Source organism: Mercurialis annua, linkage group LG1-X, assembly GCF_937616625.2.
Source record: "Mercurialis annua linkage group LG1-X, ddMerAnnu1.2, whole genome shotgun sequence".
In the NCBI taxonomy this organism is placed as follows: domain Eukaryota; kingdom Viridiplantae; phylum Streptophyta; class Magnoliopsida; order Malpighiales; family Euphorbiaceae; genus Mercurialis; species Mercurialis annua.
Genome location: NC_065570.1, coordinates 53,845,002 through 53,916,197, shown reverse-complemented (window position 1 = coordinate 53,916,197; position 71,196 = coordinate 53,845,002). Strand labels below are relative to the sequence as shown.

General features: G+C 34.2%; 7 protein-coding genes across 8 annotated transcripts in view; 5 read left to right on the top strand and 2 right to left on the bottom strand.

Annotated features, from left to right (window-relative positions):
* LOC126657003 (sugar transport protein 5) overlaps positions 1-1,198 on the top strand; it is a 4,644-nt gene extending 3,446 nt beyond the window's left edge. Inside the window, exons 3-4 of the mRNA XM_050351625.2 lie at positions 1-553; positions 659-1,198. The exon at positions 1-553 is cut by the window's left edge and continues 77 nt beyond it. Of these exons, the coding sequence (XP_050207582.1) occupies positions 1-553; positions 659-1,081 (976 nt within the window). The 3' untranslated portion in view covers positions 1,082-1,198. The remainder of the gene's footprint in view (positions 554-658) is intronic.
* Positions 1,199-19,478: 18,280 nt separating this feature from the next.
* On the top strand, positions 19,479-20,631 carry LOC126657008 (protein CURLY FLAG LEAF 1-like). Its single transcript, XM_050351632.2, has 2 exons — positions 19,479-19,762; positions 19,989-20,631. Exons 1-2 carry the CDS (start codon positions 19,553-19,555, stop codon positions 20,412-20,414), a joined length of 636 nt encoding a protein of 211 aa, XP_050207589.1. The 5' UTR covers positions 19,479-19,552; the 3' UTR covers positions 20,415-20,631.
* A 13,007-nt stretch (positions 20,632-33,638) lies between these two features.
* On the top strand, positions 33,639-34,574 carry LOC126657014 (uncharacterized). The gene is made up of 2 exons (XM_050351636.2): positions 33,639-34,061; positions 34,181-34,574. The coding sequence occupies exons 1-2, from the start codon at positions 33,933-33,935 to the stop codon at positions 34,349-34,351; spliced, it is 300 nt and encodes a 99-aa protein (XP_050207593.1). The 5' UTR covers positions 33,639-33,932; the 3' UTR covers positions 34,352-34,574.
* Positions 34,575-36,284: 1,710 nt separating this feature from the next.
* On the bottom strand, positions 36,285-43,325 carry LOC126656997 (synaptonemal complex protein 2-like). The gene is made up of 19 exons (XM_050351619.2): positions 42,992-43,325; positions 42,850-42,899; positions 42,370-42,577; positions 42,157-42,282; positions 41,818-41,916; positions 40,153-40,829; positions 39,819-40,067; positions 39,614-39,742; positions 39,460-39,528; positions 39,280-39,390; positions 38,627-38,734; positions 38,435-38,545; positions 38,272-38,358; positions 37,704-37,769; positions 37,490-37,597; positions 37,306-37,392; positions 37,116-37,178; positions 36,773-36,876; positions 36,285-36,424 (listed from the first exon to the last, which is right to left on the bottom strand). Exons 1-18 carry the CDS (start codon positions 43,146-43,148, stop codon positions 36,775-36,777), a joined length of 2,607 nt encoding a protein of 868 aa, XP_050207576.1. The 5' UTR covers positions 43,149-43,325; the 3' UTR covers positions 36,285-36,424; positions 36,773-36,774.
* Positions 43,326-47,297: 3,972 nt separating this feature from the next.
* On the top strand, positions 47,298-50,235 carry LOC126665491 (probable mitochondrial adenine nucleotide transporter BTL2). Its single transcript, XM_050358307.2, has 5 exons — positions 47,298-47,386; positions 47,515-47,992; positions 48,106-48,409; positions 49,109-49,576; positions 49,990-50,235. The coding sequence occupies exons 1-5, from the start codon at positions 47,359-47,361 to the stop codon at positions 50,056-50,058; spliced, it is 1,347 nt and encodes a 448-aa protein (XP_050214264.1). The 5' UTR covers positions 47,298-47,358; the 3' UTR covers positions 50,059-50,235.
* A 3,577-nt stretch (positions 50,236-53,812) lies between these two features.
* LOC126662285 (uncharacterized) lies at positions 53,813-58,684 on the top strand. The gene is made up of 8 exons (XM_050356215.2): positions 53,813-54,297; positions 54,406-54,531; positions 54,615-54,842; positions 55,689-55,896; positions 57,118-57,254; positions 57,860-57,940; positions 58,072-58,138; positions 58,221-58,684. Exons 1-8 carry the CDS (start codon positions 53,975-53,977, stop codon positions 58,593-58,595), a joined length of 1,545 nt encoding a protein of 514 aa, XP_050212172.1. The 5' UTR covers positions 53,813-53,974; the 3' UTR covers positions 58,596-58,684.
* On the bottom strand, positions 57,769-59,984 carry LOC126662294 (signal peptidase complex-like protein DTM1). 2 transcript variants are annotated; one of them, XR_007635738.2, is made up of 3 exons: positions 59,528-59,984; positions 58,449-58,608; positions 57,769-58,354 (listed from the first exon to the last, which is right to left on the bottom strand). XR_007635738.2 is itself a non-coding variant. In XM_050356224.2 (2 exons), exons 1-2 carry the CDS (start codon positions 59,869-59,871, stop codon positions 58,865-58,867), a joined length of 432 nt encoding a protein of 143 aa, XP_050212181.1. In that variant the 5' UTR covers positions 59,872-59,965; the 3' UTR covers positions 58,695-58,864. The 2 variants fall into 2 exon arrangements, 1 of the variants encoding a protein (XP_050212181.1); XM_050356224.2 differs by lacking the exons at positions 57,769-58,354; positions 58,449-58,608 and adding an exon at positions 58,695-58,952 and having other exon boundaries at positions 59,528-59,965.
* Positions 59,985-71,196: the final 11,212 nt, after the last annotated feature.

Genomic DNA, 71,196 nt, shown 5'->3' with positions numbered 1-71,196 from the left:
AGGAATCGGAGTAGTGATTTCCAATTGCATAAATTTTGGAACTGCTAAGCTCAGCTCGGGATGGCGTCTGTCCCTTGGTCTTGCAATCATCCCTGCAGCTACAATGACAATAGGTGCAATCCTCATTTCCGACACTCCAGCTAGCCTGGTGGAGCGTGGCAAGCTTGAACAAGCTCGCAATTCTCTAATCAAAATCAGAGGACTCGATACTAATGTCGATGCTGAAATTTCCGATCTGATTAAATCCAGTCAAGTGTCCAAATCTGCTAAAGAAGAACCCTTTATGACCATATTTGAAAGGAAGTATAGACCTCATTTAATCTTGTCAATTGCTATACCCTTTTTTCAACAACTTACTGGGATTAACATTATTGCATTTTACGCCCCTATTCTTTTTCAATCACTTGGATTCGGAAATGATTCGGCTCTGATTGCAGCAATGATATTAGGATTAGTTAATCTTGCTTCAATTGTTGTGTCTACCGTTGTGGTTGATCGGTTCGGCCGAAGATTTTTGTTCATAGCTGGAGGAACTCAGATGTTCATTTGTCAGGTATGCTGAACGGAACCTTGTCGAGTCTTATTATCTGCATTTTACTTTCGTTTTTTTGAACATTTTTGTTTTCGGGTAATGATTTTATGTTGCAATATGTGAAAGATTGCACTAGCAGGTGTACTAGCAATCACATCAGGAACTTCAGGCACTGAGAAAATCTCCAAGGGCAATGCCATAATAGTGTTAGTTTTAATGTGCATATATGCTGCTGGTTTTGGATGGTCATGGGGGCCTTTAAGTTGGCTAATTCCAAGTGAAATTTTTCCTATGAAAATTAGACCTACAGGCCAAAGCATAAGTGTGGCTGTAAATTTCGCCACAACATTTGTTCTATCTCAAACATTTTTGACCATGCTATGTCACTTCAAATATGGGATATTCCTGTTTTATGCTGCTTGGATTGCTGTCATGACGGTGTTTATCGCGGTTTTCTTGCCGGAGACGAAAGGAATTCCACTGGATTCTATGTTTGCATTGTGGGAGCATCACTGGTACTGGCGCAGTTTTGTTCAGGATCAGCCGTAGAAAAGAACCCTTCTTCCCACAAATTAAGTATGGCTTGATGTATTTTTAAACGGATAAAATGTTTATATAAGTGAAATAGAATTGCAACTTCTAAGTGTTGTTGAAGTTTATATGTTACAAATTTACTAATTAATAATTATATCTTCTGTCCATTCTAGTCAAAATTATGTTCTTGTATTTATTTAATGTTTTGAAAAGTTAGTTTTTATTTAGGACATTTCCAACAGATCATCAAATTAATATTTGATGACTCCTCATCTCTAACAAGAGTCATCAATATTAATTTGATAATTTCCTATCCGCTTTTCACACCCTCTCTCGTCAAAGTAGATGATTTTTTTAGTCATTTAATCACTATTCATAACATTTTATTATTTGATTAAATTCAATCTAATATTTGTAGTTTATCTTTTATTTATAATTTAATCAAAGACTCTATTATTTGATTAAGATTTAAGTATAAATAAATATTACTATAATATTGTAATACTATAGAATAATTTTTCAGATGAATATTAAAATACTCTAATCATATAAAAAATTGAGTCAAAAAATAATTAATATATATATATATATATATATATACTAGTTTCGCATTACGTGCTATGCACGTGGCTCGTAACCTAACTCGTCAATATTGAACATATTAGTAAATTTAATATAATTATATCAATTTTTTTATTTATAATTATTATTAAATTAGTTAAGAATTTTTGTAAAAGTAAATATAATATATTCAGTTATAAAATATTTTAATAAGATAGAAATTTAAATAATAATATATTGACCAAATACAATATTTTAATTTTTCAAACTAAAAAATATGTATTCCTACTAATTTGGAGACAATTTAGTTAATTTTTACATACTAAAAACTAAATTGGAGATAATTTAGCTACCTATTCTAATTAGGACTTTAATTACAATAGTGAATAATTAAATAACTAATAAGTTAATGACTATAAAATCTCTATTTAGTAGTAAACTAAAAAGGATTATTCAGTAAATTTGCCTGCCCCCCCCCCCCCCCATCCGTGCTTTTATATATACTAGTGTCGCTTTACGTGTTTCACACGTGGCTCGTAGTGTAACTCGTTAAATTATGAAATAATGTTTAGAATAATAGTTAATTAGGAATAGTTTATCTTATTTTATATGTTAGATGATTTTTTAATAGTTTAACATTTTTAATTGATACTCAAATTTTATAATTATAGAAAAGTTGAATAGAAAATGTCAAATAATAATTAAATAGTAATTTATTGAAAGTAATTTACTTTATTGCATCACATGCTATGCATGTGGATCGTTGTGACTTCTCAATTTATATTAATTAAATTTATTACAAATATATCAATATATTTTATTTATAATTAGAATTATTATTATATATTTTTAATAATTATATATATAATTACTAATATCAATTAGTCTTGTTTTTATCCTAAATAGTAATGGCTATTTTTTAGTTAGAAAAATAGTCAAATTTTAATATAAATTAGTCTTATTTATTTTAAATAAATGATTTTTAACATCAATTAATTCTTTTTATACTAATAGTAACCTGTTATGTCCTTGGCTATGAAAATAATTAAACTATAATATCAATTACTTATTTTGTCTTAAATAGCAATACATATTCTGCTAAAGTGAATTAGTATTGATAAGGATGCATATGGAAGATTAGCTATGAAAAAGGTAAGTCAAAACCTAACATTCTGATGTTATATACGAATAAGAATTGTATAGATTGATAACGATGAAGCAATTATGTGACAATTTGTTTTTATCCAAAATTAAATTAGTCTTAGCTATTAAATAGTTGTAGTTTACGGTAAATCTAAATTACATAATACAATTATATTCTGATTAGAACTCTAATTATAATATAATTAATTTATTAATGACCATAAAACCTTTATTTAGCTATAATTAAAAAGGTTTATTTGGTAAATTTGCCTGTCCCCCCCCCCATCCGTGCTTTTATATATAGTATATATATATATATATATATATATATATATAAAATTGTTGTTGAAGTGAATTTGATGATAAATTCATATTTTGATAATCTAATTTTGATGGCTCTGGTTAGAAATGGACTTAGAGTTTGTTTGGTTCTGTTTTAAGCCCATAAATTTATGTCATGTTCTATTTTCTTCTTCCCGTTTAATCCAAAAAAATAAATAAATTCAATCATCTCACCACCTTAAGACCAATCATTCTCAAACTAAGCTGCATTGGTAGGGACGATGACAAAAGTACCTAAAATTTTAAAAATATTTACAAAAGTACCTGTAAACTTTTTTTATTTACAAAAATACGACTGATTTAAAATTAATTACAAAAGTATCAAAAAATGAAAATTAATTACAAAAGTACGATTTGTATAATGTCGGTATAATTATGGTATAATTTTGAAATATTAAAACTATAAATCAGATAATTTAAAAATAATATTTGGTTTATTATTGGTATAATTTCAGTATATTTTTGGTATATTGATTATAAATTTTTATATATATTTTCTAGTTGATAACATGTATTTTTTTTATGTGTATTTTTCACTATAGTTGGTAATGAACTAGAAAATTTGTATACTCTTAGTATACTGATGGTATAATTTTGGTATATTATTAATTTAATTTTCAGTATACGATTTGATGTAATTTTGTTAAATTTTTATTTAATATTAATAAAATCTCAGTATGTATAATGTTGGTATAATTTTGGTACAATGTTGATATAATGTTAGTTTATTAGTATACTAACATTATACCCACAGTATACACCGTATGTTTGATAATATTTTATATTTATGTAATTTTGTAAATATTATTAATATTTTTATAAATAAAAAAAGTCAACATATATTTTTGTAATTATTTTCATTTTTTTTGGTAAATGGTGTAATTTCCTCAAAATTAATTAGGCGCATTGGTAAAAATTAATTAGGCCCATTGGTAAAGATGGCTCTCCTTTTTGAATAAAAATGGGCTGAGCGGACTTTCAGCACTATTTCAGTAAGCATTTATACTTTTTCCCCCCACGAAGTAAGCATTTGTACTTAGATCCTTATATTAATTAATGGATAAGCTCCAATCCAACAAGATCAGATATTCCTTTTTTTTTTACCATGAGGTGTCTTGAGGTGTCCCAACTTAGAGACGACATTTTTAATTTTTTCACATCCAGATTAATCTTCACTTGAGCTGAGTAGATCTCTTACTTGTTGGAGGTAAAACTCTAACTTCAAATTTTAAACGGCTGCATACATGAGTATAGTTCAAACTCGCAAACTCATTTAAGTCAGCGCTTTACTGTTTAAACTGCGCTTTTGGATTTAGGAGATCAGATATTTAACAGATGTAATTAAAGCCTTTTATAGTTCTATATAATGTTTAGTGTCCTGGTATTGCAATTTGTAGGGTACTTTTTTTACGGACAGCCTCTGAACTCTACTCTTTTTTGGCTCAACTGTTCTTAATATTTAGTAAAATATATTCCGACAGTTTCCGGAATTAAGATTTATATTCCAACAATCTTTATTACTGTATTTATTAATATTATTATTTTTTACTGATATGGCATATAATTTGATAAATATGTATGTTCACATGATTTTTTTAATCGTTTGTTTTTTCTCTTATCATATGGTTCAAATGATATAACCGTCGCTGTCGGATAGCTTCATACTAACATCGTGAATACAATTCCTCCACAAACACTTGGATCTCCAATATATATAAAAAAAAGCCTCTATGTTTTTTTTGTTTTTCCTTTTCACTATATCAAATTCAATGCTCATTTCTCATTTTTTCATTCTTTTTTCTCACCATAATGTACATATAAATTAAATTTAGAAAGTACCGTGGAAGAGAAAAGAAGGTTGAAATAAACAGAGAAAAATCATGCTAGCATTGCTACAAATTGAATATAAACATGTGTTTCATGGCTTGAAATTTATAGTATTTGTTGAATTGAAAAGTCAGGTTTGATGAAAATGTAAATAGGCTGTGAATGACTTAGCATTAAACAAGACATGGTAGGCTAAATCAATTTGGATTACTCAACGACATTATGTGTGTTTCAGTGCTTCTAAATTAGTATCATTTTCAAAGAAAGCAGAAAAGCTTTAATAGTCAGATGATGATTATGATGATTGATTATGATGTTTAACCAAGACCAACAGTATTGCAAGGTGAAGTTGCAGGTTTAACATTTACACCCAACTAATCTGTACCTAACTCTCTCTAATCTCTTTCTTAGGACCCATCCCCCTTAATTCCTCCTACTTTTATTCTATTCCCTTAACTAGGTAATCTTACATGATATAAAAACTACTCTTACAAATGTTATCCAATTCAAAATTAATGCTCTCCATATATATTAAGATATATATTATATAGGCTTAATCACCCTAAAATACCAAATTTTTACGAATGTCGTCAATTATATCCAATATTTTAAAAATCGGCCCATTTATTCATTTTTGAGTATATTAGTTTTTTTATAACCATTTTTTAAATCGAACCGATTTTGTGCCAACATGTCCGCCACGTCACATGTCAAATCAGAAAATTGCTGACGTGGCAACACTACTAATCCAATTATGACCCTAAAATACCAAATCTTTGCGGGTATCGTCCATTATATCCAATATTTTGAAAATCAGCCCGTTTAGCCATTTTTGAGTATATTAATTTCTTTTGTAGCCACTTTTATAGAACCGATTTTGTGCCTACATGTCTGCCACATCACATGCCAACTCAGAAAATTGTTGGCGTGACAACACTACTAATTCAACCAAAATCAAATCCAATCAAACCACATAATAACCCAACCAAAACTCAATTCAATCTTTAAATCTAATCAATTATTTATATTATTATAAAACTCATATATATTTTTAAAAAATTAATAGTTTTTTAATAATTAGATAAAAAAATTTAAATATTATATGAGTTTTAGATATTATATCCTAATTATTAATTTAAATATTATTAAAATTAATTAAATAATTTCACCATCTTGTATTACTAACTAGTTAATTTATGTACTTTTAAAAATGTGTACAATATAAAAAAAACTCATTTTTATAAAAGGTAAATTTTATTAATTTAATTTATAATTATAAACATATACAATAATACTTTGATGTTTGTATTAAATTTTACTTTTAATATCTTTTTTATTATTATAAGCATATACAATAATACTTTTATTTCGTACCGAAGGTGATTTGATTGTACTTGTTTATCTAAATAAAAAAATTAATATAGAAATAAAATATTATTCTATATGTTTATGACTATAAAAATAAAAATAAAAAACTATTTATTTTTTTATTTAAATGAGTTCCTATTTTTTTTTATAATTTTGTAGTTTTAAAAAAGTCTATAAATTAATTAATTAATGATACAAGATGGTGGTGCAATTTAGTTAATTTTTATAATATAAAAATTAAGAATTAGAATATAAAATTAAATTAATAATAAAATATAAAATAAAGATGAATTTTTCCTTTTTTTATGTTTTTTATAACGTTTCAATTACCACATTAAGTCTCAATTAATAGATGTAAGACTTTTTTGAAAATCTAATTTGTTACACATTGACTAAGGACTTTGGTGGAAAAGAGAAGGAAGTTAAGGATTTTTTATTTACAAATTGAAGTTTGGATTTTTTGAGAAAGAAGAAATGTCAGAGACCGTGTGACGAAAATTCCTCTAATAGTTGTGCTATATTATATTCAAGGCTTAAGGTCTAAAAAATTACCGACCTTTTAATTTTTTTTCAATAACACTCTCACCTTATAATTTTTTCAATATCACACTATTTTATATTTTTGACTTTTAATAACACTCTAAATTAAAAAAATTAGATGATTTGATTACTATAAGGATGAAAATTTTCAAAAAAACTAAATTTAAAGGTGAAATTATACTTTTTTCTACTTGGACACTTTTAAACAAGTCCTTTAATTTAAAAAAATTCAAAAAAGTCCTCGATAAATGAGTTTAATTTGATGATTTATGGTGCTATTGAAAGTCAAAAATATAAAATATGGTAAAATTTACTGTTTTACAAGATCGGAGTGCTATTGAAAGCCAAAAATATGAAATAAGGTGTTATTGAAGAAATTATAAGGTGAGGGTGCTATTGAAAAAAAATTGAAAGGTAGATAGTTTTTCAGACCTTGAGCCTATATTCAAAACAAGTTAACGAGCATAAAATATTATATAATTTTTTTTTAATTATTATTTATTTATTTATAATTAAACACTTTTCATTACTAACACATTTTTAGTTTGTTAAAACGAATTCTATATGGCGCAGAAGTTGTATTGTATTCTATCATATTCGTATAAACTTTTGTTTTAGTTTGAAATTTAAATTAAAATTTTTTAAATATCTTCTCCTCTTTAGAAATGGTCTAAATGAATTCATGAATTTCAATTTCATGAAAATTTCAGTATCGACAGCTAGCAAATATTCTAATGAATACTTTCGTAGGAAGTAAGAGAATTGTTTTAACTTTTTTTTTCTGATGAATCTAAAATTAATTTATAGAGGAGGTTCGAATTTCTGACTTGTCCTAATCATTGAATTAGCAAATTTTGATTTTTTTTTATGAATTAGCAAATCTTGAATTAAAAATAATATATAATCAAAAGATGTTATATAATTTACCGCAATTGAATCAATAACTTTTGGGTTAGTAAAATGAATTCCAAATATTTTGTTTTGAGCATTAGAAATTTTCAAAGCATAATTTTTTTTTTGGTAACGAGGCAAAGCAGAATTTTATGAAACTACAGCTTTAAGAATTTTAATCATGATAAAATCATATACAATTCAAGAGAAAAATTTAAATACTTATTTCAAAACGAAAGATCTTCATTGATTTTTGGATTAATTCCTAAAAAAATCATGAACTTTACACGAAGTTTCATTTTAATCATGACCTTTAAAAATTGTCATTTAAAGGCACGAACTTTCATTTTGTTTCAAATATATCATTTCAGTGTATTTTTGTTAACTAAATTTTTCAATAAACCATTAATGAAAGACCCAAATTATAAATCGACATCAAATCTTATTATCTTTTAGTTAGAGCATATAGGATTAGAAATTTTTGGTTAGATAAAATACACCGGATTTTACTTTGGCGATAGATTTGAAACAAAATGAAAGTTCGTGCCTTTAAATGACAATTTTTAAAGTTCATGATTAAAATGAAACTTCGTGTAAAGTTTGTGATTTTTTTAGAAATTAACCCTAATAATAAACCATGTGTATAATAAAATGATTTTTAAAATATGTAACAGGGGGAAGATTTAAATAACCATGACTTTCTACTGTGTTAGCCTTAGGCTTAAGGTCTGAAAAACTACTCACCTTTCAAATTTTTTTCAATTGCACCCTCACCTTGTAATTTCTTCAATAGCACCCTATTTCGTATTTTTGGCTTTCAATAGCACCCCGACCTTGTAAAACAGTCAATTTTACCCCATTTTGTATTTTTGACTTTCAATAGCACCATAAATCATCAAATTAAACTCATTTATCGAGGACTTATTTGAATTTTTTTTTAAGTTAAAGGACTTGTTTAAAAGTGTCCAAGTAGAAAAAAGTATAATTTCACCTTTAAATTTATTTTTTTTGAAAATTTTCATCCTTATAGTAACTAAATCATCTAATTTTTTTAATTTAGAGTGCTATTGAAAGCCAAAAATACAAAATAGGGTGCTATTGAAAAAATTACAAAGTGAGGGTGCTATTGAAAAATTTTTGAAAGGTCGGTAGTTTTTCAGACCTTTAGCCGTTAGCCTTATGTAATTATTCTTGGAGTAATCAGCAAATGTAAATGCAAAAGCTTGCCTTTATCCTTCCTATAACTTGTACAATATAATTCAAAAGCTTTCATAAATTGAGCATTTTCTTTATTTCAATGTGTCACACACGAGCAATTTTTGTGTGAGCCTAGTTCGCCATGTAGGATTATGAACCATCCACTGAATGAATGACACGTGGCGTAATTAAATGTCATAACCAATCAATAACTAGCATTTAATTCTAATTAAAAGATCACTAATTAATGTTGTATTTATTGATTGGTTATTGCGCTTAATTATGCCACGTGTCATCCATTCAGTGGATGGTTCCTAATCCTACATGGCGAACTAGGTTCACACAAAAATTTCTCGTCACATGGAGGTTACGTTTTTCCGCTCTTGCCCCCACAATAAGAATTCAGAAAATTGAAGCCAAGTTAAATAGAAATAATTAATCATATAGTAGTACTTAATTAGTTAGAAAAAAAGATATAGAATGTGCATATAGATTATAGAGGGTTTGTTCTGCAAAATTGTGTGTGCTCAGCCGAATTTCAACAACCGAATATAAATTGCTGAGGGTCCGATAAAATAGACCATACAGCAACGTCACATAAATGATAAATATCTTCTTCTATTTCATTGCTAGCAGTCAAAGGAGTATGCCATTCAATTACAATTCTTCTTTCCAAACCTAAGTGTATTTCTGTGTTTATTAGGTACCCACCATAATTGAACATTTAGTATTTTGAAAATTGCAGGTATTCAATTTTTACCATCACTAATTTTTTATTTTATTCATTTTTCCTTATAAATTTTTAATTTGTTTCAAATTAGATGTTGAATTTTAAAATTACAAACAACAGATTCCTTAGTGATTTCAGACTAAATTGAACTTATATAACAACCGAATCTTATAACGTCATATATCATCTTACATCAATAATGAGCGTAACTGTAAAATTTTAATAACCGGAGTTGGTTTAAAAGGAAATATGGCGTAACAAGACCCGATAGACTTAATTTGGTGGAAATCACTAATAAATTTTAGTTGTTTTGTAGTTTTCAAGTTTATTATTTAAAATGGAATAAATTAAATTTTGTGATCAAAATAAAATAAAATAAAAATTCAACGACTTTAAAATTTGGCTAAAGATATAAAAGAAACCCTTCAATTTATTTAGAAGAGTACATAAGTATTTTTTGTTTTTTTAACACTTAGTCCTTCAATGTTTTTAAACGTTGCAAAAACTCTTTTAATTTATTTTTTTGGACACTTAACCTCTCACAGTTTTAGTCATTTCCGTGGTTTTTTCAAGCGTGGGGATTTATTTGTACCGTTTAAAAATATTGAGGGATTAAGTGACCCAAAAAGATTTTAGAAAAATTAAATGCTCTTTTTGAATAACTTAAAGGATTTTTTTTGTACTTTCTAACTTAAACAATTTAATACCCAAAAATTGGAGTATAACTAAAAATTGATGAAATGTATTAAAAGCATGGATAGAGAAAAGAAAGGTGTTAAAAGCAAGTGTAGCTGCCTTCAATAAATAATCTTGAATTCACTTAAATGCAGAATTCAATAAATTGAAACACTAACACCAACACCTCGCTTTCTTCAACATCTTCTGTTTAATGCTCTCAACCCACCCCGTCTTTAATTCATTTATGTTTTTATTCATTTCAGTATCTCATTCATATAACTGACAAATTCTATTGTCATTAACTATTTTAATTACTCCATTAACTATTTAAATTACTCATTTTCAGTAGCGTTTAATTACACCCTCCGCTTCATAATATTTATTGCATTTAGCTATTTTACGTATATTAAAAAACAATTAATATGTTTTAATTTATATATGCTTGCTTTTACGTAATTGTCTATATTAATTAGTACTCACTTTGTTTTTTTAACTATTGGTTTAGATAAATATTCTATGTGATTTTTGTAGTCCAAATTTGACCTTCTTATTAGATCACTTCATTACATGATAATTCAATTTTCAAAATTAAATTCTCATTAATGGTATTAATAATCCTATATTTAAAGAATTTTTTTTATTAGTGGAGTTAATAATTATATTAATTTTTATTTTTGTAATTTAAGATAGAAAATTATTTTCTTATTATGAACAATTTAGCTAAAAACGACAACTAAATAAAAACGGAGAGTATTATTTTAAATTTGACTATTCTTTTTAGTCTCATTAGATCATTTATTGATATAAATAAATTTAGAAAAATAGCAATAACCAATAACTCTCTTGATATTTTAAAGTGAGGAGTATTATAAACCAAAAAATTTATTTAAATGCAATAAATTATGTACCGGATGGAGTCGTTAATAAACTTTAAATAGTGTATATATATTACTTAACAAATAATTAAAATTATTTAGGTCTAGATATATAATATGACAACCAAATAAGTACAAGTATTTTAAACATAATCAGCAATTAATTTTTTTGGATGTTCAAGGAAAATATTTTAAACCTTAATAAAATGCATGAAATTAATTCATTAGTTACGTAAGTACTTAAAACCGACAATTGAGTTGGTCATGGTACTCGCGTTTTACGTACTTACTGGCGTTCTTCTATTTATTTTTGTTTCACAGATTATTGGTTCCTATTAATTGTCTAACAGTAAAAATGGTGCTACATAACTTATGTGATTAATTCATTACATTTAGCTATAAATATTTAATATTTTTGCATGTGAATTCGTATTGATTGATTATAAGATTGTAGTAGTGTCTGTCAGTTAAATGTCATTCCAACAGAAGAAGAAAAGAGAAGATGGCCGAGAAAAGTATATGTCCTACCAAATGTACATTTTCCTACCTTGTATGGAAATTCATTAATTATATTTTACATCATCATCAACCAATTCACTGCCAGTACCCGGGGCAGAATTTATAACAGATCCGCTTAATACTTAGTTCTCCATATTTTAATACTTCTCCGTTTCACTAGGATCCCTTTGGACAACCATATAAATACTAAAAATATATGCATGTCATCATTTGTGTTTTGAAATTATATCAGTCATTAATGGCCTTATAAATGAATTTTGCTATAAATTAAAAATGAAAAATTGTGTTAAAAAATATAATAAGACTTTTTAAATGAGATTTAATAAAACGACAATGGGAGGGAGTAATAAAATTGTTCAAAAACCTTTTTTAAATTATTTTTACAATAAGACTTTTTAAATGGACTTAAAAAACTGACAAGCACATCTATATTGATGTTCTTTTTACTCTAATAAAATAATTATCAGAGTTAGAATACTAATTAAAATAAACTACTTATAATATTATATTAAAATAATTTTTTATAGTACTAACTATAATAAACTATTTTAAATATTTAAAAATATTATTTTTAATTATAATTTAATCATCTAAAATTCTAATTAACCAAGTCATCGCCAATCACAAGCCCAATTTTACATGGCCTTTAGCAATTAAAAGACTATGCCGATGTAAAATTTTGGGACCTCGTATGAAGTTTTATTATTCTAAATAAATATAAACTTTTTATAATTTTAGGTCAATTGGAGCCAATTGATTAAAATCATAGCAAAAGTTTAAAAATGTAATAAAATTATAAAATTTTAATTAAATTATAAAAAGAATTTATTAAATATTTTCCATCAAGTAGTTATGATGAGTGGAGTCGTATTTAGATGTAGGAAATGTATACCAAGTGTAGAACCTGGGCAGACACGATGGCAGATGAGTGTCACCATTGCTGGCGTGTAAGTATTTATTTTGCTTCTCCATAATGAGTCGCTTATTCATATGCTTACCATCAAAACCCACATCCCATTTCATATCATTGTAAATGTTTTTAGGGTTAATTCCTAAAAAAATCACGAACTTTACACGAAGTTTCATTTTAATAATAAACTTTAAAAATTGTCATTTAAAGACACGAACTTTCATTTTGTTTCAAATCTATCGCCAAAGTAAAATCCGGTGTATTTTATCTAACCAAAAATTTCTAATCCTATATGCTCTAACTAAAAGATAATAAGATTTGATGTCGATTTATAATTTGGGTCTTTCATTAATGGTTTATTGAAGAATTTAGTTAACAAAAATACACTGAAATGATATATTTGAAAAGCTTTTATAAATTGTAGTGTTTATGGTGTATTTGTAGAAAGTCATGCACATTTAAAAATCATTTCAAATACTCTTTTGTCCAAAATTGATAAACATTATTTTTATTTTTATTTTTATTTTATTTCAAAATTATGAGCATTTATTTGTCACTTAAATGATTATCAGTCATGTATATCCTTATTAATTATAGTACAATAAATTAAAAAAAGTCGCCCTTTCCGTCCGTTTTAAAAATAACATATCTTATTTTTATATGTTTCATCTAAGAAGTCTATAACATGATATTAGTGTCATTTTATATGAAAAATTTATCTTTTAAGAATGTATATTGACTGATAAAAAATTATTTCGTACCTAGTATAGCAATGTAATTTTTTTTATTTTTGTAAAAAAAAAAGTGGTAATTTTCTAAAATACATGTTTTGACATTTTATTTACAACTTTACATTGCAAGTTTTGACTTTTTTTTTCTGACTTTTTTCATTTACGAAAAATACCTTTTTTTTAATTTCATAAATACATTTTTTGGTTTTCGGTTTTTTCGGTTCGGTCGACCGAACCGACCAGACCGACAGTTTTTTTATATAGTGTAAGATTAGTGTATATATAGTGTTAATTTTTATTTTTATAGATTTTTTCCTGGAATTTTTTATTTTATTTTTTATAGTGTGACAGTAGTGTATATATAGTGTTTTTATGGTGTTTATATAGTGTAAAATTAGTGTATATATAGTGTATAAGTAGTGTATAAGTCGTATATTTATGACATTTTGTAGTGTTTTTTGTGGTTTAACCATGAAACACTGCAAATACACCATAAACACTGCAAATACACCATAAACACTGTAAATATACCATAAATATACTAAAAACGGCAGAAATACACTATTAATACACCAAAAATATACTAAAACGTAAAGATATTATAAAATTATTACAAATGCACCATAAATCAATATTTTCTTTACAAAATCAGTAGCAATAAACAAATTTATGAATAAGAGAAGACAAAATAAATAATTATATGAATAATAGAACAATTTTATAAACAAAAAATTATAGATCTACAATAATTTATTTACAAAATATTTAAATTATTAAAAAAACCCTAAAAAATTACACAAATCTAAAAACAAGTCGAGAAATCCATAGCGCGAACGGAAGAGACGGACGGAATAGTGCGAACGGAAAAGACGAACGGAAAAACGACCGAAAACGACGAGAAATCCATCGGAAGTAAACGAACGGAAGCGCGGTCGGAAAGACGAACGGAAAAGTAATCGGAGGAGATAAACTGAAAATTAAATGAAAAAGAATAAGAAAAGAAGAGAGAAGAAGAGAGAGAAAAAAAAGGTGGCTATGTAAAATTTTAACCTAAAATGAGATAAAGCTTTTTTATATAGTGGATATTTTTGGTAAATAAGTTAGTTTATTAGGTAATATAGCTAGGATAAGAGGAAAAGATGGGCTAAAATGGTGTAAATATTTTACCCAAAACAGGTATTTGGAAAATAATCCCAAAAAAAACATTATTGTTATATTTGTTTAAAAAGTCAACTGCTAATGTTATATATATTTTTACATTTTCTTAAATAGCATTAGTAAATAAAATAATCAAAAATAATTATAATTATATTTTGATTTTGATTTTGATTTTGATTTTGATGATTTTTTATATTTTTGTAGAAAATAAATAAATCTTATGACTGAAACAAATTTTACTTTTGACAATTCAATCATTTGATTAACTCAACTAACACTATTAACCGATAGAATGGGTAATATTAAATTTTACCAAACCTTAGGAAAAAAAATTAGTACAATTTTAAAATGTAAAGAAAATTTAGTTAATAAACCTGACTTCATGGACTTTTAGTACTTATCCCTAAATGTAATTTTTGGTAATTATCCTAAATGCAATTTGCTTTGACCAAGATACTTACAATTACTTAAAAAGAAAAGTTCAAAATATTTATCTATTATAAATTTCAGTTATAAATTTAAAAAATATTTCTATTATTGTACTTCAATTAATTAGTAGAGTAGAAAAAACATATTTATTAATATATTGAATTTTAATATATTTAAATAAGGTTATTTGTCATTTAAATGATTTTTAATTTTTTTTAATATGTGTATTTTATTAAAAACGGACAATTAAAAAGATAGAGTGAATAATACTGAAATTTGAATTATCGTGGTCAAAGCAAAATTTCTTTGTTGGTTTGGAAAGAAAATAAAGTATTGAATTAGAAAAATTATACAACGATCACATTATGTCATGTCATTCGTGTAACAAATCATGATATGTTAGTCATATGAAAAATTTAATGATAAAAATAATAAATAATAATTAAAATAAGTATTATCGCAGGACGCATATATTTATTGTTGTAAATATATAATTTTAAGCACTCATTGAATTATGGTTGAAGGAGGAGTACGAGAGGGAATAATTAAATAGAGGGCTTGAAAAAATAAATGGGTTGTTGAATTTATAGCTGAGAGCTTTAAAAGCAGAGAGATTAAAATAAATAGGTGCAGTTCATGGGATATGGTTTTTGTGTTAAATAGGTGAAGAGAGTGATGTAATTGCGGGAAGTTGGAGTTGTGATCCATAAAAGCATTCAACTGTATCCTCATTTATTGTCTCTCTCACCGCCTCTTATTCAATTAACTTAACTTAACGTTGCCTCCAATTTTCACCTTCTACTACCATACATAAGCTTAGCTATATCCTATCACAAATACTAAAACAATTACTGTATAATGATATTATATGATCCTCTTTTTTAATTCATCTTTTTCAATCCACATGGCATAGAATTAAGAAAATGAATGAATTAAAAATCAATTTTTAAAATATACATATTTGGAAGGGAGTTGAAAGAGTGAAATACTGTTTCGTAGAGATGGTTATAATTAATTTAACTTTTGTATTTTATTTTGGTTTGTAAATTAAGTATAAGGGTTTAAATATATTATAGACTAAATACAAGACTTTTAATGTAATTTTTATTTTATTTTAAAGCTAAAATGTTATTTTTTTGTTTTCATACTCTCAATAACGGAGAGTGTGGTGCACTCTCCAAATTCCATCCATAAAAGGACATTTTGACAAGGAAAATACTAAGTACAAGGACCAGATAAAGTAAAGTTGAACGTTAAGGACCAACCGAAAAAAATGTGTAAAGTACAGGGACCTTAGTATGGGTTTGGCCATTTTTAAAATATACATATTTGGAAGGGAGTTGAAAGAGTGAAATACTGTTTCGTAGAGATGGTTATAAAAAGTGGGTTATAAATTTTTAAAAAATTAATATTAGAATTTTATCTGACCATTTGAATTTTGAGTTTAAATAGGTCACACTATTAGAAAACAACCTTTTAGCGACTTAAATAGTCTGAAATCCGTTGCTAAATCAGTTTTCCGCCGGTAAAAGATTTAAATCCGTCGCTAATCATAGTTTTTCTGTCGGTAATTTGCTGTTTTCTAGTAGTGTCATTTAAAAATATATAAGAGTTTATAATCGAAATTAATATTTAATAGCTCACTTTTGATTAATTAAATTTAAGAAATAAAGAGGGTCATCAAATTAATTTTTACGTGTAGAGATGTGGTAAAAATAATAATAAAATTATGGCCAAATTCATCTTAATGTCCACATACTTTTATTTTTTATTTATTTATTTGGGTTAATTACAAATTTTTGTCTTTATATAGTACATTTATTTAATTTATTTTAGTTCTTTATGTATTTTATTATTTGACAAAAAAAAGAGCGTGTACTATAACACTCAATGTGAAATGTGAATAAAACCGAATTTAAATGTCCACCTAAATTGACACGTTAAAAAAATATGTCACATCATAAAATTTGTAAAAGGATCATGTAACCAAAAATTTGTAAATACAAATGTCAACTGAATACAAAAACTTAAAAAAAAATGACCGAATAAATAAAAATCAAAATTGTAAGAGATTTTTATCATTTCAGACGTGGAAATTACAGACCATTTAACTGCTAAAAGGACCCATTAAATAAAAAACGAATAGTACATAGATCTATTGAATTACAAACTTTAAAGAGGGACTAAATAAATAAAAATCTAAAATTACGGAATCCTCAATATGGATTTAGCTTAAAATAATTATTAGTCTCATCTAACAATTTCAATTTTTTACGTCTTAGAGATAATAGTAATAATAAAATTATTATTAAAATATCATTTGACAAGTTTAATTTTTGAATGAATTAATTATTTAACAGAGAATATCTCTAAAATTTACTTAATTTAAAATGTTGGCACAAAGGTTTTGTTTCAAAAAACATAAAATTAAACATTGAAAATTAAATACTAATACTAAATGTTTAACATAATAATTATTGAAATTTTCAAGTACTGAATTTAATAATATGTTTGATAACTTAAAGGAAAAATATTGTTGTTTTTATTATGTAGCTTTAGTGATGACATTTTAATTTTTAATCATATACGTCTCTGTGTGTGTGTGTGTGTGTATATATATATATATATATATATATATATATATATATATATCCTCCGCCTGAAAAGGCTCCCTCTTGTTGCTTGGCTGATGACATCTCATCTTTTTCGGGCTCCTTCCTTGAAGATCAATAGCTTCCTTCTCCTTGAGCCATAACATAAAGGGTGAAGATACTCTTCGTAGAATCGACCATATATATTTTCTTTTTCGATACATTTGCATTTCAACCTCCTGGTTTATATATATATATATATATATATATTGAAATTATGAACTAATGATTACGATAATATTTATATTAAACTATAAAAATTTCTTTATAAAATAAACTACAGCGGGGTAAAATAATTGATAATATTAATTAAGGATGTAAAAATGATTATGATTAATTATTAATATTTTATTATAAAACTAAAATAAACAATTAATATATATTTTCAATGGAGATTTTAAGTCGTAATTTCTGACTTAATTTCAAATTACATTCATGTATTTATTCGTTTAAAATATGAAATTATAGATTTAATTTTCATGCAAAGAATCTATTTGGCTCGAATATAGATTAATACAGACGGCTAAGGCTTAAAGCTATGGTTGCATTGTTTGAATTCATTCAGGATATCCTTACACCTTTACCAAAAAAAATCAGCTTACTAGGTGTTTTTATATACTCTTTTCGCCCCGTCTGAGAAGGAACAAACAATTTTTACACATAAATTACGAATGCTATATTATTATTTTTCTTTAATTTTATCCCAATTAATGATAGTCTTGTAATTTGTGTATACAATATACTTCTTCTTGAGTCTGGGTATCCACCACGTCCACCTAGACCCATTCCATCAGTATCGGGGATTGGACAGTAAATTTTTTAAGCTCAGTCCAAGTCTGAGTTCGAAAATCCGCTATTTTATAAGTAGTATGTTCTTTTATTTTCTTACAATTTCTCATGCAAGTATGAAAAAAATCAGGTTGAACTCGCATATACAAAGTGTAAGGGATGTACTTGAATAACAAATATGAAGTTCGAAACGAGCTCAGATTATTTTTTTTAAAAAAAAAACTCGGCATGTTCTGCCGAGGTCATGCCGACCCCAATCCAAGACGCATGTGAGTTGATAAGGCGCTCTCCTGATTTAAATGAGGTCGCGTGTGCGAACCGTACTCATGTATGCAACCGTTTAAAATTTGGGGTTAGAGCTTTTACCTCCCGCAAGTGACCTATCCGACTCGAGTGGGGATTAGTCTGAATGTGAAAGGTTTAAATATAATGCCGTTTTATAGTTAGAATCCGTTCAAGACACTTCATGGTCAAACCAGAAAAAGTAATTGTCATTAATATTAGAAAGAAAAATGGATAAAAAAAATTCATATACAATAATATAAAAATTATGATATAAACTTTTTAAATAGGATATACAAAAGGGAAACGTGTCCCTTCTAAACGGGACGAATATGAATTATTTAATAAAAAAAGGTGCTTGAAAATTTTAATTAAAAAACTAGTAAATTAAGTTATCAAATACCACCAAAGTAATGATCCGACAATTAAATTCTTTAAGCATGCATGCGATGCTAACGAATGGCCGCTTTCTGATCATCGTTATTGATTAGATTTTATTATTATAGATTTCTATTCCAATCACTCGTTTATTTAAATTTGTTTTTTGATGATTACTGGTTTTAAGAGTTGGTTAGGGTTATATATGTCTATATATAATGGGTATACTATATATATATATATCGGCGTCAATTAAGGATCAGCTCGATCGGAGCTGGTGTAGTAATTAAAGAGCCAACTAGAAAAGCACGTCATGCAAATATGTACAGGTAGGTCCTTAAATTTGCATTCAAAATTGCCCTATTAGATTCTGCATCGCAGTTAAGTGACTCACCATACAACACCCAACTCTCCCTATATAACTAGCATTATGTCACTTAATAAATAAGCAATTCATTTCAATAAAAAAATACTTCAATAACACGCTATGCATATGGTTTCCCTTCAACTTCCCTCCACCTCTCCAAATACAGAGCTTGATCATTCATCAAAGAAGAGAAAATGGGATCATGAGCTACACTCTACTGATCACCACAAAAGATCCAAACCATCTGATCACTACAATACAAAAGATCAAATTGAACTTCACCTTGAGACCCCGCTTCCTTTGGGATGGCAGCGATGCCTCGATATTCAGGTACGATATATATATATATATAGGAAATTTTTGCCTAGACCGGTTTCATGCTTTTAGTCACGTACGCAGCCGTTCAGATGTTAAAAAATAAAATTCGAGAAAAATATGTATGGTTTTTAAGATATGACTGATCGGTTCATTAATAAAATATGAACTCGGTCTATACAAGAATTGCTCGGTTTGATAATTCAGAAAGATCATTAATCTAATTTTCTTCTGCATGCAGTCAGGAGAGATACACTTCTACAATACAAGGACCAAGAAAAGAACATCAATGGATCCAAGAACTAGCCTGGAGCCAATAAGTTCACCAGCTCACATGAGCTTAGACCTGGAGCTAAACCTTCAGCCATGCGAGTCGCAAAGGAAAACCAGCACAAACGACGTCGGCCATAAATTTTCTGGTTTCGGTGATTTGTTCATGAGTACTACTAAAGAAAACAAGAAATCAGAAGCGGCAATGAAACGGAGTCCGTCGTGGTTGGTTGAAGGAAATGAAGAAGAAGAAGAGATGGTGGCAAGTGTATGCACAAGGTGTCATATGTTGGTGATTCTATGCAAATCGTCTCCTTCATGTCCTAACTGTAAATTCATGCACCCACCTGACCATAGTCCTAAGCTATTCAACCAAAGGTTTAGTTTGTTGTGCTAAGAATCGGTAGAAAAAGGCCTGTTTTCGTTCGTTAATTTCGTCATATATATATATATATATATAGCAAGGTTAGAAGTTGGGTAATGATCTTGATTATTGTAGATGAAGGACTTAATTTGTTTACCTTTTGTACCTTAATTATATGATAAGTTAATTAACTAACTTTGTATCATGTACTACTACTAACTCAGTAAGAGTTAAGTATTAATTTATTATCTGTTCGCCTGGAAATATTCCGGACTCGAATCTTTGAATTTATAATCGGGATCGGTTTGAGGTTTGATACTTTAACGAACCTATGCAGATATTCACAGGGCTTGTTTGGTTAAAAACACTTAACCACGTGATCTAAGAAATAATAATCTGGGAGTCACGGACTCAGGCGAGATTAATACCGAAAACTACTCCTAAATTAAAACAATCCGGAGATTGCGAGATAAAAAGCACTGGGCTTGGTTTTTGATTGATTGATTTGTTGATACAAAAATAATAAAACTCTGAGCTATTTATAGCTCCTCATACTTAAGACTCCTAATTTAACTAGGACTAAGACTCTGAAAGAAAATCACTCCTATTGAGCTACAAACTCCTAATAAAATAGAAAAAAGCAATAATAAACAAGCTTTCCGTTGGGCCTTAATCCCTGATAAGCCCGTATGAAGTTCTATTCGGTAATTATTTGGGCCGGTGTAAACAATGCCCCCAACAAGTCTGAAACGTTTATCTTTTGGGCTTGTTCTTCCTTCTCAGCCCTTCCAAGCCCACTACTGAGGCCCAATTCGTTCGAAAAAATTTAAAGGGGTGCGCATCTATAAACCTTTCGGTACCCCCTTTAAGCCACGTCATCTCCAGCTGTTCTCCACGATGCCACGTTTTGGCCCCACGACCCTTCGGCTTCCTCTGATTTGGTCTTTTAACAAAAATACCATTTCATTTCATCACTTACCTACTCTCTCTGCATTTATCAAGCTTTCTCTCTCCTCAGCAACCTCGAGTAATTCACCAAGTCTCTTCTGGTAAGTTTTCGCCCTAACCTCTCTTGTCTTTGATTCGCCTCTTTTGATCATTCGCCTAACCGAGATATCCTATTCTTCAGTTATAATGGCTGCTCCTAATGACGCTATCGCCGCTCAAGTGACCGACAAGATGAACGAAAACCAAGCCGCTGCTCCAAACACCGATCTTCAGGTAATAGTGAAAACCAACGACGACAAAGAATGTGTCGGACCAATACTCGTTTCGCCCAGTCATCTCTGCGAAATTGCTACCCCTTTTCACGAAGAAGTCCTACCACGATTCTCACTCGCCCACCAGTCTTCCATTTGGGTGAACACAATGTTTAGAAACTGGCCGACAGAGCACAAGGGTTATCAAGAATGGGTAAACCGATTAAAACCTCACTTCGGCCAATTGTGGAAAGATGTTGGCATATACGACATGATCGGCCTCTGCAAAGCGAGCAGACCAATAGCGAAGCATTATATCATGGGGGCTTCCCTCTTCTGGTCGTCCGCTGTCAACTGCTTCTGTTTCAAGTTTGGTATGATGACCATCACTCTCCTGGATCTGGCTGCCATCTTGAACATCCCTGTAATCGGCGAACGTATCTCGCCCAACCTGGACGCCGAAATCCCTGCTTTCAAGCTGTCAAAGGCCCAACGGAGTTACGGTCCCTTCGTCAAACTTTTCATGGGCGAAGAACACTACAAACCAGACGCCAAAGAGCACATCGCCTTCCTGGCCTTCTTTGTGGCGAAGTTCGTACTCTGCACTTCATCTTTCAGAGTTACAACTGACTGCTTCACACTCGTCGCTGCTCTGGCCGAAGGGCGGAAATGTAATTTGGGCGAGTTCATGCTGGCTCACTTGTATAGGAGTCTAAATGAGATCGCTCCTCATGCCGAAACACGAACCTTTCAGTGTCCCAGTGGTCCGCTGTGGGTCCTGCAATTATGGCTCGCCCTTTACTTTCCAGAACTCTTTGAAATCGGCCCTCACATTAAAGCCGATTTGTGCGGCTACCAACTAATCGCCGCCGGCACCCGTCTCCCACACGTTTTGGACGTTTTAGAAGTGTTCACCAACTCCGTTCGTACCTCAGAGCTCTTTTTCCCCATCCTAACTCTGAAGTATCCTCCCTCTTGGTTATACCTCGGCTGGGATAGTGACGACACTGAAGAAGCTCTGGCCGATCCTAAACGGAGACTTGGAGGTCAATATTGGTGTAGCTCTTTAAAGAGCAGGAACTTAATCGCCGGTCTGGAATATAACCGCAGTAGTATAGAGGCATACTGCCCTAACTATGTGGCTCGGCAGTTCGGATATAACCAAGGAATTCCCTGTCCTTTATTGATCTCCGTCAATAATCGCGGGACCTACAGGCCTTCTTTAGAAAATTATGCTGACTTGCAATTCATAACTCGCCTTAATAGAGCATATCTTCCCCCTATATCTGAAATCTCTCGCCCTTCCACCTCACCCAAGTGTACCCCTGAATTTGATAGCTGGTGGGCTTCAGTCGTAGAATCGTGCTTCGACCTCTCTCCAAAAGAAATCCTATCTCTTCATGATTTTTCTTTACCTCCTTTATCAAGAAACCCAACTCATGCCGATCTGTTTCTTTTGCAGGCACCGAAACGTCCCAAATATGAAGGTAACCTATTCCATCTTTTTGAAATTTCTAGGTTCGAACGTTTTTACAAATTTAAATACAACCCATTAGATCGGCCAGGTATGAACCTTAGGATGCAACGTCATAGACGAATAGCTAGGACTAAGTTCAACGAAAAGATGAAAAAAGTTTGGAAAGATAAGTACGAAAAAACATACTCTTATGAATTCTTCTTAGCCCATATTTGCCCAAAGTTCAAATATAAGAGTCCACCAGTTCCTAAATGTAACATGTCCACCCCTAATCCAATTAAACTGCCTAAAAAACGAGTAAAAAAGTCTAAGCCGGTTGTAAATAACGAAGGGGTTACTTATACTGGCATCAGATGTCCCTCTGATGTCGAGGCGATAAGTGAACTGGTCAAACATGGCTACACTAGAATACCAGGTAACAAAGATATCATTTCGCCTTTGAAGCTTTCCATTATTTCATACTAACTTGTTGTTTTTTCAGTTGGTGTGCCGAAATGGGCGAAAGGAGACGTTTATGACACTGATGGCGAAGACCCGCCAGAAGCAAAGAAGTCTCGGCGCAAGCGTCCGGCAAGTAAAAAACCGTCTAAGAAGGAGCCCAAGGAACCCAAGGCTAAGAAAATGAGGGCTGAACTCTCTGGATCTCGCCTCTTCGATCCCGCTCCTTCTGATCCTGAAATAAATCGCCCTTCCAGGAGCGCTCATTCCTCTTCAAGGGGTGATACCCAAATGGGGGACGATCGTACTGGCGACGAAGGCATTTCCTTAACGGGGAATCGCTCTTCTCAAAAAACATCGTCAGAAGTTGCCCCGACGGTGTCGCAGATGCTTAACTTTTCTCCGCTTCCTACTCTGCATTCGCCCCTTGGTTCAGACCTGGTGAACCTCCCGGCTCGTCTTGCTGCCAAGACTAAGGTACCTTATTTTTGGTTTATTATTGCCTTAACAATGTCCCTATCAGCTAATTTTTTATTGCGGCCAAACATGGCAGATACCAGATGATGTCTCGGTGAAGCCTGATGATCTGGCAGCAAAAGCGGCGGCCTTCCTTAACTCTGACAGTGAGGAAGAGGAGATGCCCGTACCAGAGGTCGAGCAACAGGCCGAAGTGACCAGCGGTCCTTCTGAGGTATGGGGCGATCATCTAGACGTCGTCGGCTCTTTGAAGTCCCAAGGTGTGGCGATCTTCAAATTTGTTGAAGACTTTGGTCGTCTTAAGAGAGCGGCGACTGCCCTGGCCGATGCCCCTCCAGAGATTTTGAACGAGAAAGCTCGTAGTGCCATGGTCCGACTGTCTGCGTCGCTACCCGCATTTCAAAAGATTTATGATGAGGCGACGCAGATCCAGACGGATCATGACCAACTGACCCTTCAGGAGGCCGAAGCAAAGGAGAAGCTGGAAACGCTCAAGGCTTCTGTGAAAGCATCTGTTTCGACCCTGGCTGCTCGCAGGGACCATGCCAAGGAGTTAAATGACAAAATCTCAGCCCTGAAGCTCGAGCTGGAGACTGAAGAGAAAGGCATCGGCGAACTTGAAACTGCCATGGACAAAAGCCTTCTTGAGGGGGTCGGCGTGAAGAAGAGCCGGAATGAGCTGAAACACAGCCTCACCAAGATGAAGCCGAAGGTGGATGAAGCCCGGAAGTCTTTTAACACTGTTCGTAGTGAGCTTGGCGATATTTTTAGCCATTTTTAGTTTTGTAATCATTTTTGTAAGTTCAGAACAATGTCAGTATTTGTCTAATTTGGTAATACTTTGACTCTCACTATGTTTTGATCGGCCTGGGGCCGTATCTTATTTGTGGGTATATTTTTCCGTTAATGTTCATTCGGCCAGAGAGCCGAAATTTTTCGTTATTTACACCTTGCATTACTTTCAGGTCCGATTATTTTTATATTATCGGTCCGTAATTGGTCCGATACGAAATAATGCTCATTTATAAAAAAGATAAGTACAATATGTTGAGAAAAACGGAGAACCCGTTGAAAAAACTCAACGAATGTGAAACGCCGAAAACGCGAGCAGTGATACCGAATGATCGGCGTTATCTTATAATCGCCGTAATTGGTCGAAACATTTCAGGATACTCGGCGGGAAAGCACCAACAGCATTACTCTTCGTCGGCTCCGAATAACCGACGGTCTACGCCCTCCCAACAGCTTGGAACGTACTTTTTCAGGAACTGACCGTTGATCGCCCTATCGTGTTCTTCCCCATCAACATATGCCAACAAGTAAGCACCGCCTGTTAACTTGTTGACCACGATAAAGGGACCTTCCCAGTTCGGGCTCCATTTGCCAAGCCGAGTGTCTTTGTGGCCGATAGGCAAGATTGCTTTCCATACTATATCGCCTACGGTAAAAGCTTTCCGTTTTACCCGCTTGTTGTAAGCTCTCTCGACCCTTCTTTTCTGGGCTTCTAAGTGGTCTAACGCCGTTAAACGTTCTTCGTCAAGGTCCAGAGAATCTATCACCATCTTGTCGAAGTAATCTTCTTTGGACAATTCGCATTGGTATCTGCGGCGAGTAGACGTGACGGTTAGCTCCATTGGCAACATCGCATCGTAACCATAGACCAGTCGAAAAGGCGAGGTCCCAGTAGCCGACTTCTGACTGGTTCTATTCGCCCAAACAGCTTCTGATAAAAACACATGCCATTGCCTTGGGTTTTCTTCAATCATCTTTTGAACTATGAGCTTGATGGCTTTGTTCGTGGCTTCGGCCTGTCCGTTGGCCTGGGCGTAGTACGGTGTTGAGTGTAATATCTTTATCTTCATTTGGGAGGCCCACCAATTTATATCACTTCCCGTGAACATCGTCCCTTGATCTGTGGTTATGGACTCGGGCAAGCCGTGTCGGTGGACGATGTATTCTTTGAAGAACTTGATCACCGCTTCTTGTGTCGGCGACTTCAAAGGTTTAGCTTCGACCCACTTGGTGAAGTAGCAAGTGGCGATAATCACAAAAGCATGACCATCAGACGAGCCGGGGTATACTTTCCCTATTAGGTCGACCGCCCATCCTCTGAATGGCCAAGGCTTGATGATGGAGTGCAGGTCTTCGGCCGGGACGTGTTGTATTGGGCCGAATTTCTGACAGGCTTCGCAACCTTTGGCATATCTTATGCAGTCTTGTTCCATTTTCGGCCAATAAAAGCCGTATTTATGGATGAGCCACCTCATTCTGGGACCCGCCTGGTGGGCGCCTGCTATTCCTTCGTGTACCTCGGCCATAGCAAGCATCGCCTCTTTCGGACCGATGCATCTGAAGAGCAGCCCTTCAAAGCCCTTCTTATATAGTTCGCCGGCTAAGACCACGTAATTAAGGGCTAAAGTCCTCAACCTCCTATTCGTGGCGTCTGGTTTTTCGAACCACTTCAGGAGCTCGTCCCTCCAATCTTGGGTGACGTCCAGTTGGTAAACCGAGAACTGTCTTTCGTCGATCGTGATGCCCCCGGTGTGGAGATTTGGTGTTTCCCTCTCTATGGCGTCGAATTCTCGGTTTACCTTGTAACTGCTTCCGTGCTGAGCTAGGTCGTTTGCAACGCCGTTATCGGCCCTCTCCGTGTATTCTATTCTCGTGTCTTGGAAGCCTTCGATCAGATGTTTCGCCTTGTTGCAATACCTCACCAATAACTCGGACTCGCATTTAAATTCTCCTGTCACTTGTTTAATGACTAGCAAAGAATCTCCTTTTACACTGATCGCCCTCGCCCCTAGCTCGGCTAGAATCTCAAAACCGAATATGAGGGCCTCATATTCCGCTTGATTGTTGGTACATTCGAACTGGAGTCTGAATGATAGCCGGTAGGATGCCCCCAAGGGTGTGACGATGTGTACTCCCGCGCCTGCCCCCTGGCTTGTCCTGGATCCGTCGAACCACATTTTCCACACGTCGATGTCGAAGAACGTGATGTCTACTCGATCGGGTGTCTCTTCCTTGAGGGTAATACCAGGGTGATTGGCCAAGAAGTCTGCCAATACTTGTCCTTTTACTGCCCTTTGAGGAACGTACACCAATGTGAATTCGGACATTGCAATCGCCCATTTTCCGATCCGATTCCTCAGGTATGGCTTCGATAAGATATACTTAATGATGTCGGTCTGGGATAATACATACACTACGACCGGCAACATATAGTATCGCAGCTTGCAGCATGTGAAGTACAGGCATAGACACATTTTTTCTATGTCGGTATAGCGAATCTCTGTGTCCGTCAATCCTCGGCTTAAGTAGTAGACTGCTCTCTCGACCCCATCGTCCTCTTGGGCGAGCATACATCCTAGGGATTCGTGTGCAGCCGATAGGTATAGCAACAACGGCTTATTCGGCTTTGGAGGGGTCATGACCGGAGGTTTCGCCAAGTAACCTTTCAAATCGTCAAACACCCTCTGTTGCTCGTCCGTCCATATCCACTCATCGGTCTCTCTTCCCCTCAGCAAAACACTCCAGCTGCGAAGTCGGCCTGCTGTGTTTGCTATGAATCTTCTTAAAAAATTGATTTGACCGATGAGCCTCTGGAGCTGCTTCTTGGTTTTGGGTGGTTCAGCATTGATAATCGCCTTGGCTTTGTTCTTATCTATTTCTACTCCCCGCTGGTGAACCAAGAAACCCAAGAAGTTTCCAGCCGAAACGCCGAACGCGCATTTCAGAGGATTCATTTTTAACCCATTACGTCGTATACGCTCGAAACCTTTCCGGAGATCGGCCAAATGAACTTCGCCGGTGTTTGATTTGATTACGAAGTCGTCGATGTAGACCTCAAGGCAATCAAGACCTCTGAACATCTTGTTCATCGCCCTCTGATATGTTGCCCCTGCGTTTTTCAAGCCAAAGGGCATCACGACCCATTCGTACGCTCCGATCGGCCCGGGGCATCTAAAAGCCGTTTTGGAGATGTCCTCCTTGCTGATTGGAACTTGGTTGTACCCAGAGTGAGCATCGAGGAAACTGAGTATCGTGTGTCCAGCTGCCCTGTCAATCAGCATATCGGCCACGGGCATTGGGTATTCGTCCTTGGGCGTGGCCAGGTTTAGGTTCCGAAAATCAACGCATACTCGTAGCTTCCCGTTTTTCTTCATTACTGGTACGATGTTAGAGAGCCATTCGGTGTATTGGGCTTCCCGAATAAACTTGGCATCTTCCAGCCGCTTAATCTCATCTTGTATGAGAGTATCCACTTCCCTGGACATTCGCCGGGGAGGTTGCCGAAATGGCCGAAATCCACTCTTTAATGGAAGCTTATGTTCGGCGATATCAGGATCAAGGCCCGGCATTTCCTCGTACGACCAGGCAAAACAGTCGCGGAACTCAATGAGTAGGGCGATCAGTTGCTCTCTGAATTCTTCGTCCAGTCCTGCGTTGATGTATATGGGTTTAGGCGATTCACCTGTCCCCAGATTGATTTCGAGGAGATCGTCCTGTACTTGGGCGGGATCATCTTCTAACTTCCCGGTTGCCAATCGTATGTCCCCAATCCGCAGCGATCCTGTTGGGTCTTGCTCCTGGTCCTCATAGATGCATTCGGCCGAATCAATATCGTACAGCGAGGTTAACTGTCTAATTTTCTCCCTCAATTCTTTATGTCGTGCTATCATTTTGAATCTTTGAGGATGGTGGATCGGCCTTTGCCCCCGAGGGTCACTGATACCGGCCGATCCGAGTTAACAAGCAAGCGAGGAACGCTCGTTTCTCCTTTCGAACTAAGGGATTGTATGTTGCGCACCTCTTCATCGTACAAACGTGCTTCGAGTACGTTATGGTCCTCGCCGAAGGGGTTGGGGTCACCCTGTACAACTTCGGCCTCGCCGTCATCTCGCCATATGAAGAGCATCTGATGCATAGTTGAGGGTATACACATGTTGGAGTGTATCCAATCGCGGCCGAGCAAAATGTTGTAATTGCTCCGGGCGTTGACCACGAAAAACCCTTCTTCGGTTTCTACTCGCCCTACCTTAATTCTGAGGGTAATGTACCCCTCGGCCGGCGTCTCGCCCCCTGCGAAGTCAGTCATGTAAACGTCGGTCGGGTCAGGCTGATCCCGCGTTATGCCCAATTTTTTGAGCATTTTCGCCGGTAGTATGTTGACGCCAGCCCCGTTGTCGATGAGGACTCTGTTAATCGACACCCCGTTTAGATCGGCCTTGATGTATAGCGGCCGAATATGCCTGGTCATCCTTGTTGGAGGTTTACTGAGGGATACTACCGCGGTATCATCGGCGCTATCTCCTTCTGGTACGATTACATCGCCTTCCAACGTTGCCTTCTGCCCTGGTTTACTTCTGTATGAGTTGGGAAGCGTAACCACTTTCACTCCGTATTCGTCTCTTACCACCGGGACCCAGGCTTTCAACATGCCTTTCTTGTGCGAAACGACGACCTCGCGGTCTTTGGGCAATCTTGCTTTAAGCTGGCCATCGTGGTGCGATACCAGTACGTCCTTGTAGGACGATCGGCCGCTGGAATCTTCATCATCCTTGTGAACTACTGCCGCAGCAGACACATCGGCCGCTTGTTTTTCGATCTTCGGCATCCATACCTTCCTTACCTTGGCATTTCGCCTATCAGGTGATTTGGTGTCCGCGTCGGCCTGGTTCCTTGCCCCCAGTCTCTCGGTTATTGGCCTACTTCCGTGCTGCTCTCTGGGAGCCGAATCTGCCCCGTGATTCGCCCGCGACTCTTGTCGCAGCCTTTGCATTCGCCTCTTCTGGGTTTTCGTCATACGAGGGGTCTCCTCCGTTGGCCGAAATATCCTCTTGAATACATTAGTGGCAGGCCTCCGTTGTGGCTCATGCCTCTGCCATTGTTCTGTGGGCGATTTCGGTTTAAAGATCTTGGGATGCTTCCTCGTGTTATCGCTTCCCTTGACTTTAAAACACGTACTGCATGATGGGCACGTCATATCTGCAGTAGGCGAGTTATATCGCTTCCTCTTCTGTTGTTGAGGTTGCCTTTTTTCTCCTCGCCACTTAGAACCGTCGGTCTCTACTCTCGGCTTGGGTCTTCTTGGGTTCCACTTACTCCGTATCTGCCCTTGCTCTAGGTAGCTATCAAAGTGAGGCCGAACTGTGTTAATAGACACGTATTTGGCATCGGCCTCTTTCTTTGTTGGGAACAAGAGTTTCCCTTCGTTAATCGCCTTCTGAACCACGTTTCTGAAGTTTACGCAGTTGTTCGTGCTGTGCCTCCAGGAGTTATGGTACTTGCAATAATCCTTACCGACTAGCTCTTCCGACGGTGGAATCGTATGACCTTCGCTTAGGGCAATCTGCCCATCCTTCAACAGGGCATCGAATATGTCGTCGGCCTTAGTCAGGTCAAATGAATACTCTTTTTGTACCACCGCGGTCTTATTCCTTTTAACAAAGTCAGGCTTTCGCAAGGCCGAACATTCCAGGGGTTTCGTTCCCAAAAATTCGGCCATGTTGACTTCATCCTCGGAACCACTATCTTCGCTATCGGACACCACGGCCACGTCAAGCTGGTCTTTGTAATAGGTCCCTTTAGATGCGCCTCTCCTCTGTTCTTTCTCCTGGAGGAGTCTTTCGTAGCTCGTCACCCTGTTTGTTAGCTCGAACAAGTCCCGAAACCTGTGGCCCTCGAAATGCTCCCTCATGGCGAAACTCATTCCTCTTACCACCATCGGTACGCAATCGGCCTCTGACATTTTGGTGGAGCACCTAGTCCTGAGGTTTCTAAATCGGCCGATATACTTCTCTGCCGACTCACTTGGTAGCTGTGAGATTCGGGCGAGGTCAGCCAGGGTGACATCAGGTGGTGCCCTGTAAAACTCTTCATGGAAGAGGATTTCGAGGTCCTTCCATGTGTCCACCGAATTGGGCGATAATCTAGAGTACCATGTAAACGCCATTTTTGTCAAAGAGCTGGCGAAAAGCCGGAGCTTCCAGAAATCATGAGCGGCTGCTTCGCCGCATTGGGCTGAAAACCGGGCGACATGTTCAACCGTCGATTGGCCCTTCTCCTCGCCCGAAAATAAACTAAACTCTGGCACTTTATACCCCCTTGGGAAAGGATATAACTTGTCGATCCAGTCTGGATACGGTTTCATGTACGATGGGCGAGGCATAGGTCGCAGATCCACCCCGAGCCTTTCTAGCATGTCCACGAGTTGCCGTTGATTGTATATACTCGGATCGCCTCCCTCGGAGTACGATCGTTCGCCCGTGTTGGGCTCCTGGGTGTTGGCTCCAGTAGCTCCCCCTTGTGGTCTAGCCTCGCCTTGTGGGTTGGACGAGCTTGCTCCCGGGTGATCGGCCCTTCCTGAGAACTCGGCCTCGTTCCTCGTTAAGAGCTTAACGGAACCATATGTATACCCCATCTTGTTGGGTTGTTGTTCGGCCGAACCACCTGGTTGACCAAAACGGCTCGGTGTTTGGTTCTGTTCGGCCTTTCTGTACCCTTGATCGGCCGCGGATTGCCCAGAAAATAATCGCCCTAGGTTTTCCATTGCCTTGTTGAGGCCATCTAAGTTCCCTTGGATCTGCCTCTGGATCGACGTTTGGTCGGCCATGATGTTCCTCATCACCTCGGACATCTGATGCATAGCACCGTCGAACATTTGCTTGTTCTCTTGCGCTATTTCGCCCCTCATGGCCGAGAAGTCGGCCTGTGATAAAGAAGGGCGAGAGGGAGGGAGCTGGCGCGAGTAGTCTATCATGTCATCGGTCGCGTCGTCGACCTTGTCCTTAGGTAGGCTCCCCTCGGTGTCCGTTGTATTCGGCGCCTTGCTTGATTGGTTCACCTGTTTGTCCTTGGCCATGGTTTCTGATCTATCCGAATCTGATTCGTCTACTACGTCACCTTCCTTCCGTTGTTGTCGGCGTATGGACCGAGCGTGCCTGGAATCGTCCTTGAAGTCCCTTTTTGTGCTAACCATAAACTGTTCCCCAGTGGAGTCGCCAAAAGATGTTCGCCTGGAAATATTCCGGACTCGAATCTTTGAATTTATAATCGGGATCGGTTTGAGGTTTGATACTTTAACGAACCTATGCAGATATTCACAGGGCTTGTTTGGTTAAAAACACTTAACCACGTGATCTAAGAAGTAATAATCTGGGAGTCACGGACTCAGGCGAGATTAATACCGAAAACTACTCCTAAATTAAAACAATCCGGAGATTGCGAGATAAAAAGCACTGGGCTTGGTTTTTGATTGATTGATTTGTTGATACAAAAATAATAAAACTCTGAGCTATTTATAGCTCCTCATACTTAAGACTCCTAATTTAACTAGGACTAAGACTCTGAAAGAAAATCACTCCTATTGAGCTACAAACTCCTAATAAAATAGAAAAAAGCAATAATAAACAAGCTTTCCGTTGGGCCTTAATCCCTGATAAGCCCGTATGAAGTTCTATTCGGTAATTATTTGGGCCGGTGTAAACATTATCAAACAGTGCTCCCTTATTATCTTAATATAGTACCATGCATTCAAATTTCGAAATAGGGTAAGAGTCACTCTACCACGTCATCTATGAACTAATTCTATCATATTATAATACGTCATTAAAATAATGGCATTATCATAATATCACCATTAAAAGGTGTAAAAAAAATAACAACCAAAATAACGATAATACTACTATTTTAATGACATGTTATAATTTAATATTTTAGTCTATGGATGACGTGTTAGACTGAATCTACTTAAGAATTTGTCGATAAATAGAAAGGCATAATATTTTTCCATCTCATAATAAACTAATGAAAAAGTGAATATTAAAAATCGAATCTAACTCGTCGATATTTTTATTTTATGAGAATTTGTTAAAAGTTAAATTTCTTATGATTATATTCTGTCTAAATTTTAAATAAGAATTATCAGATGATAAATGTATAAAAATGAACTATTACTATTAATGAGTAATTATTCTTTTAAGATCATGGGATCAAATCTTCCCACAAATGTCAAAAAATTCCCCCTCCTTAAATAATAAAACACCAAGGTAAAAAATGATTTTATATATCTACATCTTTAACTAAAATGATAAGTATACTTTTAAAAATAATTTGTGACAATCTAATTCGTGAATTTTAAGATTGATGATAAATATATTCAACTCTCATTTTAAATTTATTTTCTGACATATAAACTTCGTTTTAAATCCAATTAACTCTTTCTAAATTGAAATAAATAAAAAAATCAAATATATAAAATAACAAATCAAAATTAAATCATCGACTATAAAAACAAATTTCAAAAATAGATATAAAATGATGGTTAGATATATATTTATCGAAAATTATAAAATTAACAGATCATATTGTCATAAATATTTTATATTGGTGATTAGGATGAAATTATTGCAAATAAGATGTGTAGGGCATATTATTATTATTACATTTTGGAGAAGCTATAAATTTGCATGAGTAAATAGAAAATATAATTATGACAATTTAGTCCTACAAAGTACAAGTCCTTGCTGCTCAAAACACGCGATGGCAGGTGAATAATGATGATTATCTGTGCATGATTTTAAGCTAATCGGATTGCTTTTATAAGTCAGCGGTTAAATACGCTAGAAGGAGGGGCTGAACCTCCGACCTTGTGGTTAACTGTTCCTTAAATATTTAAACATTGGTTATAAAATAATTCGAATTTTTACCATATACTCACACTTCATTTGGATTTTATATTACATGTAATTTCACAATTAAATGGATAACCGGATGAAGGCGCTAGAAGAAATCATTTACCTAAGTTTTTATTATATTTTCGTCCCTTGGATTCATTTGTAATTTTGAGTGTCAAAACTTAAAAATTCAAACTTCCCCCCAATTTTCTTCTTATTAATCTGAAAAGAAAAATTTCTAGTCTGACTATCTGAAAATTCACATCAGTAAGAGAGAGCTAAAATGGAGATAAAAGACGAGGCTGTAAGATTGGAACTATGGCGTCGCTGTGCAAAAGCTGCTATTCTGATTTACTCTCTTAAATCTTCTCCTAATCGCCACTTCAATTCCTCAATCGATCGTGAAAATGAGGTTTGAATCTCTACCGACTTGAATTCAACTTATTCAGCTTCTGTTCTAGATTTCTACTACCTTTGAGAATCTCGTTACTAATTCGATTATAAAGTTAATTGATCAACATTTTTTTGCAGGTGGAGAAGGATTTGCTTGTGAAAGAAATCAGAGATTTGAAGATGAAATTGGCGATTGAGAGAATTAAGAAGAATAGGATCAAGCTTTGCAGCTTAACGGAGGTGATGATTCAGATGACGATCTTGCTGTCGTTTTGCACTCTATTTTTGGTGCTTGTTTTCCAGTCGTGATCGATGTTTTTCAAATGATTCTATTTCTGTTTAACCTAGCTATTGTTCATTCGGAAGATTGATGTTGAAATATGAAGTTTGAAAGCAAAAAGAAAATTACAGATCCATTTTTTCCTGCTGATGATTTGACTAGACTCGTGACTCCTGTGAAAATTGTTAAAGGACGTTGCTGTAATTCTACTGCACATTTGCTTACAGTAATGATCTTTTTTTCCCTTGATTACAGGATTTGTTGATCTTAGTTTTAGCAGTAGCAAGTGTGTTTGGCAATAATAATAGTGTGTTTTGTTTAACATTTTGAAAGTTCCTATAGAAATGAAGAGAATTTTGGTACCAAGTAATGCTCTTACTTGTCTGGTAATTTGGTTTAATGAGCTCTAATTTTATTATTTGGGCTAAAATGAAAACTAAACTCGCGAGTTAAAAGTAAGTTTGGAACGAAGCACGTTGAAGAGTGTAAATAATGCTCGGGAATGTTCACCACTTGTATTCACTAAATTATTTGCGTTGTCAAAAATTTATTTTATTGTTATTTCGTTTTAAGTTGATCAATTATTCGGTTTTAATTTTATTTTGGATATTTTATATTAATTAATTCATGGTGCACCTCCATCATTATCTTAAGGCTTAATTATCAAAAAAAAATTCCACCTTTTAGCCCCTTTTCAAATGCACCTTGACGTTGCAATTTTGTCAGATGCACCCTAATTCGCACCTTTGGTTTTCAATTCCACCCTGAAGTACTAAATTGATCTCTTCTCCATTTGGAAAAAGTTAAAATAAGTCATCTATTTTTAACTTTTTGTATGAAAAAGAGTTCAAACGAGTACTTTATAAGGGTTTTTATGAATTTTTTTCGAGTGAAAAAGAGTCCAATTTGATATTGAGGGTGGAATTGAAACTCAAAGGTGCGAATTAGGGTGCAGCTGATAAAATTGCAACGTCAGGGTGCAACTGAAAAGGGGCTAAAAGGTGAGGGGGTTTTTGGTGATTAAGTCTTAATGTACTCTAATTTTGGAGGGGGGAAAAGGCACCAGGAATGTCACCTGTCGTGATACTTGGCGCCGGAGGTAAAACTAGATGTATAATGGTAATTAGTTAACAATATTGTGGATTAAGGAAAGACAAATGTGACCTTATATTTAAAAGCATATAATTTTCTTCGTCAGAGTAATCTAATCAGATAACTATGAGAGGCACTATTGAAAGAAAAAAGAAGTTACTATGAAAGGGTATGGCTAAGGAGTGCCATCGATTATCACTGGATTCACCAATAACTGAAATAAGTACCGAGTTTTCTTTTGTTATGTTCTAACATAGAATAAGCACCAAGTTGATGCATCTAAAAGCAACCAAGGTTTTGGGCTGTTTTTTCTTTATTAAATATAGACAGCGAAACTTTCGCCCGGATGCTTAAATAACTATCGAAATGCATCTGAACATGAGAATATTTTCCATGAACCTACTATTCTTAAATTGGAGTTCGTTTGTACGAGAGTGATTTAAAATGATCCAGATCTAGGGAAAATTGATCTAGGGAAAATTGATCTAGTGAAAAAAATTTCCCGTAAACACTCTAGTCAGTTGACAGTTGATGGTTCGTGGCTAGGATGAAGCATAAGCTTGAGATCTCATTCATCACAACAACAAACATGGAGGAAAAGAAAGATATCACTTTTGATTTCTTGAACCAAAACCTAATTCTTAGAAAGAGTTTGCAAAATCTAGAGAATTCAATGGTCAATTCTAGACCAGGTTTCATTAAAATCACACTAAGATGGCGTAACCACTAGCCTCCATACAAGATCATATCATAGGTCGCTCAAGCCAACACGTGCAAGTTATGCCTAAGCCTTCAAGACATGGAACAAGCATTTTGAATGGATTTGTAAAACTGAAGCATAAATTTTCAGGTGTACGACAAGACCACGTAGAAGAAAAATTTGTTGCCATATACAGTCATTAGTAAATTCCACCATTCCTGAAAATATTTTCAGTATCATTCTTACAAAAACCTAAGTAGTTATTTGCAGCAGAATCTTAACAGCCTGATCCATCATGAACCAACAGAACCTGCATGAGCAAACATCAACAATTATAAATTTCTCCCTCCACACTAGCAGAAAATTTGGAAAAATATATTCTACCCCTGGGATTATTATTGTTAGAAAACTGCTCTGCAATCATTTTGTATGCGAAATTTCTCCAATTACGTACAGATATACTTGGATACAAAATTTGCACAGCTCTGATGGGATTCCATGGAATTTCATACATTCACTGTGATTAGCATGCATGACTAGAACTTTTACAATATTCCACAGGTTTAAAAGATAATAGATAATCATGATTATAGCTGCTCTGCATTTGACATAAGAATGAAATGTATGACGACTTGAATGAATAACTATTTGAAAGTACCTCTAGTCAAATGCATAAGGATCATCAGCGTATGGATTCAATGACCCTTCTGAAAACAGATCTCCTATGTTTGAAGGATGTGAAACATCTCCTCCCTTGATTGCCTGCATGTTGAAACAGTATCTTAAGAATACCAAACAAGCATTTTGACAATCAAGCAACAACATCTAAGTCGTTCAATCAATTTAGACAGTCCTTTGTTGTACCAATTGAAATAATGATGTTTTAACCAAATAGGAATAAGGAGCCGCATAGTTTAAAGCAAAACAAAGTCTTAGTACTAGGACCGAGATGAAGGAATCGCCAATTTAGCATCATTAATCTACAATCAGAATTCCGTTACCTTAGCCACTCTTCTAGGAGTTACGGACTTTGGAGTGTTCATCTTCTTACGTTTCCTTGGTTCCTAATGTAACACGAACAAGAAAATAAAAAAATAGTAGCTTATGGATAAGTTCCTTCAGTACAGTATAGCAAAAAATTCATGGAGGAATGCGTGCATATATGGTCATTAAGGCTTTGATAGTGCTTACGTCAAACATCACTGTACTTTTAGTCTTTTTATGTTTTGTAACTGTTCTTCCATTAGTCGTTTCAACTTCGTATTCACGGCGTGTTACCTGGCATGCAATAGTCAGATGAATATATATCTTCCGTCAAAATTTCAGAAGAAGGGAAGTCATGAAAGCAACAAACTAATAAGTATTTCATTTTCACCTTCTTGTGATGTTTAGGGAGGCTCCTTGGACTTCCTGTGTTAATATTCTCTGCTCTCTTCATTATTTTTGACACAGGTGTTTGTGTTTGTCCTAGAAGAGGCAAATCCTACAAAGCATAAAAGATGAACAATGCACTTTGCGAGGACTTCAATTATTATGGGCAGCAAAATGATTTCTCGCTCAGACACATTTTTTCTGTTCTCCAATCTTACCATATCAGGCCGACGTCGTTTACCACCACCAGAGTCTCTCATCTTAATCGATGAAACTGAGTAATCCTGCAACGATAATAAAATTGTCAATTTGACTACATTTCAGAAACTCCAATAAAAATAACTTAACTTTTTTTCTAAGAAAAAGCTGAAGGAAATTCATTTTCTGAGCCAATCAAGAAAACTAATATGACATGCTTATTCTGTAGATATTAAACTCCTCTGGAGTACCTAAGCACATACTAGCAGATAATATAAGACTTTGCAAATGATATAGCAGAACAACAACATGATATTATAATCTTTGAAGATGCTGGGAATAAGATAGAGATTATCATCTATTGTTACCTCTGGATGCTTATGGAATATAAAATTTGAAATGCATGAAAAGACTAATAAATTAGTTTATCATATAACCTGTCTAGCTTTTTTAGTGCATGAACTCTTTCTCAAGCAAAGGAACCCTTTATCAGATTTTACACATTTTTGTAGAAACACAGACCATCCCATGTCGAGTTAAGAGAATGGAGATGAATAGATAGGAAAATTATTGCAGCACGAAGTCTACCTTCCCCGAATTTACTTCTTGATCCTCTTTTGGCTTATCGCTCATCACTTTCCATTGCAATTGCAGCAAAGCCCTCTGCCTGTCTTCCTGCGCATAACATAATCATATTAAATTGGAGGCATATATCTTTTAATTTCATATTGCACTTGAATGCAATACATACCTTAGACTTTTGAAGATCCAATTCCTCATGCAGCCTTCTACACTCATCTTCAAGTTGACACCTCAAAGCTTTCATTTGAACTTCATGTTCTTTCCTGATTTGCATTGTTTTCTGGGAAATTTACATAAAAATATAGAATTGGCGACTGAAGCACTTCAATTGCATGCTTACAGAACTTGAAGCTATAAAAACCTCTCTCAGTTCGTTTTCAGCTTGAAGTTGGGTACGCTTTATGTCTTCCATATGATTAGCTTTTAGAATCACTTCCTTTTTATCATGTTCCTGCTGAATGCCCAAGACCTATGTAGCAGGGGAAAAATGGACCAGCAGTGAATTGTTTTTACAAAACAAAATTAATATGCACGAAGATGTGTGAAAAAGACGCCTCAGGAACCAGTACTTTTGAACGACAAATTCGAAACCATAAATTGGGGGCAAGATCAAAATTTTATACCAATATCTAACTTTAATCACCTAACTATTTTCACGTCTACTAAGAAATGGTCAACAGCCATATGAAAAAAAACAACGACCATCACATGCATGAAAATTATGATAAAACATGTCATGGGAGCACTAAAGCACGCTGGTGGAGGCAACAGAAAACCAAATCTTCTTTTAGGCTTTTTAATACACATGCATACATTATACTAGAATATGCGTCAGTGAAGACTCGTATGCAAATTTTTGAAGACACGCCAAAAAACAAAGTTAATAGTAAGTAGTGCGATTTTGAGGATAGTTCAATACTTCAATATGATTGCTAGGTTATTACTAAATGCAGCAGTGCTTAAAGACAAGAATGTCAATTTAGAATTAAGTTTTCAATTATTTCAGGTGCTTACAAAGGCAGCATGTTCTTCCTGAATGCGCACCAACTGCTGCACTGTTTCTTCATTGCATTCAGCAAGGTTCTGGTCACATTTGCTTTTCATTTCTAACACAACTCTGTTTGCCTGAAAGAATAAAACATTAAGCACATGACTCAAAGCTAAACTTATTGCAACAGACCAGTATGAGCAAACCTTTTCCTTTTCCATGTCAACAATCTCTTGCTTCTCCACCTCATACTTATTCCTGATGTCATTAATTGCCTATTTGAAACTGATCAATGTCAATAAAAAATACAAGTCCAATCTTATTGAGGATTCAGTCGAGTTAAATGGTAGATAACATCACCTGGTCATTCCTCTGAGATATTTCTTTCAAATGCCTTGATAATTCCATTTGTTTGCTCTCTAGCATCAAATCATGTTGCTTCTTTGCTTCAGTAAGTTTGCTTTCAGCAGCAGTCAGCAATGACTGACTCTGCAACACATACAGAATCTTAACAACAGAAGGTTGTCAGAATTAAAGAGACTTATTCACTCAAAGTTACAGTAACCTCAGTGATTTGATCTTGTAGCTTCTCTTCAAGTTCTTTGTATTGCAGAAGATATTCTTCCTTATCCTGTATGTTGTTTTGAAGCTGGGCAACTTGTTTCTCCAGTGAATCTATATCTTGCTCATGCTTCTCACTCTCTTTTTTCCAGGTGGCTACTTCTTCTTCTTTTGTCCTTAAGTCTGCCTGTAAGTTCTCAGCAATATCATTGTTTTCTATTTCTAATGCTGCAACTTTTGCCAGCAAATCTTGCTGCAAAACATACAGATTTAAGTTTAGGACATGAAGAAAGCACACTCAGAAATAGCTTAGAATTGAAAGAAGAACAATTGCAGACCATTTTATTTTCAGATGTTTTTGAAGTTTCTGTCAAAGAATTAATAGTCTCCTCCAATTTCGAAACTACTCTTTCCATTTCATTCTTCTTTGACAATAACATTTCAGCTTCAGACTCTAATGTTTGAATTCTATCTGCTGCTAAACGGCTTCCTTCAGATAGCTGTTCCGCTATATAATCTTGAGCTTTCTGAAGTTCAATGATCTTATCATGCAACTCCTGGTTTACCAACTTCAATGTATCTTTTTCTGATGTCAGAATTAAGAACTTATCATGTAGCTGATCATATTGTTTTCGAGCATGCTTAGCACCAAGGTCGCTATCAAGTAGGAGCAGCTTAAAGCAAGTGTCATAGAGAGAGTTCAGCTCGTCAAATTTTTCTATAAAAGCCAAACTTTGTTTATCCAGTTCAATCAGTTGTGCAGCCAACAAATGAACAAAACTTTTAAGATCTTTTATCTCCCGGAGTGACAGAGACAATTTATCAGTCAAATTGTTGCTGCAAAATTGGAGGTCGTTCTTTTCTTTCTCCAAATTCTCCTGAGTAATCATCAAATGTTTGATATTGTCTTCCTTTATTCTCAAATTAAGGTGCATCTCTTCCAATTTAGAATTTAGGGTCTCTGATGCCAATTTATTAGCTGCTACAGTTGCCTCAAAGTTCTTTAACATAGCATCTGCGTGGCAAATAAATTATGCAAATTCTTTAGAAAGCAACTCTCTATTTGGTAACTTTTCTTGCTCAAGTCAATTTGCTTAAAATTTCATGCTGGGAACAATTAACATGAGTTCAACTATAAAATACATCACACACTTTCACTTTTGCACTCTGAATTATCATTTGTTTAAATAAAGACATACATATTCTAATAGGATTGAAACTTTCATAAAAGATCTCTATTTAACAACCTCATATTGCATGTTGAGGAACTTGAGTGGTAAACATACAATAAAATCATGTTCTAAAAAACCAGGCTAATTGAAATAGCCCAAAATGCAACTTAAGTTGACACGAGAAAAGATGAAAGAGAGCTGCTATGCAAAGCAAAAACTAATAAGCTTCTTGAGAGACTATGTCCAGAGTAAACAAATTAAGTTTGGCAACAAAACCATGTTGAACATTAAATGACAACAGCAATTTAGCATAATATTAGGAGAAAAATATTATACCAAATTTAAAGCCCATATTCCTCACCTGAAAAGACAAATCCTTACACTCAACAAGGAGGTTATATCGAAATGAATTTGAGGCTCTATCAATATATTAAATTGGAATAACAAATATCATCCAAAATCTCAGTTAAGTGATCGTCCCATAGTAAAAAGAACAGCAACTGTAAATACATTCTAAGTATTAAAGGATAGCGGCAGGAACAGCAACCATAATTACATTCTAAGTCCAAATTTATCATCCAAAAAAGAGGACAATTGTACCTATAAGGATAATGACAGTGATGACAAAATTATGCAAAGGTTCATGCACAATAATAGAATGACAGGTGGGACTCATGCATGATTTTAACCTGCTTTATAATTTGAGGCATGATTCAAACCATAAAACATATTGCTAAAGTTTCTTATAAGAACATGTGACCTTAAATAATTTCTTAAAGATTTAAAATAATCATTCAGCAACCAGGTGCAGCCATTTGACAGTCTACCTACCTTTCTCCTCTATGAGATTAGCAGTTCTGCGTTGCTCCTCTACGTAGACCTTATTGTTTTCTTCTTTTTCAAGCTTAAGTACTTCCAGTTCCTTTTCACCTACAATGAGATCAAATTGCGTCAGGCAATGAAAGTTAAAGCCCCAAAGAAACAAATTCATATACAAATTCCCCTTTTCTATGAACAAAAAAACCCTACGGAACTTCATGAGTAAGTCAATTTGCAACTCCTGTTTGTTTGACCACACAAACAAAACGAATAACAAGCAAAATTAAATAAAATAATCATCATTCAAAAAACGAATAGCTACTTGCACAGAAGTTTATGCAACAGACTTACTAGTTCTGACAGCTTCCTCTGCAGATCCCAATTGCAGGGACAAATTATTCAGCTGTTTGTTCAGACTGTCAATAGCATTTGAGCTATCAGATAGTTTGGTTTCAAAAAACTCCTTGCCCTTTTCAGCTTCAGAGACAAGTCAGGAATACCTTATCACTGTCAATTCAAAGTAAAATGCAAAATTATAAGACCTCGCATAGATTTTTTACAAACCTTCTTGAACCTGACCGGCTAAGAGCTGTAAAGTTTCAGTCAGTTGATCGCACAAAGTCTTAGTGGAAGAAAACTTAGAGTCCATTCCTTTCCAAAGCTTCTCATCCTCCTTCTGCCTCACTCTATGCTTGGCATTTTCATTGAAGGCGTTCTGCAACTTTTCCTCTAACTCATTGATATGCTTTATCGATTTCTTCAGCTTAGAATTCTAAAGGATCATATCACCATTCAATTTCATGTTATCAATGAATTCCAGTTACTTTTTCCCAAAATAATGACCTAATTATCATGTAGATATATAACAGGAAGAATTTTATTTAATTTTTACGAAGTAGCAATAGTATGCATAAAATTAGAATATTGTATGAGAACATGACAAAAGGAAAACGAATATTTAAATACTACTTGAAAATTCAGCAATTAATACATACATATGATTTAGACATGTAAAGGAAAGGTATAGAGATTCAATTATGATACCGCTAATTCGAGATCAGTTTTCACAGAGGCTTGCTCTTTGATCAATTTCTCTGCAAACAAACAGATCAAGACACAAATCAGCTAGATATTCAAAGTGATCTAAGAAAACAAGAAAAGTAACTCAAAAGTCGTCGATCAATACCAGCAGTTATCTTCAAATTCGCAAAACTTCCTGAAGAAATCGATTCTGAAGATTGCCGAGAAGAGAACGGGAGGTTCTTCGCCGATCCGGAGATGGATCCTGGTAGTGACTTGAACTGGTCGAGGCTTTTCAAGCTCGGAAACCCTAACTTCTGCATCTTGATCTAATCTGTCGATCAATGAATTGAAAACCCTAGAGATTTATGCTTCAACCTCCCTTCGCTCTCTGAGGAGAGATATGTTGATCTCAGCTGTTTGGATTTTTTGAGCGAAAAGAAACCGAAATGAATTTGGGCGCCAAGTGACTGGGTATTTATAGGCAGTTGTCAGTAACGAAAGCGCGCGGGAGGCGCTTATAATTACTGATGGATGCTTGTCGTACGAAAAAACGACAGTAGGTTATTGATACTTTATGAATAAAGGATCACTTCACCCCTTAATTTGGCACAAAAGATAAAGAAAATCATTTTCAAATAAATTTAATTATTTCAATCAAAGGTGGACATTCTCGTACTAAAAAGGCCCTCTCATAGTCGCACCCAATTATCTATTTTACACGCTCCATTTCAAAATGAAAAATAAATTAAAAAGATTTTTAATATTTTATTCATTCTCAAATTGATACTTAACAATTTTCAAATTTTAAATATTATGTCTATACTTTTTAAAGTTCGCATAATATATCAATTTTTGAAAAAAAACTAGGGTCTATTTTTATTGTTGAAATTTTTTCGATCCGTCTTCAATTTTTAATTTGCCTCCAATATATGCTTAAAGTTTAATTCAACAAGAAAAAAAAAGTTGGCTACTTATAAATAAAGTTTATTTCTAGTACTAGTATGCTAATTTAAAAAATAATTAAATATCAAAATAACAAAAAAATTATAGAAATTGAAAATTTTTCAACAACAAAAATGGAATGATTTATGACTATTTTGTCAGTTTGTCTTTTTTAAAAATTTATTTTTATTTTTTATTGTTAAAAGTTTGTTGTCTCTTTTTAATTGAGGGTTTGTGAGGTGGTGTTAAATCAATTTTCATTGTTATAGTTTTTAAAACCATTAATCAATTTGCGAATGGTGGAAAAATTTAATTGAGAACTGTCTTTTATTAGCAAAACAATTAATAAATTAGTTTTTATTTCGTAATTGAATCTGCAAATCAGACAACATGTTATCTGTTCCATGTCAGGTCATCAAGTTTAGTTTTCAAATTTTTTCGAATTTCTCACAAATACAACCGTTTCATATTCGATTTAATAACATTTGATAATTAAAAAAAGAGAATATCACAAAAATATCACAAAAATAGCTCAACATTTCATAAATTGTCACCTAACTCCATTATTTATCATTCCTACCACAAAAACACAAAAGTTTACAACAAACACCATTCCATTAAAAAGGTGACACATGGCAAAAATGACATTATCTTAATAAAAAAATTAGCTAGCACATGTGATTTGCGTGTCAGAGCGCGTCAGCGCGCGTCATAGCACGTCAGAGCGTCAGCCAATAGCACGCAAGCATCAACAAATTATAGATACAGTTTTGTAATATCATCAGATACATCTTTGATACATCTCTGAGATATCATTGATACATTCTCCAAAAAAATAAAATTGACAGTTTTTTATTTATCTTTTAAAAATATATTTTGATTATATATTGTATTTTATTATTCCTGTATATTTATAAATATAAAAAAATCCACAAAATTATTCAAAGTAATATTTACAAAAATTAGAAACTAGTTTAATTAACTACAATAAATAATTATGTATCAATGATGTATCAAACAAATATATGTAAAAAAATCACAGTGTGTAAATTTAGTAAAAATGTATAAATTTGGTAAAAATATATCTACCATGTATCTATTTAAATACATTTAAAAATATATCTATCGTGTATAAATTATGTATCAGCGATGTATCTATTAAATACATTTAAAAAAATGTGTCTATCATGTTTATATATATTTTTTTTATAGAAATTGACGATGATTTATTTGAATATATCAGATATCTATCTACGCTATAAATAATACTCCAACGATGGCAGTCCTTGAAACTATAGAACTTGACAAATCAAAAATGTATCATCGATGTATTAAATATGTATCATATATGTATAGGTGATATATCAAATTATAAGTTTGATAATTTTTTAATTTTCAACGTAATTTGACAATAGTCTTTTTAAATATGTATAAACTATGTATTAGAAATGTATCACATATGTATCCGAAATGTACCAAATATTTATCTAGGCGGAGGTCACACGCTGATGGAGATGGATATGCGGTGGCCGGAAATATATATATCGTGTATAAATTATGTAGCAGCGATGTATCTATTAAGTACATTTAAAAATATATATATTATATATAAATTATGTATTAACGATGTATCTATTTAATACATTTAAAAATATATCTATCGTGTATAAATTATGTATCAGCGATGTATCTATTAAGTACATTTAAAAAATGTATCCATCATGTTTAGTATTTTTTTTTGATAAATATCACGTATAAATTATGTATCGGAGATGTATCACATATGTATCTGAAATGTATCGCATACGTATAAACATATATGTTTATAAGCTTTTCTAAATATAAAAACGAACCATCGAATTAGTCAGTTAATTCAATTAATGTATCAAGTATGTATCTATCATGTATAAATTGTGTATCAAAGATGTATCAAAAACATATTCGAATTACAATTTAATGTAGTCGATTAGAATTAAATAAACACTAGAAAATAACATTAGCAACAATAAAATATCGAAATTCACTATCTAACATTCAGAGATTACAAAATTAAACTCAATTCATTAAAAATAAAATTAGAAATGTATCGCAGATGTATCAAAAATGTATCAGAGATGTATCCGCTCTATTAATAATTTTATAATGCTGGTCTCCATTTAATTTGTTAAGACTCACTTTCTCGAGAAAATGGTAAGACTCACTTTCTTTCATTTTTTAACTATCACTCTATCACTAATTGCAGCTCATGAACATACAAGGCCTTCTTAGAAGGATTAGAAAACACCATCCAGGCTTCAGATACAAAGCCGAAAAGCCAGCTCAGCAAATGAAAGCCTATTCCTCACCGGACTCAACAGCAAAGCTAATTTTCTGCACTGATTCGCAACGAGTTCCATCGATTGACTCAGTTTTGGAATCTGTAATATCACGTAATAGTCGTTGTTATTGCTTCCCGTGTTGTAGTTTATCACTCTTAATTCTCTGGCGAGGAGCGTGCCAGCTACGGCGATTATTTGGTCGGCGAATTTGAGTAATCTAGGGTCCGATTCACGCGCCCGGATCGTGAAACTTTTAGCTACTTGAAAATCGCGTGCTGTTAGTAGCTTCTCCGATATCGTCAACCACCGTTCCGCCTCTATTCTGTAACTGCCATCGCCACCGACGCCGTCCATTTCTCTCTCTAATTTTTTTTACTTTCTCTCTCTACTTTGGGGATTAGGGTTTGGGGAAAGGGAAGAAGATGAAAAGAAAGATGGGTCAATTTTTTATCGAGTGGACGAAATAGCTCCGATTGGAGAGCTCGGTGGTGGAGAATGATGCGAGTAGTGGTGGTGGTGGAGAATGATGGTGGTGAATGATAGGATAATGGAGAAAAAGAAAGAAATTATGAAGAAAAATAGTCTACTGAATGTTATATGGGTGAACACGTGTAAATTTAAGAAGAAAGTGGTGGTGGTTGAAAATAAATGAAGAAAGTTGGTGATTATGTAAATCAAATGGTGACAATGAAAATAAAATCATTAAAATTGTAAAGTGCGAAAATAAGAATAGTTTTTCTTATTTTTTTGTTATTTTCTCTTAAAAAAATATAATATATAATTTATTTTATTAGATTTATTTTATTGGAATTAAATTTTTGCAGATTAAAAATTCATTTTAGACAATAGAATTAGGCATGTTTTTAATATTAATTATTTTTTGATATTCATACAAAAGAAAAAATAGGAAAAAAGTAGACAAAAATTTGTAAAATAAATATTTTTTTCGTGACATTTTAAAAGTTCTATTTATTATTTTAGGACATTCTATTTTAAAAGTCTAATTTTTATATTTAAAATATGTTTATATTATATTTTACTTTTTATTTAGTTTTTTTAAAGTAATTTTATAGAAAATTCAACTACCTAAAACAGAAGTAAAACATGAATAAACATAAAAATAGGGACAATAAATGTAGTTTTAATTTTTATGTAAAAATAGATGAAACTTTTAAAATGAAATAAAAAAGTATATACATAAAAAAAGAATTATCAACAGACAAAAATCGCGGCTCTATTGTCGAGGACGGAGTTTTTAGTTTACGCGGTGATGGAGCCAAAGCCAGAGGCAGCCAAAGGTAAACCCGAATCCACCATTCTCATCTCTCCATTCTCTTCACCAACCATTAATTGTTTCTCTTCGATTCCCATTATGTCCCTTACTTCTCCAAAACTCTCAATCTAATCCATTACACAAAAATGTCAGGGTTTGAACTCTGGTTAAAAAATTCACTATCAGGGGACCATTCCCAAACTTCGTTCCCTCTCGATTTAAGTTTATTCACTTATGGTGGCATATTTCTGGAGCCCACCATTGGTTCTTCCTTTACCAATCTCATTTCTTCTAGAGGTAGCTCAGTTAAGATTTCGAGTTTAGATGTTTCTTCTTCTATTTCAAAAAGTTCAATTTTATGTGGGTTTAGGAGAGAAAAAAGGCAAAACAGTAAAGATGCTGTCAGTGGTTTATTTTTTTCGGTCAGCTTGAGCAACGATGGGCCGCAGCTAGTGCAGCAGCAGCAAACAAATGAGTATAATTTGGTGCAAAACGGCGACGGAGACACTAAAAACCATGTCGATTTGGAAGGAAGAAGGAAACGGAAAATTACGGTTAGAGGAGGACGCCGTGCTGCAGTGAACACTACCAATCATTTATGTGCTGGAGCTATTGCAGCTATGGTTTCAAGGTTAAACAAATAAAACATCAATTTCATTACTGTGTACAGTTTTTTATTATTAATTAGTATTAACTTATTATGTTTATTAAGTACCAGATTTTTTTATTTCCTTAAAATGCCAGAACTGTTGTGGCTCCTTTAGAGAGATTAAAGCTGGAATACATGGTTCGTGGAGAGCAAAAGCATATAGTAGAATTAATTAAGACAATTGCGAGTACTCAAGGATTGAAAGGGTTTTGGAAAGGGAACCTTGTTAACATTCTCCGTACAGCTCCATTTAAAGCTATCAATTTTTGTGCATATGATACCTATAGAAAGCAATTGCTTAGATTCTCCGGGAATGAGGAGACGACAAATTTTGAACGGTTTGTTGCTGGTGCTGCTGCTGGGATTACTGCTACTATACTCTGTTTGCCGCTCGATACTGTATGTGAATACATTTTCCCCGTATTAACATTTTTTTATTTATGTGCCGTTTCATGCTCTATTATCTTGACTTATTGTTCATTTTCTTGGTTGTGTGTCAGATCTTCATACAAATTAATGGGGTCACATGAATGTAACCTTATACCTACTTTATTTGAATCAAATGGATATTGGAGAATGTTAGGTAGATAAGTTGGGTGGTAAATGCTGTTAACTTAGTTCTGACTGTTGTATCTATGTAGACTTGTATCAAAATGCAAGCATTCTGTAAGCTATTGATGCTTTGAATGGCCATCTTCTTGGAGGGTATGGATCATCTATTTGAGGGGGTATAATTATAAAACCATCACGAACTACCTGCCATTTTAAAAGAACCTTTCTTATTCCTTTTGAAGTCCACACCGCTTGAGGAAACCGAGTAACTCAGCATTTCAGCTAGCACTTTTCTGAATATGAATTAATTTTATAGAACATTGGTACAAAGTAGAAAATCTGGCTCCAAAATGATTTAGTTGTATAAGTTCCTGGAAGCCATCCTTAATCTACTTATACTCGGGGCCTAATTGAGTTGAACTGAGTAGAAGTCTAAATTATTGAAGGTATATGTGACTAAGTGAGGAATTAAGTGGCTCGGTTTTGCTATTCTATTTGTTGTCATTAGTGAGTTCTAAATCATGTTTTTATTGATGTATCTTTTAGATCCGGACCAAGATTGTTGCACCTGGTGGGGAAAATTTGGGTGGGGTAATTGGTACTTTCCGATATATGATTCGAACTGAAGGGTTCTTTTCCCTTTACAAGGGTTTAGTGCCTTCTATCATAAGCATTGCACCTTCAGGGGCAGTATTCTATGGAGTGTATGATATATTGAAGTCTGCTTATCTGCATTCACCTGAGGGCAGGCAAAGAATAGAAAATATGAGCCAACACGGGGCGGAACTGAATGCTTTGGACCAGCTAGAGTTGGGACCGATTAGGACATTGCTGCATGGAGCTATTTCTGGTGCTTGTGCAGAAGCTGCTACATACCCATTTGAAGTAGTGAGGAGACAACTTCAACTTCAAGCCCGGTCTTCTAAACTGAGTGCACTAGCAACCGGTCTTAAAATTGTTGAGCAAGGAGGGATTCCAGCTCTATATGCAGGACTCTTTCCCAGCTTACTGCAGGTTACATGATAAATTTCAACTACTTTTCGATGCTGTCACCATTAAAAATCTAGAACTCTTCTTTTGCACCAGCTGCAAAAAATTTATACTGTTTAAAGAAAATATGCATCCACTGAAATTAACAAAATTATGTGGATGCTGGTTTTAAATGTTCTGCATTTTTTAGTTGATTTCTGCATCTTATCATTCAATGTTCTTCTTGTATGGGATTTATACTGGAGGCAAAATCTGTAATCCGACTTACATGAGCTAAAATTCACCTTTTCTGAAACCTTTCATACTCAGCTGTCAATGAGAATGATTTAGTTTTGCATTGTGTTGCTGTAACTTGTACGGCTCTTAATTTTTTTGTAGAATGTTGCCACTAGTGTTCTGTTTACTTTTCTTATAACTCGGACATTTTTCATCTTCAGGTACTTCCTTCTGCATCAATAAGTTTCTTCATGTACGAGTGTATGAAGATTGTTCTCAAAGTAGAATGAGTTGTGATAATGAATTTATTAGCAAAATAACTGGAGCTATTGCGGTCGCTCAAAGATGAGCTCAGAATGTAATCAACATGGTAAGGCTTATCATTTATGCATGACTTACCATAATTCTTGTACTTCAGAAAGAAGAGAAAATGATCATTTGGAAATCTATGATATCCTTTGATTCAATACTCCTGTTCATAACTTTTGCCACTGCCCCATCTTGACCTTCCTGCTTTACTCTGTGTTAGGGGGTGTAAACGAGCCGAACTTGAGTTGTGTCAAGCTCGAGCTCGAGCTCGAGTGTGTTATACAAGTTCAAGCCCAAGCTCTAAAATTCTCAAGCTTGAGCTTGAATGACATCCGAGCTACTTGAGCTCAAGCTCGAGCTCGAATGACATTCGAGCTACTCGAGTTCGACCTTGAGCTCGACTTGAGTGCAATAAAGAAAAAAAATATTATTGAAAAATTATCATATTTGATGCGATTGAAATTTTTTTCACTATAAAATATAGAATTCAGCCAATTAAGATAATTTACACTTAATTTAGAGATATAAAAAGCTAATAATTATTTTGTGTGTAAGAGAACCGTGTATGCTCGTGAGCCTCAAAGGTGTCTTTATACTCTAGCTCTGCTCAAGATTAAATTCTAGTAGCTCGCGGTGGAGTTGGACTCAAATTTTTCGAGTCGATCTCAAGTCTTTTCAAGTTGATTTTAAGTAACTCTTGAGGAGTCCAACTCATTTACACCCCGAGCTGTGATTCTGATGAATTAAACTCATGTGCAAAGCCTGAATAGATGCCATTATGCAGATTGACAGTACTTTAAGCTTGATTAACATGTCGATGGTTTTAATTTTATGGCCATTTTTTAATTTATTTTTTATGTCCTATTGACCTACCAGAATAAGTAGCGGTTAAATTGATCTATTTTGAATAAGTTTTATTAAGATTTTTTTGTTAATTTGGTTCAATCAATAAATTTTTTTGGCTCAGTTTTGGTTAAGATTAAAATTTTAGTTATGCCGAATTCATTGAATATTTTATATTTTTATTTATATGTTCATCAGTTTAATTGAATTAACTGATTAATTTGATCAGTTCAATTTTGTATATTTAAGATTTTAGTTAATTCAGTTAAATTAATTTCAGCTATGATTTCTCTGTGATTTTAAACTAATTTCTATTCGCTGTTCAGAAAATACATTTTCTAAGAGAGAAAAGATTCAGTAACTGATAGGAGGAATTAGATGCCAAATTTTCACGGGGAGTGATGCGTTTTTAACTTTTTGCAGACAAATCATGTTAATCTTTTTAATAGACTATATTATCTTCGTCTAGCTACATTTTTGGCCGCATAAAGTCCTCCAAAGCATTTATGGAAATCATAAGGAAGAATTGGACTGGACCATCAATCCAACTAATCGACAATGCCATATATCTGTATTCATTTGCTTTCACATTCTTAATCCAATTTTTAGTATAATTACACATATTTCGTTTAAATAAGTTTTTACATTTTGAAAGAATATTAAAAAAAGTTCACTTTAAACATGAGATATATTAAGTATAACAATTTAAAATTTATTCTTTTATTAATTTTACTTTCATATACATTTTGAATTTAAATGTTTTTTATTGTGCAACCTTACCCTTTAATTCATAGGCTCGGTGTTTAAAAATACCAAGCATTTGCTTTCTAGGTCGATTATAATCAAACTTTTCAAAATCAATTCATTTAGTCTGTTTAGGGAGTTTGTGTGTCAATTATAGTCAATTTCAAAGATAATTAATTTTTTTGTTAAATTCAGGTATTTCAAGTTGCTGCTACATTTACAAAAAATTTTAATTATTTTCAAAATCAGTCTCCGAATTATGAGAGAAGGAGCTTTTTTTTTTTGATATAGGTAGTATTAACTAAGGCATCATTTGATTGGAGGTAAATAGGCCAGAAAAGTTGTACTTTTCGGGAAGTAACAATTTTTTTTATTTTGACTTCCCTTTGACTAAGAAAATAACTTCCCTAACAAAATTTAAGGAAGTAGAACTTTTCTAACACTTTTGTTAGATTTTTCTAATTTAACCTTAACTCTTTTTTTTCTTTCTAAAATTCCTATAAAAAATATTTTTATTTATTTCAAAAAATATAGCTATATTATTTTATAATTATTATTTATAATAAAATTAAATATTTTTATTTAATATTCTTATTGACAATTTTTATATTATGTAAAACTGAACTAAAAAAAATATAATTTTTAAATTTTCGTATTTAAAAACTCTCTCAAACAGTACTTGAATCGTAAAATAAGAGTTAATAAGCAAAAATTAAATTACTTATTGCTTGATTTAAAAAAAAATACTTATTTATTTAAAAATATAAAAATTATCAAAAGATATTTATGTCTTTTAATTAAAAAATATAGTATATTATATTAAAATCAATTTCGTATTTTTCGGAAAGTAAAAATTGAAACAAACAACATTTATCAAACTTTTGGGAGGTTAACTTCCCGGGAACTAGAGGTGGCAAATGGGTGGGTATGGGTTGGGTTAAAATGGGTAATCTACCCATTTTTTTTTTTGAGGGAAGTAATCTACCCATTTATGACCCGTTTTAATTTTATATGGGTGCCCATACCCTTATAACCCTATATAACCCTAACCCACACATTAACCCACTTTATATGTATAATGTAAAAAATTTACTTTTTAAAATTTAAATTATATTACATTTTAATTGTACATCTTGTGAGAATTAATAAATTTTAGAGAGAAACTTTTAGAGAGAATATGTTCCGGAAAAAAATACTTTCCGAATTCGACAAAAAAAATATTTTCCGACAAAAAAGTATTTTCTGGAAAAAAAAAATTTCGAAAAAAAAATATTTCCTGGAAAAAAGATATTTTCCGGCAAAAAAAATTTCTGAAAAAACAAAATTCTGGAAAAAAAATATTCTGAAAAAATAATTTCCTGAAAAAAAAATATTTCCCCAAAAAAAATATTTTCTGAAAAAAAATTATTTTTTGAAAAAAAGTTATTTTCTGAAAAAAATTATTTTGGTTCATTATGATTTTTTAATATTGATTTTGAAATTTAAAATTCATTTGATATTTCCAAAAAAAAACTCAAATACTCTTAATTTGATATGTGTCATTCAACCAAATTTGCCTATTGGATCATTATAAGTAGAGTGTGGGTACCCATATCAAATCTTTTTATAACCCTTATTTTAATGGGTTGGAAGATTTTTACTCATTTACTATCCATTTAACATATAACTATCCTTTTATAATCCATATCCTTTATATAATGGGTGGGTAAATGGGTATGGATGAGAATTGCCACCTCTACCGGGAACTATATTTCCTGCGAAGTTAATTTTTCGGGAATTGCTATAAAACGAATCAAGTGAGGCCTAAGATTTCTTGTCAATGTAGGCTTATTTTGGATTACTAAGACATCTCTAAACGCATTAAGAGATTGTATCTCGAATCACGCCTCGGTAATTAATAATAACTAACGACTCGAAATAGTCGATTATCTTTGGGAAAAAAAATTCCTTAGAATTGGATTTTTTCATATGGATGGTGAGACTTGTGTTATGGTGAAGATATCACGGGTAACTATTCTCCCACAATATGGTTCCAAGTTTCAAGTTCCAATTTTATCAGAAGTCCATAAGGGGACCTAATATGGTTAACGCCGGGCACGTGTTAACGTCCACCATTTCAACAAAACAAACTTTCACTAATACGTGTTACTCTATCATTCGCCTTTCGTACACGCAAAAGCCCCACTCACTCTCCTTTACTCTCTTTTCCTTTTAAACCCAACAGTTCCCCCCCAAGTTTTTCTCCGCCACCAGATCCTCCTCTTCGCTTCTCGTCTTCCTTATCAAAAACTAACTGAACTTATCTCCGCTATGTCGTCTCCGTTACATGAAGGCGACGCCTCTACCTCCGATAATGTCGGCTTGCATGGGGAGGCTGTTAACAGATCCTCCTGTAATAATTCAAGCTGTAACCAATGCATAAGATCCGAATCATCTGATCCTCCTTCATGTTCCTCTTCTTCTATACTAATAGATTTTCTAGATTTAATTCAATCAAATGAATCTGATAAATTACAGAGAGTAATAATTGCTTCCATTAAAGGATTCTCAATTGGTGCTGGTCTTAAAGGAGGTTTATCTCTGTTTTCGATTCTCGCCAGGCTACGACGCGCTAAATCATCCTCTCCCTCAAGGTCTTTTAAAAAAAAAAATATTATTATGTGATTTTAATTTCTATCTTATTGTCTTATCTTATCCTTTTTGAAAAATGAACTTAGCTTTTGTTTTTTTTCGTGTTGCAGGAAAAATAGGCAATCTGTTACTCTAGCGCTTAGCGAAACAGTAAGATACGGTCTGTTCCTCGGAACATTCGCTGGTACTTTTGTTTCCGTTGATGGAATCATTGGCTCTTTGTTTGGTCACCGACGGTAAGCAATTAATCAGACGTGACCGAATGTGGAACATTACATCACTTAAATTTGGAGCTTGATTGCTAGTGTTTTAATGGCAGGACTGCCAAATGGAGGGCTTTATTGGCAGGATTGATAGCAGGGCCATCTATGTTGCTTACAGGACCAAACACACAGCATACGAGTTTGGCTATATATATACTTATGCGTGCTGCTGTATTGGCTGCACGTTGTGGGATTAAAAGTAAACGGTTTGGGAAATACTGTAGACCTCTTACTTGGAAGCATGGCGACATTTTTCTAATGTGTCTTTCTTCTTCTCAAATTTTGTACGTAACATTTTCTTTGCTGAACAAAATTAGTGGTTTTATTTATTGCAGTTTTTGGTTTAAAATCTGATTAATTTTATTGTATAAATCTGCTTACTTCATAGTTATTATTTGCAAATATGTGTGGAAGTGTAAATTTTTACCGGCTTCTATCATCTTTGTAGTTTGCCCAATTAGTAATAAATGCTGGCAGTTTGGCAGTTATGAGACCGAAGCTGCATTATGATAAGTATGGATGCAGGAGAGATGTGTTCACTCATTCTGATTGTGTCATAGTATTTCCTTTTACATCAAGAAATAATTTATGAAAACGATAATGATGATAAAAACAACTGCCGAAATGTGTAGGCTGCATATCAAATAAATGACAATCATGGCTTAGCAGACACCTTGCTAGGAATTTTTATTATTAGTTTTTGCAGCTGAAAACTTGTTTTGGTAATCCACAATTCTTGTTGCATGAAAAATATGCGGTGAGGCCTATATTCTTATGATATTTTATCCATAATTGTTCTATAAGGTCATTCATTAAAACCTTGATCCTTTTTGCACACAAGGAGAAACCGAGAGAAATATTTTTCTATCTGAATGACTTGCTACTTTAAGTTTTTAAACAAGCTGATAATTTTTCAATTGTGTTTGATAATATGGTTTGGTTAGTGTTTAATACGAGCTACATTAGGACTTCCATTCTGCATCAAATTTATGCTCTTATTTCCAGATTGTTTCATTATTTGATAGACTGCAAACTCACGCTCAGATTTCTTGTTTTTATTTTGTTCTTTGATGGATTGCAAATATTATTTCCTTTTAGAGTTTATTTCATTAGAAGCATGCATTTTCCAGGTCAGCTTATATATTGAAGCAAGAGAGCTTGCCTTCATCATATAAGTCCTTTCTCAACACGCATGGAGGAAAGGATCTTCGTATCTTGCAAGGAGTGAAGGATATCGCAAGTGGCTTGCCTTTTACAAACTTGGATATGATAGAAACATATTACAACTCTTTAGGTGTTAATATAAAACTAGATCCAGAAATGAAAATCCCCTGTTCGGTATGATATTTCTCTCTTTCTTGATCTAATTTGTTTGAGAAAGTTTTATCTTACATTTCTGTTATACTGCAGACTGTTCATTTTGTGTCATTTTTCTCATGTTGTCTTCTTCCAAAAACGGTTGACATATTATAGAAATCTTTTAGCTGCACTACTGGTAGATTTCTTGCTATTCCTTCCTATCCACATATTGATAAATATTTTGAAGCTTAGAGTAAAGCAAACAATAGCTCCTGGGTAAGGGACAACTTAGAAAGTAAGTTTTAATGACATATATGCTTTGTCAAATGTTTAATATTTTTTTTCATTTTATAAATACATGTATGTATGTATGTATCTTGTCATGTACCTGAAATACTCAACATGACAGGGCTCTTTTTGGTAGCCCAGAAAATAGAGGAAAAGGGTGAGAAAATAGAAGAAATAGGAAAGGATTAGAGGGAAAATTAGAGAAACAGGGAGTTGGAGAAGAAGTAGAGAAAATATATTTGATATTAATTGATTGATTCCTTCTCTACACAATACTAGGCATATATAAGCTAATTTGTTATGCTAAATGACGAAAACAACTAATACAAACAAAATTAATATCAACCTAACAATATTCTTGTGCTAATCACCAATTGTCTATTTAGTTTTTTCTAGAACCATCTTGAATATTCTATTCCTCTTATACCCAATCTACCCTAACCTTGGTACGTGACATATGTATAGATTTGAAACTTTTGAACTTATTTGAGCTGTAGTTTAAGATTAGTAAATTCTTTTGTTGGACTATTTAGTAGTAATCTAGTTGATTGGTTGAGCTCAACTTATACATAAAAACTCAAGATTCAAAACTGTATTTGGTCAAATACATCCTGAAATATGAATTACAACTTTTAAGTGCTATTAGCTTGTCAGTGATACACTTTATCCGGTGTGGGCATTAGAGCATTGAGAGGAGCTTTCCCTAGTACGAGAGGACCGGGAACAACACACCTCTGATCTCGCCGTGACCTTGTCTTGAATTCTCAAAACTTCTCTTGCTCCACCCGCGCAGGGGCACATAACCCGTCGCTATAAGGATTCACGAGTTATCAGTAATTGTTCTTTGTTTACATCATAGTAGATATTTGAGAATCTAGCTTAGTTGATGAAAGTAATCGGCAGTGCTGTAGTACATAAAATATGTTTATGCACTTGTGTATCTCTGACTGTTGAACTCTAAATTTTGTGCAGATCATACATGGAAATCAGTCTTGCAGTGCACATGTTCTATCATTTTTCCTTCAGGCGTACAAAAGGGCAGTCCCAGTATATCTCCCTGTTTATTTAGTTCCTGCATTAATAGTTCATCGTCAAGGCCTCTTGAAAAGGTATGAAGCTGTTAAGAAGAATATCTCATTTATTGTTGCAAAAGACATTATTTTGATTGCACTCTGGTTGGGGTGTTCTTCACATCGAGTGTTCTAGTTGGTAAAATAAGTTAATGTGATGATTATGATGCATTATTTCTTTATGTTCTGTTGGTGGATGAGTTTTTATACAAGTCTCATTCCGACTTTAGTATAGGCAATAAATTGTTGAAGCAATTTTTCATCTATAATTAGAAGGACCAGAATTTTATTAAATTTTCAGCATGCTCTTATAGCATTATCTGCTTTGGCATGTGTAGACAGAGATTTGCATCTACCTATGTGTTTGACAATATGGTTCTCTTGCTGTGTACTTGTTTAAGCCCTTACTTATTTGCCCTTTTATGCTCTGGTTGCTTCTCACTTGTCAGTCTTTTTACAAGAAGTTGGATATTAAGTTTGTTGCTTTTATTCCTATTGCTTGCTCTCCTGGAATAGCTGTGAATATTCATTAGTTTTTCTTAATTTTCTGTAGTTGAGATGAATTCTGTAATATTATCAGTTTATCAGTAATTACACATGAATGATCCTATTTTTATCTTCTTGTTATGTTCAACCTTGTGCAGGCGCTACAGCATACTAGGGAAGGGTCTTCTTGGCACTGCAAGGTCAAGCTTGTTTCTGTCTGCTTACTGCTCTTCTGCCTGGTTAGTGATGATATCAAACTTTTCTACTCTTTTTCATGAAAATATAAATATTGTTGCAAGTCGCAGTGTTATATATAAATAAACTTTTGAGGATAATGATGTGTAACTACAAAATCTTTTCTGTTCATCAGGATGTGGACATGCGTGCTCTTTAGAATTTTCCGGAGATGCAACATTCCAATGGTGGCAATGGGGACGGTATAGCATCTTAAACTATATACTGAAATCGATAGCTAATAAAGATTTTGTGTTTTTAATACGGCACTTGTATTTTGCTCAGTTCCCGACGGGTTTAGCCTTAGCAATCGAGAAGAAAAGCAGGCGGATGGAAATATCGCTGTATTGCCTTGCACGGGCAATTGAGAGCTTCTTTACATGTATCGCTGATGCAGGGTATTTACCTCATTCCAAGAGCTTCAGAAGAGCAGATGTGGTAGTTTTCAGTATCTCAACAGCAATAATTATGCATTGCTATGCGATGGAGAGAGAAGTGTTTCGGTCCAAATACCTTAATGTTCTTGACTGGGTGTTTGGTGTTCCTCCTCCCCCGGATGAAACACCACGTGCAACAAGAGCTCAAAGCAAATGCACGGTATTTCTAGATTCATTGCGAACTTCAAATTTTATTAATTCAACTTCTCCCAGAGATTTATAGCAATTGTTTGTACCTGATAGTAACATTATTATAAACAGTACTATATTAGATTTATGGATATTCGCATATAGTATTGGTTTTTTTGGAAAGGAGATAGTATTGAATTCAAAGTCATTTCAACAAATAAACGGCTGGAAACAGAAACGCAGAACCACGAGTCATATTATAACATTGATCATAACATGATTACTTTAAACAAGCATAGACACGCAATATAATAACTTGCCAATTGGAGAAATAGAGTAACTGTGAAATTTGCTTCCAAATCCTCAACTTGTTATGTATGTCCACCATTTATACAAACCATATCCATAAACTGCAGTGTAAACAATCAATCTCACTGGAGAGACGCTATTCCTGTATGCACATTAAGATGGTTATTTGGAAAAAAGAACTCCACCTTTTATTAATTTTTACCGCTTTAAATACCACACTTAAAAAGTTGAGAAAAAAAGGTACACCTTTCCGTTTTTTTTGACAATTTCTGACTCATCATAATCGGACATCGTTTCATTCATACAAAACTGTCAAAACTGTATAAGTGGTGAAGAAACAATGTTTTGGGCCCGAAATTGTTAAAAAAAATGAAGCTTTTTTTTTTGCCAACTTTCAATATAGTGTTAAAGCCCTAAAAATGTGAAATGTGATATTTGTTTTTTTTTTTGCAAATGACCTAAGATTCAGTTTCAGTACAAATGGTTCATGTAGCTATTTTTTTAGATAAACCTAATTCAACAATCGACAAGATAGAGTTGCATGAAAACTTACTTCTTCAGTCTTGGATTTCGGAAATAAAAATGCTTTTAAATTCCGAAAATCTATATTTACATCACATCTTAGAAAAAATATTGTTTCACCGATTTTCATTTTCAGTATTTAGTATTTCAGCATTTCCTTTTGGGCAATAACTAGAAAAAGCAAGTTGGGCAAACCTGAAGGCAGATGTGTGAGCAAGAGCAGCTTTGTCTTGTTGAGTAATGGGAGAAGACCATCGAGAGAATTGTCTATCGAAATAATCCCAGTCAGGCAAAAGAACCCCAGCAACGGCAACAACACCAACTCCATAAGTGAGCATTACTTTCTTGAATGATTGTGTGCATATTCCGACCACCAACATTACTCCTGCTAACCATACTAGACTTGTCCTCAGAGCTGCATCCTTTGTAGTAATATTATTATTATTATTAGCCATTTTTATGTGCCTCGAAATGAAGATTAACGGAAGAATTTGTATGCCAAGGCTGATTTTGATTATTGTATGGTGCTGCCATGGCATGGAGAAGACAATAGATATGGGGTCTTTTGTAAGTAGTTGTTAGTTAGGGAATTAATGAAGATTTAAATGCTGTTGACACTATAACTTTATGGCTTTTGTTTGCTAGTGGAATAATACTGCATGATTTAGCTAATGCAAATCCTCTCCGGGATATGTATAGTCTACTGATGGAAACTTGTAAGGTCTAGCCATAGCCCATATGCATTTAGAGATCGCGAGTTCGAACTCCGACTTTTACATCTTTTAGTTTTGGTTGATTTAAATGTGTGTATCGAAAGAAAGATGGTTACCTCCCGTTGTACAATCTAATCTCTATCTATGTTAAAAAACAAAAGTATCTATGTACTTGTACATCAGCTAAGTGGGAAATGTAAATGAATGATACAAATGAATAATAACTAATCTTCAAGGGGTAGTTATTATAATTGATTAACAAAGTGTTATTGCTCAAAGGCTTAAATTTCCAGCCGGCTGGACATCTCTCATGAGTCTGTCCAAGTTGGGTAAGAATCTTGGAGATGGACCCAACTCATTCAGCCCGACATTAGCCCATGATCAGAATTCAATTTTGCGCTTTTTATCCAAAGAATCAAGATTTCATAATCCTCATTTACAATTATAGAGTACATAGTTTTAACTTTCTAAACATATACGGAAGAAAAAATTATAATTATACGATAATGTAAATACCCTTTAACATTCATAATCCTCATAATTCATTTGATTTTCTCTCTATTCATCTTTCTCTCTCCTCATTCTCTGAAATCAGATATGTTCTTCGTGCTTTTCCGCCGTTCCGCCTCCGTCGTTCTACCTTCGTCTCGCCGTTGAAGTCATTATCTCTGTTCGTCGGCACTGTCGTCTTCATTATTATCGGTTTTGTTATCGCTTTTTTATTTTGATTTCAGATCTGAAGTTCATCGTTTTTCTTCTTTTGTTGTTTTCAGATATGTAATTTGTTTAGTTTTTTGATTGTTTTTAACCATTAAACATGTATAAAGATATCTTTAAAGAATCTAATACGCATTTCACGTTATGTAGAATAATTTTGTGATTTTATGGAATAAAATTTTGTTATTCCTGCATTTTCTTATGTTTTGTTGTATTTCAGCATTTTTTTTTATTCTGGAGCACGATTTGTTGATGATGATTGATTGTTGAATTATTATAATGTTACAATGTTGTTGATATTATGTTGACTTTGTGTTGATATCAGTTTATATTTTCTTGATTTTAACATTGACAAATAAGATACTACTGTTTGTGAAATAAACTAAAATAATAAACATTAAACTGTGACTAGATAATGATATGTTAGCATTGTGGAAGAAGACAAATAATGATGTTGAATTATTGTAATGTTACAGTGTTGATATTATGTTGATTTGGTTAATATTTTGTTAATTTTAGTATTGGTGAAGAAGACAATAATGATGTTAAATTATTGTAATGTTACATATTGATCCTGTGTTGATATTATGTTGATATTTATTTCATTTTAACATTAATAAAAAAAGACCACATTATATATAAATAAAATAAAAAAATTAAAATTAAATTGAAATAATGTTGAAAAAAATAAAAATTAATGTAAAAAATATTGAAAAATTTAAACTAATTAGTTTATTACATATTGTTGAGTTTGTGTTGATATTAAAACTGACGAAAAACGTCAATAAAAATAATCAAAATCCAAAAAAATAAAAATTTAATTATGTGATAAATAATAAGTGCAAAAATATAATGGTGAATAAAAATTTAAAATGATAAAAAAAACTGTTGGAAAATAAGAGTTGATATAAAAAGTAAAGTTTTTTAAAAAATAGTATAAAAAAAGTTGATACGAAATGTTAAAATTTGGAAGAAATAGTAAAAAGTAAATATTGGAAAAAAAACAGTATTTCATATAAAAAGCCGTTCAATTTTTGTTTTATGAGAGTCTGAACAAAAATTTTTTATCAGCTAATTAAAATGAAGAACTAGGCCAAGTTGATATAAGCAATTTTCTTAACTAGAATTTCATTTTTTCCTGACTCATAATTGCATATGTGATAATTTATCTTGAGTTTAGCTTTATGCTTTTTTGTTTGTTTTATTTTGTTGTATAATTTTCTAAAGAGTTCCCATATGTTTATAACTTTACTTTAAAGTACATTCATAACTAAAAGGGAGACGAGTATTTGTTACAAAGTCAAATTTCATACTATTGGAATGCTTAATTATTGATGGAGTCTGCCTTCTGAACCGGTGAGTGAACCTGCAAAACAGGGTAGAAGCTAACCGGACGGTGGTTGTCCGATTAACTCTCCGATGCTAAAGTCAGTTTAGAGCTTTGAGCAGCGTTTTGAGTATATGAATGTAATTGTGATTCTAGGCATACCTCGTGCTCCTTTTATAGTAGTCGAATATACCTAGTAGAGTTGTATTAGGCAGGTGAATCCTACTTTGTAGGGATTCGGCCGTATCGTAGATATTCTCCTGATTTGTCGGGATCTACCTTAATCTGATAAGAGTCCTATTTAGGAACGTCTTCCTAAATAGTCTTATCTTCCTAAAGTAGAGCTTATCTTTCCATATGTAGTGTTTGTGTCCGAATAGGACAATATTTCCGTACTTAGTCGTTTACCCGAATCCCGGACCTGACGCGCTCTTGGCGGATCATATGGGATTCGGTCTTTATTAGCGTGTTACCGAATCTTAGAGATTCGGTATCTCCTTCATATCTTTCGGTCTTCAGGGGGAGTCCGGTATCGTCTGAGAGTGGATCTCCTGCGACTCGGCTCCATTATATTTACAATAGGATTCGGTATCCATCATTAGCCCCCCCGCAAGTGAGCTGAAGTAGTTTGGCATTTATGCCTTAGTGGATTTTAGCTCTTTTGGAGCTGAGTTCTTTTATACGGGCGAGTCGTTTTATATTCCGGGCGAGTCGTTTCATATGTTTGTGGGTGACGTTTCTTCTTTAGTAAGATTCTGTGTTGCCACGTGTCGGCATTTAATGATTCAACGGTTAATGATTCAAAAGCGTTTTGTATTTAATCTCTTCGCATTTCTTCTTTTCCCTCTTACTTTGCTTTTCGAATTTACTCTCATTTCTTGTAGCTATTTCCTTTTCGTTCTTCGTTTGATTATTTGATTCTTCGTGACTTGTTTTCTCCAGATTTTTCAGGTATGTTTTCTTTCGTCGTTTGGATGTTAATATGGCTTTCTTCTTTGTATATTCTCCATGATTTATATTCTGGAAATTCCTTCTGTACTTGGTGTTCTTCGATGTGTTCTTCAACGTGTTCTTCAATATATTTTTTGTTTGATCCTTATTTTGTGTTTATGTTTGTGATTTCCTGTTCTAGGATGCCTCTTAGTCGAGTGGAAGATGCATGCGCTGCTATGGCTTTTACCCGATCAAAGCTTCGTAGGGATGAAGTCTTAGATATCTATTTTAAGTATAGCTTTCCTTTTGATTATAGGGTGATATTACCCAGTGCCGATATGGCTGCGTCCGATTCTCCAGGGTCTTCTTGTAGGGCGGTTCTCTTCGAAGAGCAATTTGCTGCTGGTCTTAGGTTTCCTTTAGATTCATTTTTAGTAGAAGTGTGTAGGGATTTAAAGGTTGCTCTGGGGCAACTTTACCCTGGTACGATTAGAGTAGTGCTTGCCTTTTCGGAGGCATGTAGGCTCCGGGGCTGTGCCCCTTCTCTCAAAGTGTTATATCATTTTGTAGACTTTAGGAAGTGTGATGGCTGCTTCGTTTTCGCCCTTGGTAGAGAAGGGCGATCTCGTATTTATCTTCCTTGCCTAACCAGTCGCTGGCGAAGGCGTTTCTTTATTGTCTACCATAAATTTGCTTTTCTTCATTTTTCGGATGGTTTTTCTTCTCATCCAGTTCGGAGCTGTTCTTCTCCTTTAAGTTTATCCGAGTCAAAACTTGCTTTCGACATATCTTCCTGTAGTGTTGAATCGCGTCCTATTTTAGATGTCTTGGTCAATAGTCATCTTCGGCGTCGATGGCTTCCTTTGGAGGATCCTCCTCGAGGCTTGGCGGATCTTTGCTACTCTTTTGTTCAAGGTATATTAGTTTGCTTAAGTTCTTTTTAATGTTTCTTTTGTAGGATGTCTTCTTCTTCTGACGATTTCCTTTCCGGATTTCAAGTAGATTTGGACGTTCCGATGGGTGGTCCTGACGTTCCTATTGCCAACGTTATTCCTGGCGACATTGACGTGGATGGGGCTCCTGTTGATATTCCCATAGCTCCTGCCGAGATGGCGTTGCCTGAGATTATTATTGTAGATGATGATGATGGATCGGCTGATCCAGTAGGTGACGAGGCGGTTCCGTCACTACATCCCCCTCTAGCATCATCTATCGTCTCGGGGGGAGTTGGGGGTGTGGCCTCAGAGGGGCCTGTTGTTGCTGATTCGGGAGAGATTTCTCTAGGTCGAGACCCGGATTCTCCGTCTAGAAAAAGACGTCGAGTTGGCGATGGTTCTCCAACAAGGGAGGGTTTTCCTGGAAGCTCTTCTTCTGCTCCAGACTTGGTTCAGTGGGTCGAAGGTCAGGATCCTGCCAGTTTGCTGAATCCGAGAGTGCTAGCGGAATATATCCGGACTTTGGCGATTCCTGCTGATGTCACGTGGTTTTGTGGTAGGCCGGGTCAAGAGCTTTCCGATCTGGCTTGTTTTCATGGTTTCTCTGTAAGTGCTTTCTTTCTTGAGTATAATATGTTTTTTGTATTCAGTTGTTTTCTTATTTGTTTATTTCTGGTGTGTGTAGGCTCTTCAATCTATTTTGGTATTGAACGACCGCCGACAGTGTGCTGAGGAGGAGGTCGAGCGTCTGTCTGCTCTTTTGGCGACTTCCGAGTCTGAAAGGGCGAAATTGAAGGCCTCTTTGGAAGAGCATGATTCCCTTCTGGCGCAGCTCAAGGCGCAGGATGCGATTAATGATCGCCAAGTGAAAGTGATTGAGAAGAAGACTGATGACTTGACTCAAGAGATTGAGGAGCTCATTCGGATCAATTCCCTTGTTGGTGGGGAGAGGGACAGTCTTAGATCGGAGGTTGAAGGTCTTCACATCCGTCTGCTGGATACGAAGGCTTTTTACTCTGCTTTGATAAGCGAGTATCGCCTTGCGATTGGGAAGAAGCTTCTGGAGCAGAATCCTAATATTGATCTTTCTGGAGTTAACGGGTTGGATCCCCAGGCCATCGCCCGTGATCTCCTCGTTAAGATGTCTAAAGACCGCGTCTAGTAGTTTTCCTTTCGATTGTATTTGCTGATGTATTAATTTTGCTTTTGTAATTCACAATTTATGAATATATATTTTCTTCGTGTTTCTTCGAAATGTGCTTTCGCTTTATACTTGTCTTGCCTTGAGGGTTATTCTAAACCCTGTTCTTGGCGTTGCTTTTTATAGAGTTAATCTAAACTCTTTTTTGTTTTTGTTTTTGTTTCGAGTTAATCTAAACTCTTTTTTGGCGATTTGCCTTTTCTGAGTTATTTTAAACTCATTTTTAGCCTTTTGTGGCGATTTGCCTGGTTCGGCGATTTTGCTTTGAGTTAATTTGAACTCATTTTCTTGGTCTTTAGCCTTTCGTGGCGATTTGCCTAGTTTGGCGATTTTGCCTTGAGTTAATTTAAACTCGTTTTCTTGGCTTTTAGCTTTTCTTGAGTTTGATCTTTAATTTATTTTTTTCTTCTTTCGTCTTTGATTTAGCCATTCGTGGCTGTTCTTGATTTTTATTTCTTTATTGGTTCGTCTGGCTAATCAGATGGTAGCAAAATTGAATTTTTATTGATAAAAAGATGGCATACAAAATATTAAAGATAGATTTGACGCCATCTGGTAAGACGGAAAGTCGTTACCGATGATGGGTCATTTTCCGTTCCTATTCTTCCTTCTTTTCGGTCTTGTTTTCTTGGAGATCCACCACTGACTCGTCATAGCACTTCTTGGCTATTCCTTGGTCTCCTCTCAGCGTCACTACTCCCTTTTCGGTTGGTACTTTCATTGCCAACGCTCTTATGCTGGTTACTGCTGCCGAATCATGGAGGAAAGGCCTTCCTAGGATGGCATTGTATGTCAGTTCCATGTCCACTATGTTAAATAGTGACATGATTTTCTTATTTATTCCTCTTTCTGGGCCGATTATTACTTCCAAGGTGACTGCTCCCAGTGGAGTGATGGAGGGGCCGCCGAGTCCTGATAGCGGAATTGGGACTCGGCGTAGCCTTGACGCTGTTCCTCCCAGCATTTTGTATGCTGCGTTTGTCATCAGGTTTACTGCGCTTCCTTCGTCGATTAGGATCCGCTCCATGTTCCAATTTTCAATGATAGTAGTTACTACCAAAGCATCGTTGTGGGGTGCTTTGACGTGTTCATAGTCTTCTACATCGAAGATCACTGGCGGCATGTGAGTTTCTCGTATGTTCATTACTTCCTTCCTCTGCTTCCTCCTGATCGTGGAGCTGCTATGCCCTCCACCATTAATCATGTGTATGGTTCCCAGGATTTTGGATGGGCGCTCGTCTTCCTTTTCTTTCGGCTTGTCTTCTCTGTTTCTTTTTTCTCCCTTGTCATTGCTCTTCTCTTTTCGGGCCACAAATTTCCTCAGCTCGCCTGTGTCGATCATTCTTTCAATCTCGACCTTCAAGTCCCTGCAGGTATCCGTTTCATGTCCGTAATCGTCGTGAAATTTGCAGAACTTTCTAGTGTCTCTTATCTCTGCTTTCATCTTTGGTGGCCATACCACGTTTTTGACGTTTTCTTTGATCCACATGAGGACATTAGTTCGGCTGGTGTTTAGCGGAGTGAAGTTATTTTCGTCATCTCTGGGATCGTATCTTGATTCATATCTTGTCTGGGGGGCGAATCGTCTGCTTTCTTCGGGTCTTCCTCTCCTGTCATCAGGTTTGGACTTGGTTTTTTCTCTGGATCTCTCTTTCGATTCTTTTCCTTTTGCTTCCTTACCGCGAATCGCCCTTCGCCCTTCGTCTAACTCGAAGTATTTCTGGGCTATGCCCATTAGGTTCGAGAAAGTTGTGGGTTTATTGACTAGCAACTTGTCCACCAGCTTCCCGAATCTCGTCCCTTCTCGCAATGCTTCTGTCGCCATGTCGACGTTCAGGTTATCTATCTTCATAGCTTGCTTGTTGAATCGTTCGATGTAGCTTCGCAGGGTTTCTCCTTCTTCTTGGATGCAGGCTCTCAAGATACTCGTAGTGGTTTTAGCTGGGATGTTCGTGAGATATCTATTAAGGAACTCCGTTGAGAGCGAAGCGAAGCTTTTGATCGAGCCTGGTTTTAACTTGTTATACCATCTCTGGGCCGTGCCCGTGAGTGTGGTGGGAAAAACCCTGCAAAGAATGGCGTCTGATACGCTGAGTAGTCCCATGGTCGCTGTGAACCTAGAAGTATGGTCTCGGGGGTCTCCTTCCCCATTGAAAATTGGAAGGATCGGCAACTTCATGCTGTGCGGGATAGTTTCCTCCATGATCTCGGGCGAGAGGGGTGATCCTTTCAGCCTGAGGTCGTCTATATCCAATTCTTCAGATTTTAGTTTTTTGAGCGTTTTGGCGATCTTCTCTTCCAAATCTTCTTCCACCACATATGTGGCTTTGCTTTTTTGGGGTGTCTCTGACGATTCGCCCTCTCCTTCTTGGTGTTTTTTCTTAGTTTGCTCTTTCCCTGCATCTCTTTCTTGTCGCTTACTCTTTGGCGGGGCGTCTTCTTTTTCCTTCTCCCTTCGTTCGTCTCTCTTTGAATTCAGACCGCTCCGGGCGTCCTCCTGGTTGTGCTCATTTCTGGGTGTCTCCGGTGATTCCTCGTTAGATTTGTCTCTGTTCGGACTTTCCTCGTCGCTGGTTCTATTTTCTCGCTGGTTTCTTGCTTCGTTTCTTTCTCCGTTCCCTTTGGTTCGGGGTTCCTTGCTTTTATTGTTTTCTGCCCTTGCCTCTCGTCGGCCTGGGTTTGCATTTTCTGTTCTTTCTCTTCTTCTGGGAGCTGTAGGGCTGAAGTTTTCCCTTAGGATTTTCATAGTTTCTTCGTGTCTGTCGTTTGTTCTTTTGGCTTCGCTAGCCAATCTGTCAAGATTTGCCTGTACAGATTCCAGTATCTTCTTTAGCATTTCGTTGTGTGAGTCTTGTGCTGCTGCGTTTGGTGCTTGTTCTTCAGTGCCTAGGTTGAAAGCAATTGGGATGCTTCCCCTTATTGGATTAGTTTGGTACTGGGGTGTTGAGAAAGAGGGCCCTCCGGTGTTGCTTTTTTCCCCGGAGTTGTGAAGCCCGTCTTCCGTCACGTTGATTATCTCCGGAGTGCTTTTTGGGTCCATTGGTTGTTTGTCTTTCAGGTTTACTCTTTCAGAAGTCATCTTCTTCAATGAGATTTGTTTTTGAGTTCAGAAAAGCTCCTTCTTTTGAAGTTTAGTTAAGCTTTTCCCACAGACGGCGCCAATTGATGGAGTCTGCCTTCTGAACCGGTGAGTGAACCTGCAAAACAGGGTAGAAGCTAACCGGACGGTGGTTGTCCGATTAACTCTCCGATGCTAAAGTCAGTTTAGAGCTTTGAGCAGCGTTTTGAGTATATGAATGTAATTGTGATTCTAGGCATACCTCGTGCTCCTTTTATAGTAGTCGAATATACCTAGTAGAGTTGTATTAGGCAGGTGAATCCTACTTTGTAGGGATTCGGCCGTATCGTAGATATTCTCCTGATTTGTCGGGATCTACCTTAATCTGATAAGAGTCCTATTTAGGAACGTCTTCCTAAATAGTCTTATCTTCCTAAAGTAGAGCTTATCTTTCCATATGTAGTGTTTGTGTCCGAATAGGACAATATTTCCATACTTAGTCGTTTACCCGAATCCCGGACCTGACGCGCTCTTGGCGGATCATATGGGATTCGGTCTTTATTAGCGTGTTACCGAATCTTAGAGATTCGGTATCTCCTTCATATCTTTCGGTCTTCAGGGGAAGTCCGGTATCGTCTGAGAGTGGATCTCCTGCGACTCGGCTCCATTATATTTACAATAGGATTCGGTATCCATCAATTATGAAAGAGCACAACATGTTAATTATAGTCCTCAAAATTAATTTAGAGTATTTATTTATATATTATCAGGCGATTTTTTAAAAAAACTTGAGTTCAGATCTCATAGAAAAAATTAAACAAAACATTATACTCCAATAATGCGTTATTACACATTGCACGAGCATCTGTGGCCTGTAAAATTACTATCTAAGTTAATTTGGTGAATTCGAATATTTGTCTGGGTTCGATATGTTAATTAAATTCTCGGACTTGTTGGAACACAAAGATTTACAATTTTATTGTGATACAAAGATTTACAGTTTTATTGTGATACAAAATTTACAATTTTATCCTCCTTCGTAATTAGATACTACTAGAAAATAATAAAAGTCAAAGCAGCAGCTCCCCCAAAAAAATTGATAGTCAATTATTTTATGATCTTTTCCCGTTCAAGAAGTGAAATTGTGTGGTTAATGTCATTAATTTAGTGGACTTTATAATTATAAAATGATAGTTGAGGCCATTATTAATGCAAATGCATTATGATTTATGATTATATATAGAAGGAAAAAAAACTGTTAAGAGTATATAATGGGAGTGGTTATGCGATAAACTTTGGATCAATTATATGTTAAACAAGTGGACTGTGGACGCAATTGTAAATTATTTGAACGTTATTCTCAACTTTCTGGCTTTAGTTATTATATTTCAATAATTTCAGTCTTTATATACTAATTGTTAATTTATTCTTACTAGCTAATCAACAAAGGATTCATGTGATAGCACGTATAATCTTACATATAATAATAATTTCACTTGCAAGTTCTCATTATACAACTACATGCTGTTAGGGTGCACCAAACCGAACCCACAAAAATAACAAATTAAATTAAACTGAAAAAATTAGTTTAATGTACTTAATTTTTGGTTTGATTTGATTTTCAATTAAAAAAAATTAAAATACCAAAAAATGATATTACATATTTACATATATATAAATTTTTATCTATTTAAATAATTAAATTGTATGATATATTATAGTTAATTTAGATTTAATTTTGAAATTTCATATTTCTTTAAATTTTATTTTTTCTTTAAAATTAAAAATAATAATTTTTTTATATTTTATTTAAATAGAAAATTGAAATAAACTGAATTTTACGCTTTAGTTCAGTTTTATTTTATTCAAAAACTCATTGATTTTAATATTTTTACTATCAAACTGAATGGACTGATGGACACTCGTAGATTTTATTATAGTGCAATTATATCTCATATATCATATAACCATGACAGGTGAGATATAGCCCAATGGGTTACTTACTATGTATCTTCGCAGGGGTTCGACTCTCCCTCTGGCAGCCAGTGGGCTGTTTAAAAGATGAATAATCTTGCTAACCCTGCTAACACCTAACCTAGTGTAATTCTATCTTTCATTAAAAAAAAATATGACCATGAATTTGATATTAAATGTAATGCATCTATAGTCCAATAATGCGTTATAAATCGAATTGTTTATCAGCTTTTTACCATCTGTGATTGGCCCTCTCTTGTTAGTTGCTCTTATGATGTCACTGCTAACAAGTTCAGGCAACGCAAGGCACATTATGTAGTTGGATATTCTGGTTGAGCTGAGTATAAATAATTTATTTAATAAATGATCCGGATATGATTAACTTATTGCTGTTATTTTATCATCGAAACTTCATGTTCTCTTATTATTCATGAAAATGCTGAATTTTATTTTTTTGGTTATTGTTGTTATTATTTCTTAAAAAGACAATCTAAAATCTAATTATAATAATTGCAGAAATTAATGCCCGACTTTGCGATATAAGACTGCTTTCTGATTTACAATCTCATAAATAATTCACATGTGTGATTAATTTTTAATACATTTTTTGTTCAATCTTCTTTGATATGACCTAGCACCTACTTGAGTTTGATTGTTAAATCTAGAATAGTTTTTTCATTTTTTAGAAAATGCAATCTTCATTAGAGATATTTATTTATTTTCTTAGATTTACTCTTTTCAGTTCATAATTTTTATCGCCTTAGTCTATTTCATATAAATTAAAAAAATTATAAATATATTTTGATTTATATACATTTTTATAAATTGACCCTATTAATTACTAGCTTTTTATATTTGACTAGTCTTTTTAATCTTATGAAATTATTTATTGAAATGGACAAATTAGAAGGGAAAAATAGCTTTAAATATTTATCTAATATTTTAAAGTGAAAAATATAATAGAAAAACAATAAATAAATATTATAGACCCAAAAAGTATATATTT

Coding starts and splice junctions, on each gene's coding strand:
- LOC126662294 (XM_050356224.2), bottom strand. CDS start 59,871: ATGCCATGGCAGCACCATACAATAATCAAAATCAGCCTTGGCATACAA. Junction 58,953..59,527: donor GCTCACACATCTGCCTTCAG/GTTTGCCCAACT, acceptor ATGTGCATACAG/GAATAGCGTCTCTCCAGTGA.
- LOC126657014 (XM_050351636.2), top strand. CDS start 33,933: ATGGAGATAAAAGACGAGGCTGTAAGATTGGAACTATGGCGTCGCTGT. Junction 34,062..34,180: donor CAATCGATCGTGAAAATGAG/GTTTGAATCTCT, acceptor ATTTTTTTGCAG/GTGGAGAAGGATTTGCTTGT.
- LOC126665491 (XM_050358307.2), top strand. CDS start 47,359: ATGGAGCCAAAGCCAGAGGCAGCCAAAG. Junction 47,993..48,105: donor ATTGCAGCTATGGTTTCAAG/GTTAAACAAATA, acceptor TTAAAATGCCAG/AACTGTTGTGGCTCCTTTAG. Junction 48,410..49,108: donor TCTGTTTGCCGCTCGATACT/GTATGTGAATAC, acceptor TGTATCTTTTAG/ATCCGGACCAAGATTGTTGC.
- LOC126662285 (XM_050356215.2), top strand. CDS start 53,975: ATGTCGTCTCCGTTACATGAAGGCGACGCCTCTACCTCCGATAATGTC. Junction 57,255..57,859: donor CGTCAAGGCCTCTTGAAAAG/GTATGAAGCTGT, acceptor AACCTTGTGCAG/GCGCTACAGCATACTAGGGA. Junction 57,941..58,071: donor GCTTACTGCTCTTCTGCCTG/GTTAGTGATGAT, acceptor TCTGTTCATCAG/GATGTGGACATGCGTGCTCT.
- LOC126657008 (XM_050351632.2), top strand. CDS start 19,553: ATGCATATGGTTTCCCTTCAACTTCCCTCCACCTCTCCAAATACAGAG. Junction 19,763..19,988: donor AGCGATGCCTCGATATTCAG/GTACGATATATA, acceptor TTCTGCATGCAG/TCAGGAGAGATACACTTCTA.
- LOC126656997 (XM_050351619.2), bottom strand. CDS start 43,148: ATGCAGAAGTTAGGGTTTCCGAGCTTGAAAAGCCTCGACCAGTTCAAG. Junction 40,068..40,152: donor AAACATCTGAAAATAAAATG/GTCTGCAATTGT, acceptor TATGTTTTGCAG/CAAGATTTGCTGGCAAAAGT. Junction 37,770..38,271: donor AAGAAGTAAATTCGGGGAAG/GTAGACTTCGTG, acceptor TTATCGTTGCAG/GATTACTCAGTTTCATCGAT.